The sequence below is a fragment of the Opisthorchis viverrini genome (genome assembly GCF_000715545.1).
Source record: "Opisthorchis viverrini unplaced genomic scaffold opera_v5_155, whole genome shotgun sequence".
Taxonomy (NCBI): Eukaryota; Metazoa; Platyhelminthes; class Trematoda; order Opisthorchiida; family Opisthorchiidae; genus Opisthorchis; species Opisthorchis viverrini.
Window position 1 is genome coordinate 541210 of NW_008751811.1, and position 72089 is coordinate 613298.

The 72089-nt window shown below is 44.2% G+C and overlaps 1 protein-coding gene across 1 annotated transcript; it reads left to right on the forward strand.

Annotated features, from left to right (window-relative positions):
* Window positions 1–2991: 2991 nt before the first annotated feature.
* T265_07012 (hypothetical protein) lies at window positions 2992–24410 on the forward strand (the record flags this gene model as incomplete). Its single annotated transcript, XM_009172433.1, has 11 exons — window positions 2992–3172; window positions 3534–3680; window positions 3714–3805; window positions 3840–3888; window positions 3993–4138; window positions 4173–4315; window positions 10641–10899; window positions 16547–16930; window positions 18038–18129; window positions 22519–22729; window positions 23992–24410. The coding sequence occupies 11 exons, from the start codon at window positions 2992–2994 to the stop codon at window positions 24058–24060; spliced, it is 1773 nt and encodes a 590-aa protein (XP_009170697.1).
* Window positions 24411–72089: the final 47679 nt, after the last annotated feature.

The following is a 72089-nucleotide window of genomic DNA, read 5'->3' on the forward strand; positions in this document are numbered from 1 at the left end:
ATCAGGGTAACTGCGACGCTCTCTGGCGCTCGACAACCGTTGTCTCAGAACCATAGCTCTTACTATTTGGTGAGTTTTCGGTTGTGCATCGGGGACGTCCATTGAAGAATATGTTCAGCACCAAAATTTGAGTTAGCTAATTTGTGTGTTGTATCGGCTAACGGGATATAATAAACATGCAGTCCCCAGCCAGATCATCATTATAATCAGAGAAAGTTAGAAGTTTATTCTACCTTAGCTCATCTATTCGCACATTGTACACATGATTTTTCAAGTGAAGAATAAGTTGAAATGTTTCGGCATGAACCACTAGCTGGAGGGAGTACAAACCTTTGTGACAGATAAAACAGAGCCTCAGAACTGCCTAAAATAGCGCAGGGATTCTACCGTGCTATGGGTCTCTGAGATGTGAAAGATTCCATATCTTACTTGATGCTCAAAATCAAAAACACAAGCAGGTTACCTGATCAGCTTTCCAGACGGGAGCCCCTATTTGTTGAGACTGCTGCTGTGGTTTAGTGTGGGATACTTACAAGTTATGATGAGTTGTCGATTCTATTAGGAACAGCAAGGTTTAGCAAGTACTTGGTGAGTTGGCCACTACATCTTTGTTTAATTGTGTTTTAATGACGTTGCAGATGTACGCAATTTGTCATCATTATGCTGTATGTTCCTGTGCCAAGACCATGATCTCAGGATAATTAATTGGCTGATTAGCCTAAACGCACAATCTAGGCATCCTATCCGACAGGTACCGTGTAGTTCAATCCAACAACGGACGGTCAGCAATAATTGGGGTGAAATCAGATTCTACGAATTTCAGCTGCGTTTGTTCAATTGTCGCAACTGGGCAGCAAACAATATGTTGAATTAAACATGAGCGGACATCATGGATAGGTAGACCGTGGTTCTATATGAAATTAACAGTAAATCATCAGGAGAAATAAAGGAAAGCTTATGGCTAGTTCATACCTCGAGCAGTTGACAACACAGAATGGCAAAGAATGGAAATTGTGCTATCGGACAAATAAATTTGGAAATATGTACATTTCGAGTCAGGACGAAATATTCGTCAACAAACTTAGAGATGAACGTGATTAAATTGAGTAATGAAAACAGTCACTATTAGGTCGACTGTGTATGCGACCGAATAGTTGAGTTTTGAAGCTTGGGCAGTCACCGAAATGGTAACTAACCAGTCGCAAGAATAGGAAAACAAACAACTACATCACGTAATCACCGTACAGATTTTTTCATTTCAGAGAATCTGTCGAAGGAAAGCGGCTCCCTGAAAACGAGAACTGGACTGACTACACAGTTAGTTTGTACCACTGCAACCAATAAATAGAAACATAATTCGCCAAGGGTGGTTGTGTATTTTTCATTCACGGGCTTGGCAGACAGACGATATACATGGATAGAGTGGACTGTCGCTGGATTAAACTATTATGTATAGCTAGGGCCGTATAATCGTCAGCGCGCATCTGTACCGTCCTACCACTTCCTATAAGTAGCCGGGGTGAATGAAAATTTGAAGAACATGAATATGGGGGAACGTCGCTGGTGGTTGGATTAGCCGATCATGTATAGTTTGGGCCACAAAGCCAGCTGCGTGCACAGCCGCAGGTCCGGCAGTATCTATAAGTAGCCGAAGTAGGCGACACCGAGTGCAGCTCTGAAGAAGACGGGCCGTGAACGACCTTTAGGCAATCACGCTTAGTTTAGACCTCGTGTTCATCGGCCGGTACAGATACTGGCCGGGTATTTGCTATGAGATGTAAGGATGACTGAACTTGCCTACAGTTATCAGTATGACGGGCTCTCGTTCGCCAGTAAATCATGTAACAGTGCATAACTGAGTAGCCGTGATCAGCGTCAGACATAGAAACTGGTCCAGCAATTACGATAAGTAGCCAAGTGGCACGACAGCGCATGCTGTTTGCATGCTGGACGGCATTGGTTGGCATTATTTTCTGTCAATGCAGTTTGGCATGATAGCATTCTAACCAGAAAGCACAACTGTCTCCAATGGAACAGACACTGTTTTGTAGTTAATTTGCAGTTTTTCTATGATGCCGTAGTATCTACTGACTAGTTGTGCATATCAGAGAATAAAGAGTATCCACAGAGGTGCACACCATCACTGATCTCCTGAGGACATCAACCTCTCTTTGACCATACTAAACGGGAGGTAAGCTCCAAAAAAACTGTTGTGTCGAAGTTCGCTGAACAAACTCATCTAATTCGTTGCGTTTGAATGGTTTTACGCCCGCAAACACTAATGCACTATTTTTCTGCGAGGAATTTGCAATGGGTATTATGCGGATATTAGCTCACTTGTAAAGAGCATCGCGGAATTCTATAATGAGCTAAAGTTCGATTTGGTGCTTCACCTCGTTGACCAGTTATGGAATGCAACTGGGAAGTGGCGGACGACCTTCAAAGTTTTCTCACTTAGGCAAAATGCCATTGGCAACACATCACTGAAACGTTCAGATGGATTGGACTAATTCCCCTTAAAAGTCGCAACTCCACACACCACATGATTTTCGGTTTACTTCTAGTGAGAGCCCGGGGTGCGAGGACTAGATTTTGGCTTCGAAATATTGGTGGAGCAAAGCGGAAGCGATGGTATACTTTCAAGACGAAAAACGCATGCCAAAAAGCTTCATGTATTGCACAAAACATTTCACATTCGAAATTGGAAAAAGATGGTGACCTTAAGGTTCATTGGCAAGTATAACAGCCGGTTGTGTTGATACTTCAACAGAATGCTTGGCGTATGTAGGATTTTGGTGCCCGCGAGCGGTGTAATGAGCCCTGTCCCAACTTATTCTAGACTCATAAGTAATGTAAATGGCATTTCCACATGTCGTGACTCCGTTTTACCCTACTGTTATTTCGATGTTACATTAGTCCCTGCAGTCTCCAGCAAACTCTCTACAAGACACCTTTTTCTGCTATATTTTTATCCATTTTCCCAGATGGGCGATGTTTGAGACAAGGATGGAAGAATGGAAGCCTTACATGAGTTGTTGCGTTGGAATGAACGACAAGAACAAAACCCACCCAGAAAACTTGGGCGAAAGCCTCGGCTCAGAATATCAATCCGTGAATCCGTTAATGACTGCAGAGAGCACAGTGATTAACTGTCTATGCATGCTTGAATTTGGTGACAAACCGACGATAAATTATCACACACAAAAGGCACATCTTACCCCGTATTCATACGGAGAACTCTTTTGCGGCTGGTAAAGTTCTTCGGAGCTTATCCGTCCAAGAAACTAGACAATATTCATTTTTGTCGTGAAGTACTTTGAATCTGACATGACCTGGGCCAAGTTCCAGCCAATGAACACCTTGCATTTTTTGACGGGCGCGTCTTGTGTCGTGTTGCCGAAACCGGTCTCCGCGCACAATGGTGAGGTTCCTTACTCGACTTACGAATAGCCCACGTAGACAGTACAGACTGCGAGTTCTGTTCCAGTTTCTATCCAATCTTCCAAACTTATAGGTAAGCTCGAATTACTTAGGGGTATTCGCATTATGTAAAGAATGGATGTTGAACAGACGGCTGTTACAAACCGACTATCCGAAGAGGCTTGCTTCGGTGAGAAACAAGCTTGAACAACTGATTAGCGCCGACTTGTCTGTCCTCGATTTATCAGAACATGAAGCACGTAAGTTGCTTTTTCATCGAGAAGATTTTTTAGCCTCTTACCTTCAGGCTTTGCAGGTTTCACAAATTATGGGAAAAAGTGATACCAGGCGCGATTTTTTCGGCCGTGCTAGTCAACCTGTTCGTGTAAGTAATGATTATCAATGTTTCACCCCTTTAGTCTTGGAAAGACATTGTTGAAACATATGAAAAGCACAATCTCCATATCGGTATGTGACATTTGAGTATCATCTAAAAAGCTCAGCCGAAATTAGCGAGAAGGTACAAGAAATAGCTGCAGAACAAGTACCAAGATGCAGATTCACTATTTCAGATCGTCAAAAACTTATCACAGTGAGTCGATTTGTTAATATGGGATTTGCGTCCAAGGATCTCAGACAGAAGGTCAAGGAGCAGACCCTAAATGTAATGAAGAAAGAAGAGGCACTGGAAAAGTCCTGTAAAGAATTTGGCATCAATGTATGTATGTATGTTCACCAGTTCTAACCTCTAGGCTTCGGAAGCAAACATCAAGCTTCGCCTTCTTGAAGAATCCACGGATGTACCGACATTGCTGACCAACTTTGTTGAGAGTTTGAGTGATCTTACCTGTGTCGTAGATCTGTACGCTGCGATGAAGGAGTGCACACACAGAGCGTGAGTTGGTCTCTCCAGTTTCCATATCATGGTGTAACATATCGCATGAACTTCTGTTCACCCTAGTGTTTCTTGTATTTCCATGTCCTTATTTGAAAATGTGTTTTCTCTGTTGCAGAGGGTTAACATCTCGGGTTATGATATTTTTTCGGGTGATGAGAGTTAAGGACAGAGGAACCGAAGGCTGCATATAACTTAGGTTCTCCGACTCTGCAAACTGCGTCCAATATCCCCCATGATTTCCGTTGTACGGCACGACCAACCGTCAAAAACAAACGGCCCTGTCACGCTATGGCGTTTCGTGCATCGTGAACCATTAGGGTACACTGGGAAGTGTATGCATGGCACTCACAGAGCCTCATATGCCAGATTAGTCGCCGGGCAGAAATCTAACCAACTTCCGAAACAATCAAAACCGATTGGCCACATGGCGCCATCAGCCCTCAAACCAACCTACAACACAAGTAGACCACATCCCCATCGAATATGGGTGGTGCAGGCCCATTGCTGATTATGGTTCATTCTTGAACACTGAGTTCAGATCCATCGCTTCTTCGATGTTGCTTCGGGTCGTACAAATGCATGCACCTCACCTGGTCACTGAGAAATTCTCGGATCCTGGTTTGGAGGAAATGCACCAAAACCACCTACTGAACGAAGTCTTTCGGGCAATATGTCCTCTGGTGTTGACTCACCTTACTTCCAACAACACAATTGATCGAAGCTCGGACGCATATTGCCGTGGTCGAAAGCACAATACCACTCGACGAACTGTCAGACCTCGAGTGAAAGAGTACCTGAACAGATTAATAATCTTGGTGGGCCCAGAAAGCTGAGTAGATGGAGAAGGCGAGAAACTTTGGAATTGTGCACGAATGGCTCCACTTAATACGCAGAACAGGCCCAAAGAGGCCTTGGCGAGCGAAACAATCACTGGTAAAAAGTGGCTTACTTATCCTTAAAAAGGAACATTTGAGTCGTTTAATCGGAAACTTCCAGCAACAAGTCACTTGGCCACATGCAGATGTTGAGCCAGATTCCTAACTGTCAACGCGTAACGTGAGTTTGGAATCCTCGACGGCCTAGGAAGTAAGCAAATGTCTTTCACTCCTCAAGCGCCACCGAGCTGCTGGTCACGGGGGACTTCCATCTGTTGTGTTCAAAGATAAGGACAGACTGTCAATCGGTAATTGTATGACCAATTTACCTCTGGGAGAAAGACTGTCACAGTCAACTGGAGTGAGCTGATGTTGGTGCCCATTTTCATGAAGGGTAGTCACGGTGTGTGACAATCACAAAGGAATTATCTCCACCCCCTTTTTGACCAGACTGCACCGCCTGTTTTACATCTCACGAAGGCACGTGAAGACGGGACCAGAAAACAAGCAGGTTTCTGGCCGGGAAGGAGCTGTGTGGACCACATCTTCACACTGTGGAATTTTAGAGCCTTTGTATGCATCAGGACGTCATACAATCTTGATATTCTTTGACCTCAGAGGGGACGTTCGATTCCGTAGACCGGTTGGCACTCAATACTTGCGTGACGGGATATATTCTAGATATTTATATCATGCGCTGTTTGTATTCCCTTACCTGTAGGTACGTGTTTATGGAGGGCAGTGGTTTCCAACAAGGATGTCCACTTTATCCATTTTCCTGTACTTTCGTTACTGTTGGAGTGTTGAGATGAACACTGGAAAGTCTCGAAAACTTCGGCGCTCATTTCTCTCTTGCAATATACAGATTACACTTTACTTTCAAAATGTAGCGGAAAGCGCAAACATCACTAGAAAAGCCTACTAAGGTCACCCAGTCCTTCGATATATGCTTCGCGCCGACCAGTCTATACTGTGGGACCTATAGCTTTTCAACGTTCCAGTAAGAATTCAGGAAGACTGACTCGCTACGCGTATCCCGGAAGTTGCATTATCTCGGACGGTAGTCTGACAAATCTAAGGCACAAATCTCGGAGGCCGGAATGGATTCATCCAATTTGTGCTACTGGTGGTCTCACTGAACAATGTCGTTATTTTCTATCCAGAATGTCTGACTAAATGTTAGAGGTGTAGGCTTGTCGAAAGTTTGGTGTAGGCTAGGCCTGGGTCCTTCCTGCTTCACATTTTCCTTTTCACCTTATTCAAATAAGTTGATCTGACCGCACGGCAGTGCCGTCATCTGGCGTTGCTGTCAGTGATGGTGGCCGGCAGCAGAACAATCGTGTAAAGCCATGTTAGAGAATATGTTACTAAGCTGAAAGCTGAGTCATGTGCAGGCAAGTAGCGTGCCACGAGTGGAAAGAAACCGTTCACTTTAACAGAAAATTTACGTTGATTTAACCAGCTGGTTTCGTTTCAGTTCAAGCAAGTTCATGCACTAGGAGTAATAATAATAACAATAATAATAATAATAATCGTTCAGCTGTAACACGCTTTCGATGGCTGGCTGCTATGCCACCCGAAGGAAGCACAGGGGCTGCAATATTGTCAGGTTGCCCAAGCCTAGACGGGGAAAGTCGAGATACAGAGGTCGGGTTTGAGCCACATACCTCCCGGTCAGTAAATTGGCGCTCCAACCACTGAGCCTTCTCGTTCGTCGAAGGCCTTTAACTTTCTGTACTCTACTCTGTCGACCGGTTCTCGCTTGATGGGGTGCAAACAGAAAATGGTTTCAAACTCATACCGCCCTTTCATCTGGTGTTCCTACTTGACTGACAAAAGAAGGTAACAGCCGCTTCCTTACTTCCTTCGACTTTTCGCAGATCTGTCAGCAACACTCAACCAGGGGCTTTTCGAATCCAATGACTTCTCACATAAAACCAACTCTAGACCTTAGGCGAACGGCCATTGTACTGTTTACCGGGGTGTAAGACCGAGTCTTGGAGATGTTTGAACGAGGTAGTTCAGAGTGTATTCTAGAGTTTCGTCGCATGCCTTACTCGGGCCGCATCAAGAATCCAAACCTCTACTGTTAAACATGGAAGGCTTCGTGGTAATCATTTTGAGGCTTCGTATGTACCCCGAGGAGAGCTTGGGGAGAGGTTGATGCAGTTTTTGCCGAGAACAGAGTTAATTACCCTAGGATACAGACTGAAAACACTATAACTGGAGATAACGGCTGTATTCGTTGGTTGTTCAGATGACCGTTAATGTGTTCGCCGAGCTTGGCAGTTAATGTGCAGATGTTTCGTCACCAAACGGCGAGGCATGATCGTTGTGTGGTTGGGTGGTTCAGCTCAACGTAGCCTTACATTCCTGACAAACGGAGACCTACGAGCTTAATGCGAAGTTGGCTAGAGGTTCTGGAAGCCTATTTCTGACCCGCCTGTTTGGGAACGTCAGGGATTAATCAGCATGATTGTTCTGGGTAATTCACAAATGTTTTGTGTTATTGTCTCTTAAATCAATATCGTGAACTTCAGTGGAATTTGGAGGCAAAACAATCGCAATTGCTTCTGCAAATGGCGCGTTTGAATCTTCCGGTCGGCTTTACGTAAGAGTATAGTTTGCGCGTTCCGTGTCCACAGAATCGCTGGTGTATAGTGATACGAGAAGGTCTCCGGAGCTTTCTTACAAGCAGTTTTCAACCATTTCGATTTCTAATTCATTTCCTGATGGATTGGAGGGTGGTACTACTACTGCTGACGTTAGGGTATCAAGTTCCGGTATTCGAATGGCTGCGCACGAGACTTTCGAAGGCGCAGGAATTGTGGACGGCACTTTTTACTTTCGAGAAATATTCTAGGCATGTCTATGAAAATCAGGTCCTCATTTCCGTCATGTTTCCTGCACCCACAAAGTGTCATTTCATGCTGCAGTAGACAGTCCTCAATCAGGCCAACGAATGATACCAACGAACGCGCATTGAGATGACCAGCCAAATGTTGTTTATGGGAACAACGCTTATTCCATTTTCAGGAAACACCCTTGACTACACCTTGCAGCGGCCCAACCGTCTGCTGCGCGTATTAGATCAGCGTTTGCTGTGATGAGCGTCATTCACATGTGTTAACAAAATGACTTGGAGATGATTATATTGTCTATTATCGCTGTAATTTGTCTTCAGGAGTTCCGATCTTTTTACTTGCATTGCTTTTGGCCGTTTGGCGCCATACTTTCTTACTGATGTTCGTATTGCCAGTTCCTTTCCATACTGTCCTGGTGGGTGTGTGAACCTCAAATTGTTAGATAGGCGTCGAAATCAACATAGATGCCGCTGTCTTTGATTATAATAATGATAATGGCAGGAATAATGGGAAAACAGCTTCTGCATCAACATATGTAGTAGCATTTGGGAACGCGTACACTTATGAGAGAGATAGTCGGGGACGTTTTTTGTGACACGCTTGAGTTTGCTACCAGCTAAAACTACCAAGGTAGTTACCAAGATGGTGGACGTGGATGTGGGATTTGATTATCTGGACTGGACTCAAAACATGCGGCTGTCTGATAGTATGGGTCGTTTCTTTACTGCACGTCCGGAGCAATTGGAGTTCTCTGGCTACTTGGTACCGTCGGAGATGTAGTCAGGCCGGTACAACTGGCCACGTCTCTGTCAAGCATAGTTGATTTGAAACAGCGCCTGATTACAGCCTTTAAAATGTTGAGGTAGATTAGGGTCGAGGACTTATCCATCAGTCACTTCATGTGCAAAATTTTGCCTGATGTGATCTGCACATATGACCCGTCATCTTTGATTGTGAGGGGCCAAATGACTCTTCCAAAGCAATGTGAAGTTTGAGAATATTTTGCCTATCCTTTGTGAACATGGCTGTGGTCGTGGTCATATTGGTAATGGACTTCTTAGAAGCTTTTAGGGTAGTATCAAACCATTCATGTTGGTCTAAAAGCGGCACACTACTAGATGATTACTTCACTTTTGCTGAATTACCATTGCCTTCTGTTTGAAGTGATTCGGGACCACCCCAGTCCATTGTCAGCAGTCGGAAGCCATGTCGGCACAGATGTCAATTCACTGTCCTTTCAAGTGATGCGCATAGTGTGAGTCCGTGGTGCCGGTGTCCACTTCGTTTTGCCCACCGCATCGACAAGGGGAATGCAGAAGCCACGACCGCTGCATGATGTCGTGGAAACGTGTTGGAGACGTCCTTGGTTGAAAACCTATCTCGTAAGAGTGCTCAGATTATGGCACTGATGCACCAGTGATCAAGGGATTCCAGCGTGCCTGTGTCTTTGTCTCGCAAGTGCCATGTTTCCCATGCTCAGAACGACACAGGGCAAATGTTCAATTTGTATACACGGATATTAGGTCACTGACATACATTGCAATTGCATGAGGCTTCTGTCAGATGAAGTCAAGTTATAATGCGATGGGCTTATTTGGTAGTTTCTTCAAAGTAAAGAACCTGGGTACTCGACTATGTTTACTGACCCAACTACTTAGCCATTGTCTGCGACAGGCAAATTGGCAGATATTCGGTCCAAAACTGTCTTCGCATTGGTTTTGTGCTATACACTGGCTATACATTCAACTGTGGGGCTCAGTGATCCAAGTTTTACTTCCACCACTTCCTGTGATCACTGTATCACCAACTTGTTCTGCGTCCGACAGGTGAACATTTGAGCGGGTTGGACACCGGCGCATCTATCCAGCGATTTCCATGTTGCTGAAGATGATCGTTGAAAGGAGACAACCTTATGGTGTTCAGTCACCGGTTTCGAAACTGAGTTTTGTGAGATGCGCACTGATGGTGATTTCAAACAAGGGTAGAACAGCTGTGCAGTGCTCGGCTTTTCAGCGTGGATTGGTTCCACTGACAGAATAAACTTATCAAATCCCCTTACCACTATCAGCCTTGTTTCAGGCTGTGGTTGATGGCATTCCCCTCGGCTCCTTGTCTTTCAGATGAACTCACCTTGATGCAAGAATTGTGTTGAACAGCCCTGATCCAGACTTTGGGGCAAACTCTTTATTAACTCAAATGGCGGTTATATGGGGAACTCCGCCTTTTGTTTTGAAATAGGAAACTACATTTTCATGTTGATGTGTTCAGTTCATTACAGTTTGATAGTGGATCCTTCTGGACCCTTTGCAATCATTATTTCGTAGTCCTTGTCCCTACACCATGGCTCAAATGATCTGAGAGTTTCGGGTGACTTCTGGTTGCTCAGCCCTGTGGAGTATTAGACAATGGCAGTAAGCATACCAACCACTAAAATGTGTCGACTAACTTGAAGCTAAAGTTAATAGTCATTTTGCCTATCAACTGTCATCCATTCTCCTCTCTGTCCAATAACCGAACAATGGCATTGCCTTTCACAGTAACTCCTCGTTTTTCGATCTGACTACTCGTTCACATTTACACCAGCTTTCAAGATGAGCAAGCACAGAGGGTTAACCCACTTCCGGAGTGTTGTCCCACTCTCAGACTGCTCATCAAATCTGGTCACGTACATCTGTTCACGTGGAAAATGGGCTGTGAACCCGGGAAGCTGGGGGCGGATGACGACTTCATTCCCGCTTTGTTGGCTGAAGAACGACGACGTGTGCAGCAGCCAACCGTGAACATTGTGCAACAGACGGCTGTGGACGAGACGCCGGTACTGGATCTAGATACTTCCGTTGATGTAAGTTGAAATTTCGTTATCTACTTTAACAGTGGAAGTATCATCCAAGTGTCTTGACCAGGCGTGTAGCTTAGTCTAGACAACCAGTCCTCAGTCCGTAGTAGTATGAACATGGGAAGCAGCTGACTCTATCATGACCGCTGAAGTCGCTCCAGAAGGGTCTTCATTGGTAACTTGAGAAGCTAACACCCTAACTCTGTAATACGACAGCTTCAAGCCAATCTCAAAGCTTTGAAAACCACATAGTATCTCTTCGGAAAAAGGAATTTTGAAAACCAACTTTTGTTTTATTATGTACCAACCTGAACTGTGTAAATATATGTGACGGCTCCACCAAAATATGCAAAATAATCAGATTGGATCTAACATGACCTCATGATAATTCCCCTCAATCATTTTCTTGCTCCTGAAGCTAACACCCTAACTCTGTAATACGACAGCTTCAAGCCAATCTCAAAGCTTTGAAAACCACATAGTATCTCTTCGGAAAAAGGAATTTTGAAAACCAACTTTTGTTTTATTATGTACCAACCTGAACTGTGTAAATATATGTGACGGCTCCACCAAAATATGCAAAATAATCAGATTGGATCTAACATGACCTCATGATACCCTCAATCAATCATTTTCTTGCTCCTTTCATGTAATTTTGATCTCCACTTGTTTTACTCATCTGTACTTGCCTTGCGGCAAAGGCCCCCCGGCCAACACGCGTATCATCATCATCATCATCATCAATGACAGCAACATCAGTGTTGGCACTGATGCTTCACTGCCGTACCGACAGGGGTATACTAGCATGTGTGTCAACGTGCGCAGCGGACCGACTTACCCATGCGTGTCCGTGCCTCGTTTGCTGAGCCTGCCCTGACTTGTTCTCTCATGAGTTCCATGTGATCGTTCCGCCAATCAGAATCATGAGACTGTCCCGGAAATAACGACCTCAACCCACACTGTAGAGCCAACATTCCGCTTACCGTTGTTTGGCGTGCGAACGTTGACGCTGCGTTGTACCGGTCAGTGACAGACTCGTGCAACTGTTGACCCCACGGACATGGACAATTTAGGTTTGTTTTATAAGTTCGCTTATCCTTGTATCAATACTACCGTAGACCTCCAAACCCGACTCTCCGTTTTGATTGGGTTATCAAAGCTACGTGTGACCCCATCGGGAACACCAACAACCAGCTTCTACCCATCACTACACAACAATTTCTATGTTACCTATTTTCCTAACTGTTTTTACCTATTTCTTTCATACATGGCGTTACCAAATTTACCTTTTCTGGTATCACCTTTATTAGCCGCATAGTACCCTTGTTATTTTTCCAAACTTCATCGCCTGTCTTTAAATAACAATGGAATGGAGTCTTTTCGACACTGAACTGGCTCAGTTTTTGTCGGATTAGCATTCATTATTTATGTACGTAGCAATATATGTAGTAATAGAACACAGTTTTGGGTTGATTCTTCCAAAGTGCTCAGGTGAGAGGTCCTACGGTCCGATGTTTACCACATGAAAACTCAGCATTTCACTCGGGAAACCAGTGTTTAGTACATTGATAGCGTTTAGAGAGGTGGCGAAACTGTACGCAGTAGGTTGGTAAGCGATTACTGTTTGTATCCCATAAACTGGCATCCCGTCCTTTATTGAGTACATCCCTCCACTTTTTTACACTGCATTTGGATTACGAGCGAATTTCAACAGAAAAAAGCCTAAAAGAATTAGTGAATTAGGAGTTGGTCTATATATCCTGAAATCGATTTCAGAAGGTCTTCTCAAATATGGTCGAAACAAGGGGCAAAGTTGGATAGCAGAAAAACAGAAATTACACATTCCTGACGTAAATCGATTGCCGTTATCACCATTATAATGGTCGTCGGCTGTTAGCTGTGTACAGGCTCTGTGGTTTCTACAGTTTCTTTTGTCGATGAGGGACACGCGGTAAACAGCTACCCGTTGGGGGCAATAAATTTTATTCTTCAACGGCAAATTCAAGGAAAGCGATGGCCCTTGGATATTTGTGAGGAGACTAGAAGGCAGGCCGCGCGTGTAAGAGAATAGCATGGTTGCATGCACCTTGTTTGTTGCGTGACCGGACCACACTTGCAGTCTATTCTTCGATGTATCCCGTATCCTGGTTCACGTCCAACGATGGAGTCCATGATGGAGTTATCAATGCAACTATGTTTTCTGGTTCGGACCTGCGAATGATCATGCATAAAGGGATTTTGGGGAATCAGATCTACTGACACGGAGCACGCGACCAAGCCAGCGCAGTTTGCGAAGTACAAATAGCTCGTCTGTCATGTATGAGTTACTTGCTGCGGAAGCCATTCGACATGCTTTGGCGTTACCAGTCCGATGCTACATCCACACTCGGACAATGATACGATCGCTGATCAAAAGCTGGTAGACTAACATCTGCAGCTCGCGAGAGACAGGTTTTGGAGTCAGTGCTACACACGACAGCTTTGCAAGTCCGACCCTTGATAGCTAAGTTCACATCGCGTTCACGTCACACATGCTACCAGTGTAACGGTGATACTACTGATGGGGGCACGCAAGTAGTATGTGTTGTTCGTAGCATTTCACTTTGCGTCTTTTGAAAAGGAAAGATCTGTTGCGGAATTAGTGGAGCCACTTTGTAACATTTGCTTGGATTTGACCGACGAATGAGTGGAGTCGATGAATCTCCAGGAAAGTTCAAGAAGACGCGTTCGGGAGAGGGTGGGTGTCCAGTTTTTGTAAATAAGATGCAAATTAGAGTTTTGCTTCCCTGTTCAATGGTCTGCAACCGGTCAGTTGGCATTTCCTTATAAATAACTCCTCAGCGAAGGCCTTCTTCCTTTCACCAGTTGTCAACGACCGCTCCTGTCATACTAGTTTGGTAGGGGAGCAATGTAGTTTGTATTTCGATCACCAGAACAGCCGCCTAAGTATTGGGTTTTGGTGGGACCCATCAGTGAGCAAGGTTGTTCCATAGAATCTGGCTCGATATACCGGAATGTCTCAGGACGAATATCCAGTTGACAAAGTTTCTCTCGGAAAGGAGGCCGCTTTATTGGGTCGTGCTAGGCACCCGAAGTTTATAGGGGGAGCGCTTGCTTTTGTAAGTGTCTGTAGGGGGTGGTTTCAACCAGAAACAGAACTGATTAGGCACAGTTGTACAGAGTTAACAACATCCGATTCACTGTCCGTATTCGCGGCCGTATTCAACCAATATGATATGATCATTTTTGGTGAACTTTGTAAAATTCGGAAGCTTTTTTTGAACAAACCTACTGATAGACGCGTATTGTCCTGCCTAGGATCCAGTCTTTAGCTTCGAGCGGTGTAACGGAGACATTTCCTGTAACCTTTGGGATAGATGATTTGAACCACTGGTCTTATCAGGTTCACGCAGTCCATTGTAAATTGTACTGTTTTACTGTTGGCAAGGTTGACTTCTCTACGTATACACTTAGACGAGTTAATCGTGACAGTTTTTTGGCAGTTTTTTGTCCCGTGGCCACATGGGGGTATGAGCTGATTATCCCGTGTCCCACACTTCAGCTTCTCTATATGACCGTCAATATTCCACTTCTGATCCTCGCCTGGCTTGTATTGGAACATAGGCGGTTTGAGAGACGGTACAACCACTTTAACAGATGTCGTCCAAAGTGCGCAGGTGCGTTTTAGCTGAAGTGGACATATCTGTCACCATTTTCGCACTGTCGCCCCACACCGAATTTACTCAACATGGTGAGTGAAGTCATTCTACCGATACACATAGTGGGATGTTTGCAGCTAACACCATAGTCAACCTAGATATCCTGTCCATCACGCGATTACACCACATAGTAATGGTGAAACCCGGCGAAGACTTGGGTACCAGACAGCAGTCAGTAAAATTTAACGTGGTGCCTCTAACGTGAACTGGATCTAAAGCAGTTGAAAGAGGGTTGTTCCTTCATAGTGAAAACGCTGGTGACTGCACAGTGGATGTATTCACTTAAACTGTCTGACTCTTCGACCACGGAGTGTGTTCTTATCAATGACTGACACTAAAAATTCACCAGTATGGCTAACTAAGGACTCGTCGGCTCACTCATACTGTGATATGTGTAAAAAGCATGTCATGTCGCTTATATGTGTCACACTCTGTGCACATGCTTCACACCTCGGGACTTATTTGTCATGTCACGCGTGGTCTTTGTGCTTGGATCACTTTCGTGTAATTAAGGAGGCCGAACAAAACACTATCAGACCTGTTAATGCACGGTGTCGTGTGAATGACCACTGACTCACCACAGCACCTCCCTGCATATGCATCGAGCTTTTGTTGCCCGTTATCAAAGTTGACCAGATGGTCCTCATCAATTATATGCAATGCGTACCTTAGCTTCGCCGCCCTAGATTTTGATAAGTTCCTTCGAGTTTCTTGGGGTGGCTCGAAAATGCCTTTGGTTCAAGCCTTCAAGTGTCCTTTGGTTTGCCGAATGCAGACGCAGTCAAAATCGGTACAAGCAATTTTGTAAGCACGATATGTTCATCGGGTCTTTCTTGCGAACCACTTGCCTCTGCAGTGTGTTGACCACTTGGAGAGTGATGAGGATGCTGAAGCTGGGGAGTACACTAAGGATGCTTTGAGATGCGTACTTCCGGTAAGAAATCCATATCCTGTTAGTTGATTCAAGCCTTGGTCTAAGTGATTTCTCCCGGTTGGTTGCTGAAATGTGTTCGACGGATATCCATTGTTTTTTTCATTGTTTGTTTACTTTTGGCAATCTTGCCTTCAGACAGTTGTGTTACTCCATATCTTAGTTGCTCAGTGAACTAGTGTACGATGACCGCCCTATTATCGCTTGGGTTCACTAATTCGAAGATTTCCCCTAAGTAGCAATGGATATATATATACTCAAACTTCCCAGCGTCATCCAGCTTTTGTTTGATGGTGCACAACCCAGAACAGTCTTCAAGACAGTCGAGGACAATGGTCAGCAACTTCATAGTTCAATTTTGAAGACATCTTGTCCTCCAAGTCGACTGTATCTAATTCATCTTGCTGTTTTGGGACTGAAGTGGACTGAGTTAACTCGACCCCAGGTATATCCCTGATCGCCATTGTCTATAAAGCACGATCGAGCACGGCGTTATTCGGTTTCCGTCCCACTGTTTGACCCCGTAAACCAGCCATAGACTATGACATCGACCCTAGCTGTTGAGAGCCAGATTGTCCTACATCGCCGTATTTTCATCAGCTTAAGCACTGCTTGATCACAGCAGGTAAGAGTTCAGATTGATCAACTACCTTCATCTTGGAAACCATCACGTATATTCATTGTTATCAGCTGTCAACCACATAATACTGTGAAGTTGCTCCAGCTACCCAAGTTCCGTTCATCATTGATATGGATAGACTGCTACGTATTGATATCTTCACATAGTGAAGACATCAGTGGTGTTTGTATTTTTCTTTGGGGGGGGGGAATCGGTAGTAGCAGCTATGCATTGAAGGAATGCACGCTACTGGGTGTATGACCAATCCATATCTGCAAGTGTTACGAGTATATTCACCTCCCCAACACCTCTCTCCTTAATGTAATCTCCGAATTAATTTCTTTCTAACTGTCTAGTCATCCTTTTTATTCATTCCTCGTTTAGATCGAGTGGGGCGATATTGATAGAGCGGAAATAGACTTTGATGTCATTGAGGTGGAGGAAGATGCGGTGGCACAGATCGAACTGGACGAGCCAGTACAAGCCCGCAATACCAATATTGATACTAACATCACGGAAGGAAATCTACATGAAGCTGTTGTCTCCGGTCATATGGCTCGCTTTCTTCTGGATACAATCGAGGGTCGCGCTGCCCTGTTGAATGAACTGGTCGAACTCAGTTCCTTTTTGACGCGATTCACTGACGATCTTATCGAGTCCCAAGGACTCAACAGAGATGATCTGGAGCTTGCCGACTCTCCCACTGTTTCAACTAGTTCTGTTGGGAACTTTGGTGGTTCGAATACGATTCACAATATGATTATGCAAGTAAGCTCATCGTTATCAACATGCCTTGAACAGCCCAACAGACTATGCGTTGGTTTGGTTCTGTATTGGTCTGTTTTCTTGTTTCACAACTGCTTTCCATGTTTTTTGTAGTCGTACGTTTGCTCTAGTATCGTGGCCTTAAGTTTTGTTATAAGTGCCTATATTTCCCGACCGTAGTTGGTAAACGCGGCTTCCGCCACAGCGCTGTAAACCTAGCAGGACGACTCCCTCCCTCTGGAGCGTATCGCCTGAGCTGCCCTTGATCCTTATGCGCCTTATGTCCCTCGCCTCATTATGTGCACGAACGACTCAGCATGCATGGCATCCCATCCAGCATACACACTACGCAGAAGATCATCTACCATCATATTCCTGGGACAGAATAAACTAGCAACTGAGTACTGATTACTTCAGCCCTTGGTATGGAGTAATAAGGCACGTCAAATCATAAGTTTCCAGTGCAGTTCTCATATCCCGATGAGAAGTGTAGTGAAATACGTTAGCTGCCCGTGTCGGAAACAGCCAATTAGCAAAGGTACGCGACCTCTGTAAAGAACAAGTATCAGCTTATCTTCATAACCTGTTTATCCTTCTGTTCCAGCGTAATATCTTGGGTTTGTTCAAGGGTGACACGTCGGAAGAATAAACGCTTTTCATGTGTGGATGTGAGTCACACTTCCCATTTATCTGCTAAAAAGGCAGCTCCGAGGAAACAAACAAACGAGAGCCTGTTCCCGGACGACAACGAGGACTGCCTACCATCTCACACTGCGGCCATCATACACAGTGTTATCTTTGTCATTCTCTAAAACTCTTAGTCGTAATCACCTGGACTCATAAGAGAGTTTTAGATGGTAATTGATGCGCAAGCATGTAGTATGTTTGCTCTAGGGCTGTACAGTCCACGTATTAAGTTTAATTCTCACCCACCCCTTCATGCTATAATTTCCCCAGTGTACCAACTTTGACCTGTGTGTCGTTGTTTTGAAACTATACATTTCATTAAGATTTTTAGATTGTTCTCCCCAAGCTATCCATCTCTAGGTCTTTTATCCTCGCCCTCAGTAGAGCACCCCTTGATTGATATATTCAACTTTATTCCTTCAGAATTCTCCATCCATTATTCAGTCAGTGTCCGCCAAAGAAGCGGCAAAGATGCTCACCAAAGTGGAACGTGCTCGTGCACAGTTAACAAACAGGTGAGTACAGTCAATCATATATAAAGCGTCATCCTATGAGAGTCGTTGAACCAATTGGACCTGGAAATGTAAATCTCGTCAGTTAAACTTCATATCTTCATTAGTTGCCACTCTTCCAATTGCCTCCCAGGTAATGTGAACATACATAAACGGTGGTGGACGATTAACCGCTACTAAATGGTCATGCCATCATCGTTGACAGCATAACATCAATATCAAACACTGATGCTCTGATGCCGTACAACCCTGTTTTATTTGAAAACCTTGTGAAGGAAAGAATAGAAGCGGATGGGGCAGGGACGTAGTGCTAGCCTACCACTGTCATTCCGAGGCTCCTGCACCTCCAGACACTCATTCAGGCTTGCAGCATCTCAAACTGGGCGCAGTGGGGATCACGTGGACCCCATCCTAGAATCGAGTCACAGCGACAGCACCCAGACTGGTCATATACTTTTTTCCATACCCATCTACCAGATTAATGGTTAGTTACCTTCCTACTTCCGCCACTCTGAATTGAGTATGGAAACGGAACTCTTCGGCGAACGATGGTTCGGCATACACAACGCACGGCTTAAACATCGCCAATTCTGGTGCTCATTCTTCGATTCGATGCAAGTTCACGTTGCACACTCTTCGGCGAACGATGGTTCGGCATACACAACGCACGGCTTAAACATCGCCAATTCTGGTGCTGAACTCATTCTTCGATGCAAGTTCACGTTGCACAACCGAACACCCGCTTTCTAATTACCCTATTCTGGATTCGAGACAGAAATGTGTCGAGGGCCTTAAGACGTCTTAGTTCCTCTGCTCGAAGAAGCTCACAACCACATAACAAAGCAACCTAAAACACATTCAGGAATTTACTGCTTTACCACCATAGCTGTCTCAAATTAGACAACGTGACCCGAGCCTTGCAGGTTCATGTATTGACCTCGCGTTTTACACTGAAACTGGAACTGACACAACTTGCAATGCACGTAAAATGCACCACCACTTCGAGTCTTTCCCTGGATCATAAGTGGTGTGTTCGGCAAGAGCATGTACAAGGAAATGACCTCGTACTTTGTGTGTGCAAAGCACCTGCCAATGGACGGGATGACTTTGTTCATTTCACCCCAAAACACCTGTACCTTTTTCTCATCTTCGAAGACGAGAACGGTACCGTCTAGTGGTCCAAATCGACAAGGTCTTCTCCAGCAGCTATTTGAATGCCAGGGTCTTGAAGACCTTCCTCACACCCCTGAGGCCTGGGGATACAAAAAACCCATCATGTTCACAAGCTCCCGCGGCATTGCTTGATGGGCATGCGTGTCAAGGAGAACAGACCGACCAACCTAGTAGAATTTGTGTTGAAAATCCCGGAATAGTATAACTGTGAACCATTTATACGTATGGCGTTACAGCAACTGATGGACTGTGGGTATTCAGTCAACGCAGCCCCCACCAGGCTGCTCTGGGATCAGTGTTTCACCGGTCACCATAAGGCGATGAAGAACAAGTGACACTAGGAGTCTCGTTACAACTGGGGTCAAGCTGACCCCCTATGAGAACCACACACACCACGGGCCGTCTTTTAAAACGATCACTATCACCTATTCGGGCAAGCGTGTCAAGGAGAACAGACCGACCAACCTAGTAGAATTTGTGTTGAAAATCCCGGAATAGTATAACTGTGAACCATTTATACGTATGGCGTTACAGCAACTGATGGACTGTGGGTATTCAGTCAACGCAGCCCCCACCAGGCTGCTCTGGGATCAGTGTTTCACCGGTCACCATAAGGCGATGAAGAACAAGTGACACTAGGAGTCTCGTTACAACTGGGGTCAAGCTGACCCCCTATGAGAACCACACACACCACGGGCCGTCTTTTAAAACGATCACTATCACCTATTCTTCCCAGTTGTCCGGAACAATCCCCTTTCCCCAAATATGGACAAACGCACCATACAAACACTGACTGAGGACTTCACCCTCATCTTTAAGCAATGTGGGTGGGAGTAATTTAGGACTGGGAACTTGGTGGACGTATGCAGCCATGGAATTCTGAGACCATATGGGGTTCCAGATTCACCTGCGAGGGTTCTAATTCGACTGTAGGATCTAGCTGAGTGGCAGCAGGTTGACATGAGAATCGTTGTTCAAAATACTCGGCCTGGCAGTTGAGGTGTCCTCTGTTGAAAATGTTCATGCTGATTCAACCCCTAATAGTTTCACCCACAGGCTATTTCCGGGGACAATTCGTACAGAGCAACGCAAATAATCTTTGGTTATTCCAGCTTTCCTGAACCACTTGCATTTCTTTAAACTTCCGTGGTCTTCCAGGCTTAACGTTCGCAGCGCACGCTCACTTTTGCTTGGCGTCCGGTAGTTCCTCGAGCAAAGTGATAACCGAGACCGTTGGAGGGCTTTTTCCGAGATTCAAGCGGTGTCACTCTTCCATCAGATATCGATTGCTTGAGCAGATCTGATAGTGCCATTTCACTGGCAAAACTCGGTCTCCGTAAAGTTGTGGTCATCTTGTTACAGCACGTCCGATGATAGGGCAGTTGGAAGAGTGCGGAACATGATTTTGATAAATCCGTCTAACTTCGGGATCTGACAGTGTCTCAGTGGCTTGGCGATTTGTCTGCACCCTACGTGGCTTTTGGGAACGAAAAGCGAAGCGAGTACAGACAAGTGCCTGAGATCACTATCACCTATTCTTCCCAGTTGTCCGGAACAATCCCCTTTCCCCAAATATGGACAAACGCACCATACAAACACTGACTGAGGACTTCACCCTCATCTTTAAGCAATGTGGGTGGGAGTAATTTAGGACTGGGAACTTGGTGGACGTATGCAGCCATGGAATTCTGAGACCATATGGGGTTCCAGATTCACCTGCGAGGGTTCTAATTCGACTGTAGGATCTAGCTGAGTGGCAGCAGGTTGACATGAGAATCGTTGTTCAAAATACTCGGCCTGGCAGTTGAGGTGTCCTCTGTTGAAAATGTTCATGCTGATTCAACCCCTAATAGTTTCACCCACAGGCTATTTCCGGGGACAATTCGTACAGAGCAACGCAAATAATCTTTGGTTATTCCAGCTTTCCTGAACCACTTGCATTTCTTTAAACTTCCGTGGTCTTCCAGGCTTAACGTTCGCAGCGCACGCTCACTTTTGCTTGGCGTCCGGTAGTTCCTCGAGCAAAGTGATAACCGAGACCGTTGGAGGGCTTTTTCCGAGATTCAAGCGGTGTCACTCTTCCATCAGATATCGATTGCTTGAGCAGATCTGATAGTGCCATTTCACTGGCAAAACTCGGTCTCCGTAAAGTTGTGGTCATCTTGTTACAGCACGTCCGATGATAGGGCAGTTGGAAGAGTGCGGAACATGATTTTGATAAATCCGTCTAACTTCGGGATCTGACAGTGTCTCAGTGGCTTGGCGATTTGTCTGCACCCTACGTGGCTTTTGGGAACGAAAAGCGAAGCGAGTACAGACAAGTGCCTGATTGGAATCCACAAATGTGTTCCAAATCGAGTGGCAGTTAGTTATTGATGCGCTGCATCGGTAACTCATGGCGATGTGATCAATTTGGGTTCGTGGCTGGCACGCTGTTGGAGTACACCATGTGGCCAGACGATTTTGGTTGTTTCGAAAGTTAGTAGTGCATAAAACAGTCTGTGATCAGCACATAGCTGAAACACTTGTTCACCGTTATCCGATTATCCGAACGTACCGACTCCAACCCGTGTCAGTCGCCTAGGTGAGTCTCAGATGCGCTGATCCTGCTTGTTTGTGCATTCAGATCTCCGTCAACCACAACATTGCATTCAATGCATCGTAAAACTTGCCAGAGCTATAGTCGGTTGAGGCGTGAGCAAATACAACAAACGGACAACGGCCAACTACCTACTCGTGAAACTCGTTCATGGACGTTGCTAGACGAACCGCCCATAGGCGAGTATCAGCAGGTATTCAGTCAAGGATCCTTTGTTCTAGTGACTTTAGTACGGTACCATCCCCTGCACCTTCTGTCGCAGTGGTGTATGGATCGGCAGAGTCGTGTAGCCGTAATCGAATGGAAAGTGATGGGTCATTGAGCTCAACCATTGTACTTTTATCGTTTTTTTCTGATACACGGGATACAGCCCATCTGTTTGAATTGTCATGTGTCTTCATATGTTCACCAATAAACCTTGCAGAGACTTCAGCGTATTAGGCCATCCGTACCCGTTTTTTCTGTAGCGATCGTTAGCGGGCGGTTGGAGTTTGCTCACAGTCTTAGAAGATTCATGCGATCACAACCATTGTATGGGATGATAATTCTTTCATGCATTGTTAACATTCCATCCTCTCCATTTCTCGACGGTAACCAATTTCGTCCATTTCATCATCCAGTTCCATCAGTCAGCTCTTGATGATCCGCAGTAAACCAGGATATCTTGACCGACTAGTGGGACGTTTGACGGATCTTCGTCTTCAGGTAGAACGCGCCAAAGCGCGTGTTGCGGAAGCCCAATCGCGAATTGATGAAGCCACTGCAGAGCAAGAAATTCAGGCTGGTGCTCTTGTTCGGTATCGGTCTCGCTGCAAGCAGCTGGTCCAAATCGTGAGTCAGCCTCGCGTTTGCGTCCATCCCTTTCCGTTTATCACGTGATTTTACGACGACCGTTTCCGGGCAGCCATACCCATACTTCGACATAAGAGCTGTTTTTCTTAGTTAATGTCACGTTAACCTAATCACCCTGCCAATGATTCAAAATTTTCAACTCCACCCCTTATTTTAATCGATTACGGGCGATATTTCGGGAAGCTTCAAACCGATGAAGTTTCTGATTCAGTATCGTTTAGTACATTGGGATTTGCAGCCAGTTGTCGTGTCGTTGCTTGTATGAACCAAGCTATTGTGATCTGGGCAACTGTTCATACGCCTGGTTTTTGTGTGGGAGTTTCCTCAAAAATAACCTAATAATGACTCCAGTAACCTTTCCCCTTTAATGCGATTGAGGCTGGGACCCCCTGAAGGACGACCATCCTCAGAAGAGTCAAAAAATCTTTCGGTACGCGTGTGGTTATACTGAGGTATTATCCGTCTGCCCCGGCACCTGCCAACTCTATTTTGGTTTGTGTCACGCTACTATGTGTAATCAAGTAGTGTAAAGAAATTTTTCGACCCCGTGTGACCACCGTTGTTCGTGAATGGAAGAGCGAGACTTTACAAACTCTTTCACTCAACCCGACGTTTGCGTACACTCTGGTCCAATCAGCGTGCTGTTCAACTCCCATGATTAGCTGTCTCTCATTCGCCCTTGATACATGCATGCTTAGTACCACCCCAAGTATTCAACTGAGGCCAACAACGTTGTTCGTTGTGAGCTTACCCATTGTTAAGCCAAGTGTAGATTAATGACAGTCTGTTGTACGTGCGTGGTCTTTAGGTCATCATTAAAATTATCTAACCACTAATTGCACTATAGCCACTAAATTTGTGGATTTGTACACACATCAGTGGGTTTTCTTTGTAGTTGATTGACAACCATACCTCTAGGCAACTGTATTAACTATCCACAGGGAATTTAAACAAAATAGTCTTGATCAATTAGTTATGTAGTAAACGTTGTGTCAGGAGATACGCTCGTTGTGACGCGATTTTCACAGGGTCTAAATAATCGTCTGGTGGACCAGCGCGTACGTTTATTGCACTGCCGGGTCATTCCCCAGTCTCTTCAGTGAACGGACCAGTGTAGTATCCCGAGATGGCAGTTCCCCCAAAACATCCGATTTTTGCTTCGCGATTGTGTGCGCCTACTGTAATCTCAACTTGAACACTGACTTTTGTCTTTACCTACGTCTCGCTTCTGTTCTCTACAGCTGGAAACCGAACTCACCAAAATATGCAATCGACAAATTCAAATTATCGGTCAAGTGCTCGATATGTGATGTTTGATTCCTACTTTACCTACTGCTTTGTCTTACTTTTCTTACTTTTCGGTGAATTTGGTCCTTGTCACCTTGTTTGTTTGTGTGTGAATACACCTCGTAATGCATTGTGCCATCTTGACAGTTGTCCTGTTTCCTATTCATTTCAGTGGATAACTAGGTACTGGGATCGATGACAGATCCCTCAGTGCTGTTAAACTAATAGGCTATCACCGTCGTTCTCCACAACACGTTTATTTGAACCGGTACTCACCCACCGGAACGCATATATGACTCTAAACTCGCATTTGTCATTCGTCCGCATCTCCAAGCCTCATAATCTCCATTTGTTCGCGAACCCTTAATGTCCCCGAGGTCTTGACGACCCGCTTTCCAATTTGGCACAGCAGGAAATAAAGCCACCGGGTCGCCAATATGCCTTTTGCTCTCGGTATACGTGAAATGGTTTGTTGTATACTTATGGATATCCACCCCGACATAAAGCTGTCGCCTTGTCCGGCTGGTCGGGATTCTATCCTGCACTGCTCCTGTGAGCTATACTGGCTGGAGCTCAGTTCCTAAAGATTCAGCCATGCCAGGAAGGCCAACGCGAAGCAGTCGGGCGAAGAACAGCGAGTCTACGTACTGCGAGTAATTGTAGTACGAGGTGGTCTGGAGATAAAATTAGATTCAGCCATGCCAGGAAGGCCAACGCGGAGCAGTCGGGCGAAGAACAGCGAGTCTCCGTACTGCGAGTAAATGTAGTACGAGGTGGTCTGGAGATAAAATCGTGCTATCCTCTGTGAAGATAGTAAGGCGTTTCCTCCAGGCGACCAGTATGTCCATATTTATGGAAGTAGCGATGCTGCCTTTACCCGAGGAAATTCAGGTTAGAAAAGGTCGGCCTCAAAAGCCGCACATTCCGATCGCCGGATCGTTAACCAGCTCATTATTCATTACGGTCGAAATACTGTTGAAACCTAGGAGTCTGTCAAATGGATCTGCCCGCTCAGGCCATGTTGTGCAACCATACCGTAGCCGTCATACACGCGTCACTTGAGACCCAGTGATGTCTTTTTGGCTCCACAGGTGACGCAAACTAGCAAACGTGATTCGGTCCTTTGAGATTCGTGTACTGACTTCCACCATAGCTAATACAACTGCCGAGGCATGTACAGCTCTCCACAACCTCCGGTGCTTTTTGACTTGCAACGGGCCTGTTCAGAGATTGCACCCCCTGGAGCATGGGTTTGCACTTTCTGGGTGCAAGGTGCATGCCAAAATATTATATGATGTTGGCCAGTTCACTCAAAAGCGATTGCGCTTTCTCTTCATCTTCAAAAACCAAGACATTGTCTGCGTACTCCAGGTTGACAAACATTTCACTATTCGAACACGAGAGTTTTGAGGACTCCAGACTTTGCCTAGTTATTTCATGGATGATTAAGTTGAACAAAAATGCAAACAGTGGACATCCTTGTCATACATCTTTTTTGTCGGGGAGGGGGGGCCTTTTGAGAGATCCCCATACATATAACTGCGACATCTCCTGTCGAGCAAGCGTTACTAAAATGACTGAGCGATCCACAGAATCGAATAAACCCTTGAAGTCAAGGAAGGCTAAGATTGTGGATCGTTTGTACAATGGCGTTGCTGTAACGCATGACAGAGTGTAAAGATGTGGTCGATACAGCTTCTCTACGGTCCACGATTGTCGATTATATGTTGAGGTTTCACATACCGCCTATGAAGAATCAGTGACGCCAGAAGCTTTGTTTAACGGGGATCAAGCTAACCCTGTGAGTATCCTTTTTGAACATGAGCACCATTATCGACTGATCCCGGTCGTCTGGGATGGTCTTTTTTGCCCAGATAGACAGGCACGGACTTTGAACAATGTAGTTACAAATTTGTACGGACCAGGAGTAGGGTGACCTTTGAGGCTGAAGAGGACTGTATATTCACAGCCCAGACGGGAAGTAGCGAATGGCCAACTGGATTGTTGCCCGGATTGTTCTTTCCAGCACGTTATTTGCTACATAACAGAGAGCCATTATGGTCCTTGATGGTTTCAGTGACAAGAAGACCTGTTAGACTAATCTCCATCATTTCGCGCTCCTTCCGTTTCGTCAAAATTCTGGAAACACCCAGTTTTGCCATCTGCGCTAATACTCAATTTTACACGTCGGACAATCCTTCGAATTGAGTTGCGGTTGCGGTCAAAGGGAATCTGTCGCCAAGCCTTCAGCGAAGCCGCGGTTCTATCAGAGATCCGATGTTTGGAAGAGGGCTGGGCTGTACCCCAGCCAGAAGTTTCGGCATTAAGTGCAACTTTGGATATCTCCAATGTCCGTTGACATTCGATTTCTTACCAATAGGCAGGCGCTGGAGGAGTCACTTCTGATAAGTTGGTTTGATTTCTAAATGAATGAGCTTCTCAATGGCTAAGTTAGGTGTACGTTTTGTGAGCATAGTGAAAAGTAGCAACGGACAAGCGCTTGACCGGATTCCACACAATAATAAGGAAAAAGCAGCAGGCAGCGATCGATCCACGCCACCAAGTAAGGCCTTCGGCTCAATAGCCTGACTACAAGGCCGCCAGTGAATACCGGCGTACTGCCATCGTAGAATACGTTCTCAAGGAGAAAATCGCCATGCATTTTCCAACACCCAAACTGCGGGACTAAGATACTGTTCGTGATACTTCAACCCATTAATCAATTTGTCTTGAGAACCTGGGCTCCTGGAGATCGGTCAAAAGAACTCGCTCATGACTGGTCCACTAATTGGTGTTGGTCGATCTTTATGTGCTACTGACCAAAATGAAGTGTTACAAATTGGGTAATCAGAACTAAAGTTCACCTTCAGTGAGAAGCTCAGTTGCCTGGATAGAAAATGGTTTCTTATCATTACTGGCTGATAGTGTTATTAACTTGCAAAGCGCTGGTCTTATCTAAGATTCTGACCTGGTAGCTCTACATCCATTTTCGAAAAGTTGCTCCACTTCTGTATGCCGTAGTTCAGGGTTTATAGTTTTTCCTGGGGTGTGGCCTATTTCCGCGCTCGGTGCTGCATTCTACCTCTACATCTTTTGAATGATGGCCATGCCTCTTTCTTACCTTTCCTCACCTACAGCCTGGAATTTTCAGGTGTACATTGAATCCGTAACTTATTCCCTTCCTGTCGTTCAGCTAAATAACTGCATTATCATCGTTAATAGCCTTCTCGCGTCGCCTCACTTATGCAGTGTTTGTATATGAGGTCAGGCACTAAATTATTCGCTACTGTAGGCGATATTGTACATATCCTGCAGCAGAATATTCTTTGCACGGTATCTGTATGTTACGTTGCTTTAATAGCACTTGGTAGGGTTCCTCTCCAGAATATTCCGCCACTGTCATAATGTGCTCTACTATTTTGCCGTTTGACTCGCTGTGATATGGGTTCGCAGTACGGTGCTCCAATCCCCATTTCTGGCTGACTGCTGGTAAACTGCGGTACGTTATCCGATAATAAAAGTAATTCATGTATTTCATGCCTGAAGATGCATATGATGGACTACAGGTGCTGTGCTGACGAGTGAGTTGTTCGGCCTGGAAATAATTCGTAGTAGTCAACTATCGCGAGGTATTGTTCCAAACTGGGAAAGCAAATCCGGGACAACCAATTGCCTTAGACAAGTTGGCACCTCTCGCAGAAGCATCCGTCGTACATTCCGCGCGGACTACACCTCTTCACATACTTTTCAACTTCACTTGTCATTCGTGATCAATAAAACAGCTTCCCTTCCCTTCTAATGAACTGTTGTGGATGATCTCAACACTGGCAGCAGTTCCATTAGATCAGCCAAATGGAACAGAAAGCGACTTCCACTTAGCTTTGCTATTGACCTCTCACCCGGAGGTTGCATTGATGAGACTGCCCCGACTTCCCCTAGGTCTGCTTTTAAACCGTCTTCTGTGAGTACGTTTCCATGTGATGTGACAGAGTTAACCCAATGGTAAACTTTCTCCTGTGTTAGCAGTATACCCTGTTTAATGCAATGTTTGAAAATTGCTTCAAGTTCTTCAACTGTTCAACCCTATGTAAGAACGTTATTGACTGTGAATATTGTTTCTTAAAGTCAGTCGACGGCCTGGGAAAGATGGTGTGGTTCTCAGGAAACCCTGAAGCCAAACAGTGAAGGAAATCGACCAAACGTATCCTCAACGTCGTTAGGTGGCTGGACCTAGTGTTCAACTTAAGCTGTCACATTGGCGTAGAAAGTTTACCTTGGTAAAGAACTTGTCCTTCTTGGGTTCCACCGGATAATCATCCAGCGGAGAAATGCGGTGTTTTCTTAGTAACCTAGCTTTCGAGGCATTGGGGTGCATAATCGGATTTCTCCTGATTTTTTTAAATTGTCGCAATTTGTCTGACCTAGTCTGTAGGCCAATCTACTTTCACAATAGCCTTTAATCCAACCAGGTGGTCTTATTCAAGTTCTGAGACCATCGCGACGGTATTGGAATTCCTCTTGCCGGCGACGTAACAGGAATGGCACTACCCCTCAGGGACAAATTAATTTTTTTGGGAAACATAGTGGAGCGAAAATCAAGGCATAAATTTCTAAACCAGTAGGTCAGCCAACCAAGTGAACAAAATCCCCATTACTCTTGGTAATGAGACTCAGCTTCCGGATCTCTGTGAGCCGGATGATTGGAATCGAACTCGTCTAACACCATAATTAATTCAAGATTGTGAACGTCACCATCAACCGAATTCGTTAAATCCAGCTGTACTTCGCCCTTCGGCGTGGTCCTTACTCCGATCTATATTCACAACGTGGTTGTGGAGCCTCCAACGGGTATATCATTAAAATTGTCCTATGGGATTATGCGTCCCCTTGCTCCGAAGTTCATCTGGAATTTGTGTCGCGCTCCTATATCATACCAGAAAGCTTTCCTACCGCAGTACTCTCGGACGCTATTAAGTGCTGTTCATCTTTGGTCTATGAAACACAGCGGAAAACGAACGGCTCTTCTTGACACTTTCTGCCAACCATGCCAGGCCGGCTACTTCCTTCTGTTGGGCTCATGTTTCACCTCATAGAATATACAAATGCTTGAGGTTGTTCGGATCAAAACATTTTGGTCTAATCCATGTTGTTCTGATGCTAACTCGTGCTTTCTGCAAATTCTTCACTGCGAGAGGTCCAGCTGTTGGCAGTTCCTAATGTCGTCGACAATCCGCGGTATAGTGGAATCCAAAGTGAGATTGTCCTTCATATAACCACAGAAATTGCACGATTTCGCCAGTTCTTGTGGGTAAGCAATCTATTTTTGCTGGATTAACCAACTAACCAGTTCCGCTTGAACGACTGGAACTTTGTCGAAAGTTTCGTTTGCTTGTTCCAGACGATAGCTTTCAAAGACACCAAGTACCGTCAATCGTTCTACGGAACCTTCTTAGCTGAAACGTCGGTGAACTGACAACAACACGGGCAGCTTCCTAAATTACATGCCGGATTATCGTCAGTTGTCACTTCTTCATTTCCAAGTGAAAGTTGCTGGGGTCGAAAACTCGTCAGAGCTCTGTCTCCACATCCCCCAGTTCTCAACTGGCTTCCACTGATCTGCCGTACAAAGCAGTACCGATGGCCCCACTGCGAATACGGTAGGCAGACTCGACTGAAGTGAGACTGCAGACTTCTCTTTCTACGTTTTGTTTCCGAAAGTCGATCAATAGGGACTCGCTTCACTCCAAAGGAATTTCGGCTTATTATTGCGAAACCGTAGGTTTTTATCAGACTACCGCGCATCGGGTTCTGACGGACTGTCTGACGGATGGGGTGCTATTTGGGGTCGGTGGATCTTTGTTTTCAACGTTGACTAAGACGGAGTGTTTCTTAGTGAATAACCGAAAGCAAGTTCACCCTCTATGGAAATCTCAGTTGTGTCACGATAAGTTCTTGTCCCTTCACGACGGTCACACTTTCAAAAAAAAACGGATTCATACACCAAGTTTTTCTGAAAATGAGCAAAGTTCAAAAGATGCATCCTAGTGTGAATAATTTTTATTTGTCCTTGGAGTGAATTGACTGATCAGTCACCTAAATTAAAAAAAAAACACGGGCATCATTCTTGTGCTGATGCAAATCGAACTGGTTGATTTAGACCTGTTGAAGCGATAAGGGCTTGAAAATTCCGGGGCAGTAGATGTAAGCAAAGGATACAATGGGAACAGGACGCAAGCGGCGACCTATCATCTGCCCTGGTGAGTGCTGTAGAGTTTAAGAAACTCTCCAAGGAGACAGCTTTTTCCTAGTATGGTTCCCATATCCGCCTACAAGGCGATCGACTACCTTGATTTCCAGGTACGGTTCTGTGGAACTGCTTGGTAATTTACTCAGTTACAAAGACAAAAAAATTTTCCTCATCAAATACATCCATTTGCAAATTGACCCAGCTGAATCTCTTCTATGGTATTCTTCAACTGAATTTACCGCACACAGGCCGCGTCGTGTTTCATTTGGCACGATATTCGAATTATCGCAATAAACTTTATTGAATGGACACTATCCATAAGCCTGGTGGAATCTCTTCGGCAATCTGTGAACGGTTGCATCTGTCTTTGGGGCACAGTTTCCGTCTACATTGTTCTACTTGGACCCATGTTGGACGCTATTTCTTATAGCCTAGATTCGTGCAGTTTGAGGGTTGATTGCTAGTGTGAAACCGAACCACTCCACATCTAACTTGACGGTACCAATCCAGGTTCTCAGCTTCCCTCGAAGACGCCAACGCAGCTCCGGGCAGGGCGAAAGGAAGAATTGTGCAAAGATCGATTTCAGGTGTTCCGGCAACATGATCGAAGCATTGAAATCGTTCCTATCGCAACGGTTAGACGAGACGTAGAATGTTGAAACAGCGTTCCTTAAATACTGGGCTAGGTATTTTGTCGAGTCATCATATGTTAACAACACACCTTGAGCGAAAACGGTCAGAAACCTTGATTTTGCGGATGACTTGCAGACGAATCGGCCGAGTTTAAGCATGTGAATGAGGAGTGGACGGATTGCTGCTTTGAATACAGGCATTTTTGTGCACAAGGTAGTGTGACTTCCATAAGGCTTTCACAGATTGTATAGAGGCTTATCTTGTAATATTTATAGGGAGATCAATCTCTTCTTTAGCTTGCCCGTTAGGTAGAATGACAGAACCCAAGCATCAGACGCAATGATGAGTTCAGTTTCACCACCTATGCGAAACGCTACCAATTGAGCACTTGCTTGCGTGAGGAAGAATTTTGTCTTACTGTTTTTGGTCGAGAGTCTGATACATCCTGCATGGTACCTGATGCAATCACGGTGAGCTTTTGAATCCTCCGCGCCTTTGTTGAGTATGACAATTTCACCCGCGTAGTCAAGCTATGTAATCTAAATGTGCTCCGACTTAGGCGGATGTATGCCACACTACCCATCCAGTTACTGTTGCAGCACCAAATCAGTTATGAAGTTGAATGATTCTGGTGATAAAGCGAATCCTTCTATAGCTCTGGAGGGGAGACCAAACTCAGAGTTCTCCTCACCGTAAGCTCTTTTTAAGTAATAAGCTGTGATGCTCCAAGGTTTGACGTAGAGGGAATTTTTCCTAGGGCGGAAACCACCATAATTGAGTTGTGTTCGACCACCTTGTACTTCTGTGTACGTCGGCCCGAATAGGGCCCGGGTTGCCCTCCTTAACAACGTTCACGGCCAATCCAGCGAACGATATTGCTTTGCAATTCTCCCGTTCTGCTCTGCTGAATTATTCTCATCCCTTTTGAAAAAAACAAACAGTATCTGCCGTATCTGAATTACATGAAAATCAGGGACGTTTTGGCGAAACCACTAGAGCTTTGCAGAGACTAGATGGTGACGAAAAGTTTTCGTCAGCTGATTTAACGTACCACTTAGCACTCAGCTCACGCTCCCGGCTTTTTCGCACCATGTTAGGTGAATGCCCCCGTCAAAAGTAGGTGTTACATTCAGTGGGTGAAAAACCATATTTTCCAAAGCTAACACGTGCGGCAGGTTAGTGGTCTTCGAATCAAACATGTATCCATTTGAACTTAAGCACTAGAAACACCAGGTAAGTCGTTACCTTTCGGAAAACAGAGGTGTAAGCTGCACTCAGACCATGCAAGTACAGCCAAGCAGCGCCCTTGTAGGTAATGCTGTCCAGATTTACACATTAAGGAAGCCAAACCATATATACCCATTTAATTATAACGATGTCACTCGGTGGGCCTTTTCAGCCGACCACTGAACGAGTACTTCGTTTAAATAGTCAAGCCGAGTAGTACTTTGTAATCCATGTGACACCAAACCCATAACTGGTAACAAAACAGCCGTGGTGGGTTTGTCTCGTTCTCGAAGTCAGTGTACATGGATCACTCCCTAAGTGCTCAAACGTGCAGCAAGCTCCTGTTTGACTCAATTTGTTCTTTACAGTTCTGGTAGGTCGTTGTAAATCTCAACCCACCAATGACTACAAAGTTAGAGGATTTTGTGGTAATAATAACCATTTGATATTCAGAGGTATCTCTCTTTTGTTTCCTGAGGGGTTCTGTGTACAGTTGGGAGGACCCGATAATAGAAACACCCAAGTTTGTGTGGAATCACTTCTACCAGAGGCAGTCGCCTGTCGAGGTGATTCAATTGGGGACACCTCCGTACTGTACATCAATACTGTAAGGCTATGTAGCAAGCGTCCAGTGGAAATAGATACTTTAGTTACCGATTACTGCAGGACGCAGAAAATGCTCCTCAAATCTACAAGATTTCTGACTCATTCGTGACTTTTCTTATGCATCATTCCTCGAACTTGTCATACGTATTTTTTAATCTATTCATATTTCGTTTGCCGAGTGGCACGTGCACAACACTGAATCAGTATGCATTTAAAGGAAGGAAAACGTGTGACTGCCTTTACGATCTGCTCAAGGTCTAAAGAATTCAATGTAAACCAGAAAGGAGAATAACTAGCATAGAGTCCAACACGGCAGGTAGAGTTTTGTCCACTTTCGTTTCGAAGTTTTTCGTTGGTTGGATTGGGTCCTGATGTAACCTGTTCAATCAGGTTGCTGTTGACTACTCCAACGTTTCAACCATCGAGGATTGACCTTATCCTCTACACCGGCATCCGCAATCGCTGGGTTCTTATGGAAATCGGATGCTCGTAAAAGTTAGCAAAAATGATGAATGTGCCTGTTTACCGCATGCAAGGTTTTGCAGACTGGATATATATCCTCCAGGATTTGTAAATATTTCGACATGATGCATGAACGTCATTGTTGACACAACTATTAATAACGGTGGTTATTTGTCCACTCAATCCAGAATTCGCGGTGTCTGCTTGACGGAGACTTAAGATTGTCCACACTGTTCATAGGGCGCCAACAAAAATGGCGGTTAGCCTGAAAGGTTAATTTGCATTTTGGGATGCACAGCGTGAAAACGATTTCTTATTTAAATGTGAGAAGCTTGCGGCCATTTTACCAAGCTAGTTAGGGTTATCCGACGTTTTCTTCGTATCAGGCAAAATCGTCGTGGAGGAAATTCGCTCGTTTGGTGAGATATAATGAAGAAGCCTTCGGAGATTGACATTTTTTTGCAAGCGTTCAGCGTGCGGGCTATCCCATCGATGAATATAGGGATCCGTGTCGTAGTGATGCAGGAGATCTAGTTTGGGCTCTTCACGTATTTTTCGACACTGATGCGTGGTGTATGGTGTTGAGTGCTCATCCTTGTCATTCGCTTTCACAAATGACCATGCATGATAGAAGCCTTCTGCCTGATGTGGGAGTCTTGACTGTGCTTTGAAGAGCATTTAACATTGTTAGTCCTTTGTTCAGTTGTTGGTCTTTACATGTGCGTTTCCAAACCAAACGTGCTTGCATTCGTTGCAACTCATTTCGTCTGATTGCATAGTACGGACGGCACGGTTTCAAATGGAACTTTTCCTTCGTTTTATCTATTACTCTCCTGTACAACCTTCCACATCTATCGCTCGTATTTACTTTTTATGTTTGCGATGATGTTCAGTATCAGTAATAGTACTGCAGTCCACATTATTTTCTATTGCTGACCGCATATATTAAATAATTCTATGAGAGATTCGCATCGAAATGTTACTGTACAGCCATATCATTTTTTTTCCAGTTATTACAGAACGCCGTACGGTATCCGATACAACTTTCAGTGAACTGTTCCGCACCCTTTAGAAGGCAGCAACGTAAAGTTCTATTTCCAGGTTAGATGTGAGATAAGATCCTCTAAAGTAGTAGTAGGGTATGCAATGTTAACTAAGACTAGCGGAATGCACTCATTTGCATGCCAATTTGGTTTTGACGGGAGACTCACCCGGAAACCCGCTGAATTACTCGCTTATGATTTCTTTAAGCAACTGAATGTGCTGCGCCAGGCCGCCTCGTGTTTCAGTTGGCACGATATTCGAGATATAGCGGTAAAAGCACGGTTGCTGAGAGCTCCTCGACAGCCCACGAGCAAATGAGTGTACTTATCGAAATCAGTCCAGTTTGGGTTCAAGTGTAACATAAAATTGACGGAAACTCGGGGTCGCACCTACCTGATGAGCCATAAGAAGAGTTTTCAGCAACCTCGTGAGTGGTTATTACATCTATGCATGTTCACAAAGATCTTAAATGAACAGCGTGTGTACTCTGGTGGGAACATGAGTTCACAGTGATAGGCCACGAAATCACTGCAAATGAATTTGTGTTGTTATAAATGTCACCCTTTCAGAAAATATAGTCGTCTGACTGAACAATAGAACCGTGTTGTTCATATACACCAGCCCCATTGTAACTACCGAAATATTGCTGTGCTGAAATCGTTAATGAACAGCGCAACTAAGGTCTATTTAGATTGGACCAATGAAGATGAATGAACTCAGGTAGTGCTAAGAAGTGACTAGCAACCCTAACTACCCTAATTCACTCACTAAAATCGTCAACTCCAGATCAACTGATTTCAGTTGGCACGATATTCGAGATATAGCGGTAAAAGCACGGTTGCTGAGAGCTCCTCGACAGCCCACGAGCAAATGAGTGTACTTATCGAAATCAGTCCAGTTTGGGTTCAAGTGGAACATAAAATTGACGGAAACTCGGGGTCGCACCTACCTGATGAGCCATAAGAAGAGTTTTCAGCAACCTCGTGAGTGGTTATTACATCTATGCATGTTCACAAAGATCTTAAATGAACAGCGTGTGTACTCTGGTGGGAACATGAGTTCACAGTGATAGGCCGCGAAATCACTGCAAATGAGTTTGTGTTGTTATAAATGTCACCCTTTCAGAAAATATAGTCGTCTGACTGAACAATAGAAACCAGAAAATGACTCAGCAACTGCACTTCACTTAACAGAGGAGCACTAGGTGCTGTTTGGTCAAACAAAATACCCCTTACCAATCTACCACAGCGTGCAGAACTTCGCTGTGCAGAGATATTCTAGCCATTCATTCACATCCCGAGGTAACGATCACCATCTGTCGTTTGACAGTATTGATCAAATGTATTGTTGTTCTCTCAGCCTCGACGCAACCTGCACATCTGAACCAGCCAGAGTAGCGCACAGAATGTTGATTGTTTCAATGTTGGCATCGACTGACACGTGTTCTCCTGTTCCTTGGATTTTGGGCATATCGCTCCTGATGAAAGTCGCCCGAAGTGCCTGAGACGTGAATAAATTTCTGCTGGAAAACGTTATTTCCCAAGCGCTGCACTAAACTGTAGCGCGAGTTGATCATGCTGCTGATCAGCTCCTCGTGGCCAAACTGTTAGGTCTGGAAATACTAGCCAGTAGATTTTGAGTACCAATCGTCCTGGAGATTCGTGAGACTCGCATTGCTGATAATTCCCAATAAGAATTAAACAGTTTTCCAGTAGTTCTTGACCTTTAGGCGTAGATTGGCTTTACTTGCAGGAAAAACCCTCCGTTTAAACTGGGGCTACTCTATTGCCAACGTTTTCTACCAAATCTACGAAGCTGACCTAAAGTATTAACCAAGTTGAATAGACTTCTGAGACAGACAGCTGAAATTTTTTAGCCCGCAACCGCTTCCACCCTTCTTGGGGCTCATCAAGTAAACACAGTCTTAGAGTTTCCACCAACCTTACGTTTTACTTAAACCCCAAATTGCACGAAATTACTGACACACATTTGCATACCAATTCGGTTCTCACGGGAGACCCAACTGAAGGGGAACACCATAGGAGAGCGATTTCGCCGGTCTCCAGTGCAAGGTAAATTGATGTGTCAGAACGGGCCCAGACATGGAAAAAGTACATGTGCAGACATTGACGCCTCCCCAAGGTCACCATCGGTACGACACGTCCAGAAAGCAGGTGCGTTGGCGGAGCGTACCAAACACGGCTTAGCAACATAAGACCAATGAGGGGAGGCTGAAAGTGTTCAAGACCGGAACACCGCCACTGGCTGTACAGGACGAACAAGTAAGCGACCTTATCCTCCTTATCGCGTAGTCTGGTAGGCTCAGTGTAGGCGTAACCGATAGACGGCCACCCACGATACAACTGTGTGCAAGTGAGTGTATTTCGCTAGGCAACTGAGTTGTTGAGCCTATACACATGCATCAATAAACTGGCGTACCAATCGCTTCTGAGCCAAAGACCTTGGGAAAAATATGGAAGTCGACTGAGATTGGTGAATGTCCAGAAGCCAGGAGGTTAGAGGGGGGATAATAAAAACGGCAACGCTGTGATTTAGTTCACCACCTTTCATTTATCCATCGTCAGCCTGATGGCCAACCCGGTGTAGCCATAATGGGTAAACAATATAGGTCTAAAAACCGACTTGCACAGCGCAGTGTCAACAGCCGCACACCTGATAAAGGCGAGTGTAGCGGAAAGCGGTAACGTGAGTCGGCAATCATTCTGATGGCTCCCGCCGGTACACATTAGTGTGTATGCAAGTCAGCCCGTGTCGGACGGGACGGCCACCGTCGATGTCTAGTGAGTACAACGGCTGTGAAGGAGTGTGTTCAACTCCACAAGCACGCTAACATGCAAAAACCAAGACGTCGGGGTTACCGCGCTGACGACATTCTATTTCAATGTGATGCACTCGCGAATACGTGCACGACGATGAGACCCTAGGAGTTGCACATTCACAAACTTTGGCGCGGTATCTCACTGCTTCAACGGGATTGATTCTTAGATCTATAATAGGGGTTAATAGATCATTCTAATCAGAAAGAGAAGGACTGTCATTCAAAGAACATTAATGCGTTCTTACTACCGTAACAGGGGAGACAATTTGCCCTTCTGACCCAGATAAAAGTTGCTCGGTAGATGGATAATGTGAAACGTATGCATCAGCAAGTCACAAAAGCTTAAAGAGACTCTACTACCGTGTAGCTGATTTTGGCCTAACTAAAAATGTCCAGTTTCGTTATTTGAAGTTTGTCACCAACCAGCATTCCACAACGTGATCTGTGAACACCAGAAAAGCCAATCCTTCATTTTTTAGTCAGATTCACTGTTGTCCCTTGAGATACCCTTCGACCGTGTTGTCCACCTTGCCGGCCTTGATCTCTGACTCCGAAGGGCACTGCTCAGAGCAGTTCTATCGAGGGATTGCCGGGTCATCGACATCATTTTTAAACAACAAGAACATCAGCTCTCCAAACAAATCGTCGCCGAGTAAGTGAAACAATATCTGTTACTTCACTCACGTATTTAAAATCTTCGGAATCTAATTTCTTGAAAAATTTAGGCTTTACCACTGAAGACCATGGTGAGTGCATCCACGGCTAGTCATTATGATCATTTGGTAAACATTCGAATCCTTCCCGACAGGTAATCAGGGATTAATAAATCGCACTGAATGTCTTACTCAGCTAATACTGGTTTACGGAGTACACCGCTTGGCATACTTAACTTTGGCTTATTAGATGTGCATCTACGGTGAGCAGTATATTGAGCAATGAGCAAACAAGCAAACTGTAAATTGCGGCAAGTGAGCAGTTTAAACAGAACCCGGTTAGTAAGGTGCCTCACAATTCTCCCGTACGAAGCCGTTTTTTAGTCGCCTAGTACACCAAGACAAAAAGGTCGCACTGAAAATGCTCAATTTACTTGGTTATAGCAATCGTAACGTAATCGTTTAACTGCCACGTATTCGTGAAATTTCTAACATCAAGACTTTAAAAAACCTCCAGCTTTACGAATATTGAGTGTATAGACACGAAGTCCCTCAAACTCCACGGAGTACTTTAACCAACCGAAAAGTACAAGTGAAAAGTGTGGTTAGGGCACTATACGGGATGTGAAAAACGTGTGGTGTAGTCCTTAGACGGCTTTGGACTTTGACGTGGACTATGAACGTTGTGATTCAACGTTCTTGAAGTCACACGAACGTTTTTGATATCCTTAAAAACTGGCAGCTAATCCTGTGAAAAGGAAGTGAGCATTTAAATTCGTTAGAAGTGCCTGTAGAAGAAGTAGTAATCTCCTCCGTTTTCGGATCATTTTAGACCCGAATCCATTAAAAGCCATCACGGTCATCTCGGTTGATGTCATGCCAATGTCATGTCCCAACAAACAGTGCGGTCAATTCTGCAAAATATGCTCAAGACTGAGTGCAGTTGACACCGAATGAGCATTGGTCATGGAATCCCCCTGGGCAATAAATTACAGGGTACGGAAGTTGAAAATAAAAATGGCCCGTTAAACATTGGAGCTGAAAAATTGTTTCAAAAATCTGAGAAAATGTACCCACTGAGAGGAAATTACATGGAGGATAACCAAAGTGCTTGTACTGACAAATCGCACCAAAAGCCTCCCTACTTAACTGATATTTGCACTGTACTGAATCACAACAAGAAAAACTTAAGATGTCAGTATTTGTAAATCAAGCCGCAGCAGCGTGGCCACCATAAATTCTTGAGAAACAGACAGCATGTAAATGCCCAACTGTGTTTTCCTCATCGGTCACATGTTGCATTTTGTAGAAGTGCAATTCTCTTGCCTCTTCAGCTGGATTTTTATTCTTGTGAGTGTAAAAATACCTTCGCAACAAATAACACGAAGCGAAAATTGAACATCTGGTTAATCATACCTCTCAATCAAGAAAAGCGATTTTCATATGGTTCTGGTCCAAGCATACCCGACTGTATGATCGGTTGAGAATTCAGAGATTTCTGGCAGTTTGATCATCCACAGTGTTGCGCTGCCTTGACACGCGTTGTCGTATCTCACAAATGCACAATTGTTCTACCATCTGATGATAGAATCACAGTTTGGCAAACCTGAACTAATTTTGCTTAGGCCTACCGTATGTATGACTGACTGCCAAAATGCATGCACTGTGAAGGATGACAATTTGATTAGAGGTATATGTTAATTTGTGAATGACAAAAGTGGAGATTATGATCGATGGAGAGGAGAAAATGAATAATATGGTCTCTGTAATTGGAACAACGGTGAGGGCGGATGAGATGTAGAACCTGCTGAAAGCTAACATCCAACAGTCAAAAACGGCTCGTCTCCAAATCACAGCTATAGAGCAAGTATGTGCTATTCTTGCATTTGTTAAGTTTTTCAGCTAGCAGTCCGTGCACCAAACAGCCATATTTCCAGCTGTTGCAAGTTCATTCACCGAGGATAAAATGAATAGAGGAATGTCAGACGTAAGTAAACCGTCTCACTTGAATTCCCCTTTTTCTATTTGGACTACTATCTTCATGATTCCTAAACGGCTAAAATCGAACTCATCGTTGTGAATAATGATTCCTCTGACTTATGTAGTGAGAGTCGGGTAAGTAGGCAGCCTTCACATGAAAGTAATAGAGATGGATACATGATCATTCTCCCGTATAGATCACCATGCTTTCTTGAAATTCTCGAAGATTTATGGAGGTGTTAGTCAGTAGTTAATCAGCATCGGATCTATAGTTGTTCGTCAAATTTTCCTCACCTTGAGCGTTGTACAAGTGTATGTATCCTCGGGAGAAGGAGTGGGTTCAGTGCTCACTGAAGTTTGTGAGATGCGCTTCTCAGCAAATAGGAAAGAGCTGTACGGTGCTTCTCTGCTTATCCGCATAAGCCAGCTCCACCTACAAGGCGAAATCGCCAGTAAAAAGTGTCATATTCCGAATAATATTTCCGTTGACCATTTTAGTGAGGAACGATTATGTGGTCAGTCTCCACTTAAAAGTACTGGAAACGGATAAATGTTCACTCTTCCGTTTGCACCACAAGGTTTAAGTTGACTTTCTTGGAAGCTGATGCGGTTTCTAGTGCTTTACCTTCGGGGATATGTAGTTTTATACATTTTCGAGGATACTTTAGGAGCATCCGCGGACAACTATACTCAAATCGGAACAACGGATAAAAAACTGAATTGATCACTACTGAAAATTATGGTTTTCAACATACAGTAAAAAATGGGACGGAGCCATCCTCGGTTTTCCTCTTGGAACAAAACTGATTCGGAATAGTCACTCAGCTGGCACACCGAGCCGCGATGCATCCCACAGAGGGATCATCTGGACCCCCCATGAATCGTTCGTCCTTGGGTGCCTACACTCAGTTGTAGTAAACAAATTCCCGTGAGAGTCTCACTAAGAGAAACGTCGTAGCCTCCATGTCCATGCTTCGCGATATTAGGCTAGCTTAGCGGCTTTCGGCTTGTTAAGAAATTCGGCGCACTTTAAGCAAGCCTTACACTGAAGTCATGCTTACCCGCGATTGTACAGTTTCGGATACAACCGGATGATCACTTGACGGTTTTGGGCCACCAACTCCCAACGGAGTTAGATGCGGTTGACTATGAGGCCGGTTTGCTAGGTTGCCAGTCTAACACCACCAATAGTGTGAAGGCCGATAATGACAGCATCATCGAGGATTTCTTTTGTGTCCAACATGGTAATGTTTTATTGTGAGAAGAAACATGAACGCTCCACAAAATCATCTCATTGTGCCTACCCTCTTCATTATACTCACAACGAAGTGGTGGCAGATGAGATTCCGGTAACTAATGCGTCAACCAAATCAATACGTGTTTCTTCCAACTACCTCAGGCCTTCTGCTAAAGTACTCATCATGCCCACGGCAGCGGAGGCCACGCGTCGAACTGCGATCAGATGATCTAAGTTGTCTGCGTTGGGACGTCACATTCTGCTTCGCGAGCATTCCCACATATACCCCAGAACTGTCAAGATCCAGAAACCTCAATAAGAACTTCGTGCATGCGTCAGAGCAGAATATATTCATTTTGGATTGCCACAATCCGCAGAACAGGCCTTGAGTTCATGAATCATTCCATCAGATCAGCAAATAATTTGGGTACAACTGACTTTCGGCAGCATAGCAGCATTAAAAGCGTGACTGCAAAGTTTTATTTCGTGTTCTTGTTCCTATCACAGCTGCTTTTTGTTGTGAAGCATTTCAGGCTATTCCAAACCACTGCAGATGGATGATGTTGCTGATCTTTCGAAAGTTTTTACCAATAGATGGAAACTCGCCTTGTCGAATTGGATTTACAGTGATACATTGGATACCATATTATGCATGACACTTACGCTTGCGAAGAGCGTATAAGTGCTATCAATTATTGTACAGTACAGTTGCTCTGGTCGAATGATGAGCTACACACAGCAAGAATAATTACATTTCACGAAATGAATGCTCAGGGGCGATTTCCCACTTTCAAGCACGAGTTTAAGGGGAGCATCATTTTGGAGTAGCACCGCATCGATATCGTGTATGTGGTTCCTCTGGACTATATGTACCTTGGAACTGATTAGAAGGATGCTGAATTTATGGTTCTTTTCCAAGACAGCCTCTGTAGATAGGTTAGCCAACAGCAACTCGTTAGAAGTGAACAGTGGAATGAATCAATGTCAAGGCATTGCGATGGGAAGGCGTGATTGAGAGAAAGCAATACAGTCGTCTGACGCTATTGACTACATAAGCTAAGTGATTAGATGTCTTCTTGTAAGATAGTAGGAATCGCTAAAAGCCAAAGACCTTTGCTGATTTCGTGACGGAAACCATCGCTACGATGGCTCGGTTTGAAACGGGTAGCAAATTTTGAACATGGCCTAAAAACTAAGCCGGTTTCCTACGGACACCAAATTGTGTAGTTTGGGAACAACCAGAGTGATGAAAGTCCGCCAACACATACTTAAATGTATGCGTTTATTCTAACCAATTACAATTATTGTAATGCAAACCAGGCGTACAACAAACATTTGGAGCTTTTCAACCTGGTGAAAAGCACAATAGGTACCACCGTAGCTGTTGACATTTATGCTCCATCCGTGGTAGTGAATACTAGTTGGGAGATCCACTGCACACTTTTGTACCGAGCACTGCCGGTGAGGATGGACCCACCCAATTGTTGACAGACAACGGTTAATTGGATGGCATTGTTTTTACATCAGTTAACTTTGCATAATTACTACCTATCATCGATAATTATGAGCGCAAGATTGTCCATTTCTGCTGAACTCTAACTAGGTTTGGACACAAGCCAAACTGATCGCCCGTTTTTTTAAAGAAAATATGGAGTCTTAAAACTAACCCTGTAAACTGAAACCGACTGTCTCAGTTACTAAGGCGCCCGGGTGCATAATATCGCGGACTTCTATTTTGACAACAAGAGTACAAACTACATATTTTTAGACTGGTTATTGGCCGCGGTTCCAATAATCATCATGCACTTAGTTTAAGAATTAAATATGTGAGGAGAAAAGTTTTAAGAAACTCTATATCCAAATGGTGATTTCCGTGATTTTCGGCTTTTGAAGGCTTCTTAATTTTCCTTGCCTTATAGTACGTTAGCAAAAAAACTATTGGCAGCCATATCAGCGACCTAATCCTGTCACCTGGGCAAGAGAAGGCTTTCCTTCAAAAATAATGAGGATCCATCAAAAAGCACCCGGTTCGAAGTTTGGCAACGCCACTGTGAAGAAAAGAACAAACAAAACATGCTCCGCCATTTGGATGAGCAACATTCTATTCCAATCCATCTGAGAGTTGACACAAGGAGGCCAGCAGTAATCAGTGTCACTCAGAACAGAATGGATCTATTACCCATTATCAAGCACAGCTTTTAGGACAATGGACACAACGTACTGGAAGTCGATTCTGCCGACCCCAGTTGCACCACTGGCTCTTGTTGAACGGAGAGTAACCACCCTATCAAGGATAGTGTATTTGCACTATGGATTTCAAGAGGCCACGATATGCACAGTCCATAATCTGTATACCGGCTACACTGAAGAACGGTGAAGACGCACTGAATCGTGGGAATGCAAATTCGATGCGAATTAAAGCAAAGGAGAGATAGGTAGCTGAAGAATGGTGGCTATTACCCATTTTTCTCATTTTCCGGGAATATGCCACAGCATATTTTACAGCAGGCCGTAGAAAGCATAAGAATAGCAGTCTAACTACAGTTACCCCACAATTTCTGTTATGTTCTCTAATTAAACATCTGTGTGATGTTGCCCGGTGACATGGGGTTGAACTTTTGGTGATTTTGCTTTGGTTTCGGGCCTACGTTTTCTGCATCTGTTGACCTTGATACTCATATACATAATTGGGAGTTCACACAGCCAATGGGGTTGGGATTTTTGTTTATACAAAACAACTTTTTCGATCGACAACCGTTTCATTAGAAATAGTACATCACAAAAATTCGTAATATGGCAGCCAGATGTAATTAACTGAGGTCACCGAAGCGAATATGAAAACAACCACCCGGCAAGCAAATCTACAGAACAGTCGACCAACGTTCAGTAAAAGGCGTTATACGCTTCAAAGTTTCTCGCTGATAGTTGCGAGGTGTACGTAAAACGAAGGTAGAATACGAGATCTCTGGATTGCAACCCATATAACTAGTCTTAAGATGAGCATATCTGTTCTGCAATTGCCGAAACATGTTCCTTTGTTAGTAAAACATATATACACGTCGATATGATAGTTGCGCTTAAATCTTGCGAGGAATATTGAATGGAGTCTTGGTAAATAGGAAAACGTCATATGTACTTGGAATCGATGTTCATTTTTTTCTAACCAAAGTATTAATCACCCACCGATGCAGGGAGACCGGATCTTGTCGCAGTGTGGCGCTTTGTGTAACTCTGTGATCCACTCAGCTATATTGGGATATTCCAGTTTGACATTGGTGGAGTTTCTCATACCAGGTTGGTCAGCTGACAACCAAGGTCTCTTGGTCCTCTAGATTGGCCTTGGAGCAAGCAAGACGAGTTGTCATCATTGTGAAAATAGTATACAGGCATCCATCTTCTACTGCTTTGCGTTCATACTTTTGAGCCAATGACTTTGCTTGTGTACCCTTGTCGTACTCCTGTCTAGGTGTGCGCACCAATACAGCATCCCAGCCCGCGTGCAGTCATTAGTCACTGCCACATCGTGTGGTACCTTCTTTCAGGTAGCCTTGCTGGCTACGTACAGCACGGAGGGTGGATGAAAACACGTTACTGCTGACACCACCATTGTTGCACTTTCAATTAGTCCCTATTCCAAAATACTTCACCCCGATTTCAAGAATCTCCTCGAAGATCTCAGCACTAGGAGTGACCGCTTTGTTTGCCAGGCGTCATGCTCAGCTGTGGCTTCTGTGTCCGAATTCATTAACAGCCCTAAAGACCTCGAAGTCTGTTTCGAACCCCAAAAACCTGTCGAACTAACTGTTTTCAGTGTTCATAAACTAAATCAAACGTACCAGTAGGCAACTCTTGCTCTATAATGATGTGCGCTGCATATCGGAAACAGAGATCCAGGACTCGAATACTGTAGCTGAACTGACTGTCCTCTAGTTTTCTTCCTGCTTCCAGCTGCGCATCTCTGATGATGTGGAGTTGCTGCAGCTGGATATGCCAGGTGGGTATAGGGTTAAGAAAGCAGCGCCTCTAACTGACTGGATAACCACTGATAGTCACCCCTGGGCGGTTGGTCTGTCAACCTCTGTGAAGAATCTCACAAAAATGTGGCCTATCGCTCCTGTGTACTGTATCTGTTCACGCTATGAAGGGCTGTAGCTATGAATATGCTAAGAACAGTTTCTGTAGTAGTCTTTGGTGTTCATTTACAATGGGCCAAGAGCTGAGACATCGCTGTGGATGCTCCTGCAATCAACGCTCAAGTAGGCAGAACAAGCGCTACTAAGGACTAATTGAGTGGCCGTCCTGGGTCGGATACCAGACACACTGATAACAGAGAGCACCCGCTTCATGTGTATGCCAAACACAGATCATTCCTTTGCTGTACCAATTTCCGGTACAACGGAAATCTCTTGACAAAGTGGTGCCCACCAACAAACCAGTCCCAAATCCAAACAGACCACGATATCAACAGTTACCGGTGGTGAGGGCCATTCACTGTCTGGCAATCTTTATAGAACACCTGTCTGGACTCCGACCATGCACTCGTCTGCTGCAGTTTTCGTTGCGCTTTTCAAATCTACCCAAAACCTGCATTCCCCCCTTAGCCAGTGGAAAGCTCGTAGACCCAGGAATAAAACGAAATTATAATAACCAGCCCCTCCAACGCTGTTCCGACGTCGAATGGTAGTGGACACTGGATGCAGGCATCCAAAGTGCTAATCAGTGCCCGAACTTATGCACGTGGTCCAACCTAACCGATTTCATCTAAGCACTGGATCTGTAACTGAACCATGGCTTTAGTGAAAATCTGGCGACAGATTCCTCCTGGTCTCAACCACAACTCAACTTAAAGCATTACGGACGCCAGATGAAACCTGGAACCTGGTCCATTGCGTCATTGATGAAAACGCTGGACAGTACACAATCTCTACCTGGAGTACGCAGCCGACACCGTCCTCATTTTTGAAGACGAAGGCCAAGTAAAAATTCTGTCAAATTAACTGCCACTCACCATACAATTCCCCGGCATGTGTTTTACACTCAAAAAGCTCAAAGTATTGCTTCCGAACGCGCGTCTCTGAACATGTAGAAGTAGAATCACTGGAGTTTGTGGAGAATCGGACATACCTCGGTAGCTGTATTAGCTCTGACGAGATTGCGTGTGATGAAGTCAGTGCAGAATCATGGTTGCTATTTTTTATCACTTGTGGCGTGAAAATGTATATGGCTGAGTCTCAAGGGGCGTGTTTACCGGGCCGCAGTAACGCAGTATTTTTGTACGATTGTGAGACGGCCCCTGAAGCAGATGATATGGGGCGTATGCAGGCTTTTGACCACCGATGTCTTGAAAGCGTTGCCTGTATTGGATGAGAATTCGTAACGAGGCAATCATAAAACGGATATTTAATTGTGCAGCAATTACTTTAACAGCAGAAAACACCCAGCACATCAAGTGCAGTGTCTCGCCTATGTACAACGCATGCCAAACCATCGTCCACTGAGACTAGTGTTGTTCTTCGTGCCTTCAGTGTGGCGCAAACCGCCAGTTGGATAACGTTTGACTTGGAAGAAGGGTGTAAATGAGATTTTTAAGAGTTTAGACGTTGTTAATGTGGTCCGCTTTCCAGAATGGGTTCCACAAGAGTCCTCAGCGCTTGGGTAGGAGTATTGCTGGAAATAACGGCCAATCAATATCACTGGCTTTCGTGCTGTCATTTTTTCCCCAGGTTGTTTGCTTGGGCGTTTGAAGGTGCAAGTATCTCAGAACGCTTATGATAGGTGAGAACCAGATCCCTCCGTCACTCACTCATTTCTATTCTTTTACCTCCAAGGCTCTAAGTACGGTAGTAAGGCATCAGCGTCAATGTTGACGGTACTTCCTCCAATGATGCTAGTGATGACTAATCACTCACAACATAAGCCACGGCATGACAGCCGAAAGCTGTCGGTCTTTGGAGGATGGAGCTCATAGACTGCAGAAGGGGCTAGTTAGCTCTTCTTACTTGAAAGGTTTTCAAAATGCCCACGTTCAGATAGTTGAACAGTGGACAAACTCATAATTGTACCATACTATGCCATCAGTTTCCAAGCAAACGGGGTACGTCTTATGCGCTGATATTCTCCAAGTGACCAGTAAACCGGAGAACTAAAAAGTAGTTGAAAATACCATCTTGCTTGATAATGGAGTTGATTAAACGACCCTAGCAACTGCAATGTCCTTAGCATGGGTTAACAAGGTTCCCGAATTGCAGGAAGCAATTTGGTGGCATCTGAACCGGTCTAGCAGTGCCTAACCACGAAGTACCTTGTCACGACCTGCCATGTGTAGAGTGAGTTGTTTGATGAATAACTCATCAGGAAACGTGCAGAAACACTGTTAACTTGCTTATACCAATTGAACCGAAAACGGTGATAAGTACTTCCGTTGGGTAATGTGGTCAGAAATAGAATTTCAGATATGGGTCTTGGTTTTACATCACAGGTAACCTCAGATAGTGAACTTGACCCAGCAGAAGGTAAAACCTAGGGAGCATCAACTGCCGATAGTTGTATTGTGCTTTAGATTCAAGGAGGTTCAAAGTATCCTAGTTATCCAGCTGGTTTTTGAAATACAACGTCCTTATGCCTTATAGTGAATTAGAACATAAGTCCGACGAAAACTCAGTTACTCTACTATTGTAGTTCGCAGTAAGTCAGAAGAACACGTAAGTACGGACACGGGTGTACCGGGCACACGCGGTCAAACTGGTCCGCTTTCGCGGCAGGTAAACAAAACAATTGAGTCACATATCCAGTCAACCCACAGCGCTCACGCGAGCCAACCAATCGGACACGCATCCAATCAGCCACTCAAGTCACACGTCAGATCGATGGTGGGACGACGAACGGACACGCACACGCGCTGAATCTCGGACACACCGAAGCAGCTACCACATCTACCTACCTGAGGATCCCCAAGAAGGACGAAACCGGTCATGGGTTGACGAAGAGCTTTTAGAAATCTTATGGGTAGTATGCTTCCTCAGAGGTGCTAAGATTGCTTTGGGGTATGCTGACATAGCTTCCTTTATGCAGGCACATTCAGTATTCGCAGTACTGAATGGATAACAAATTTCAGACGTTACAATATATCATAGCTCCTTTTATGAATAGCAGAAGAGTAATACTGTCTCATGTGCTAAGTCGCCTGCTCATTTAGTCGTGAACCCTAAATTAGTCTTCGAAATCTAGCAGAAGAGTAATACTGTCTCATGTGCTAAGTCGCCTGCTCATTTAGTCGTGAACCCTAAATTAGTACTTCGAAATCACATCTCCGCAACCATTATGACATAACTGAGGGTAAATCAGCCTCCCCTCAAGTATATTTTCTGACTTTGATTTGTCGCATGTTTCGAAAACCGTGCGCATTCACCTTAAGCCACTCTCGACCTCAAATACCGGACACTTTGACAAAATGTCTCGATGACTCTATTTCTACGCACGGCCGCCCCGACGGGCAGTACGGAATAGTTTTTTGTTCAGAGGTCCTAATAACTTCTACGTTTGAAACTTTGATATGCTAAACCCCCGGACGAACGAAAATGCAAATTTAGAGTGCCCTGGAATATGATGTCTCTGTCGCTGGTTGATAAATTGGTCAAATCAGACTATTTCCCTTATTGTAAGATGTCACAACGAAGCCACGACAACTTTTTGTTTAGTTAACTGCAAAGTTGGTCCTGCACCGTACCCCCTGCTCCTTATCATTCATCACCGTCACTCTCATCGTTATCATCATCAACAACAACGATGTCAATCGTAGCATTGAGCCGTGCCGTAAGCAAGTATTCCGTGTGCATGGATGAGAACGGAGCAAAAATGCCTAAAAGTAACACTGGCGAATCATCTGATGAATTTCGAAATGTGGCTATAGGACTGTAGCTGAAAAATCAAAGTAAGCTTACCAGTTTATGAACAGGCTTTTCAATGAATGCGGGAAGTTACGGTTTCTGGAAAGTGTATTCACATTCCCGTAAAATGAATATACCGTGCAAGTCAAATGTTACAATCAGCCGTCTCAAATCTAGAAGTAAGCATTCATTTAACATCTGGTTGCTGCTTAACAAAGAATATCTACTTCGCTATGCGAACATTCAGAGGTCAACAAAGATTATATTTACGATAAGTAAAATGTTAAGCGTGTGTTGTTTTTTGCACAGGTCTAGGCATAGCACCGTATCCGTCATTCCCCTTCAGAAGGTTTGTCGTGGTCAGTGCCGTCTTTAAAATAGCCAGGACTGTTCGCATTTTGGAAGAATGAAGAACTGTAGCAACACCATCTGGGTTCATGATATGTAGAACCAAGTTATACTTTCTAACTCGGAGTACATAGCTCATAAATTGCTGCCTTCCTTGTTTAGCACCACGGCTGATGTGCAAAGCACTTCCAAAGAGCGCCCCAAGCATCTGAGTACCCTACGTAATTCAGGCCAAACCTTTGAAAACCATGGACAAGGCGGGGAACCGACCGACTCTATCAGCAAGGCAGTGGATAACCACGTTATCCTGTGCTTTTACCCCTGCTATGCAAAATTCATGATAAGAACCTTAACAAGGAGCTTTTCACATGCGCTAAAACACTACGCCAGTGAATTTTCACCCTCATAAGGTGGACATTCAAACAGCTTTCATATGTTTTCCTGCTTATCATTTGACGTTGTCTGAACACCGAATAGAGCACTACCATGACTGTATAAGACTAAGTGTATATCTGCTTCATTGATTCCCTTCGGGCTCTCGTGTGACATTTCGTGACCTTACGCGTCATGATTAAACGCCTAAATACAGGTGACTAGCAGGTTGAACAGTTCTGGAAAGCGTCTGCGTTGTTTTTAGGCATACTACTGGGAGTTCCACCAAAGATCCAGATTTCTGTATGCCTCTGCGCGTATGGTGTGCTGTATTCGGATCACACACCCTTTACCACATTCATCCGTCCGATGACTGGAAACTTTCTACGTCTATCATCACGTGCTTTGCTTTCCTTGTATTTCCATGTTAGGCCTTCCACTGTCTCTGTACCCCAAGGCACGCAAGGCTTCCAAGCTTAGAAAACAGGCCTGCTCAATGACTAATCGGTTTTCCGCTATCTACTGAGTATGCATCCAAGCCGTTTCCGGAGCTCTAACTGGGAAACAACCGTGACCTGAGATGTGTCATTCTCGGGAATTTTGTCGGGCGAAGTTTTCAAAGGGCTTGCACCTACACATAGTTGTCGCATGTGTGTGAACGCATCGTTTGACCATGAGTTTTCGCTCAGGTAACAGCTATTGTTTCGTCGACAGCTACTAGATGCGCGAAAACAATAACTTGTAATGTAGGGTCAGTTGCCAGGTGGACCATAGAAACCTTGGTGGATTGAAGTTTATAGGAACTGGTTTACGTTCATGCATTTCAAATTCACATTCGAAACATGAGAAAAGGAGGACGCAACGTTTTCCAAGCAGACAAAGGTGTCCAAATTCTTGGGCAAATCGTCTGATTTTAGCGAAGTGAGATATTCCCAACCCATTATCCTAAAAATCTTGCTTCTTGGGGTGAACCCAGAACACCACAATCTTATTTTTCTAAATATTCGTTGCTGACTTGTATCTGAAATGGTAAAGAATGGGTCTGTTAGCAGAGCATCTATAATGAGCCTTACTCGGAGCACCTGCGTGCGACTTTATATTACATCGTCAGTCGCAAAGTGCAGAAAGAAGTGAGGACCGGACACCGTGGACCTCACATTATATGGAGAAAAATGGCGGTAGTCCACCTACAACAACTCTACTCCTGAGTAAGTGAACCAAGAATTTAAAATGTGTAAGATCAACAATGTGACCACAAATACTCAGAGAATAACCATACTTTGTTTTTTTTATCTGAAATTTGTTCTTAAAATGTGACTGTACGAAATTCGCATGGCAAACTAACAGTGTTTAGCGCACAGCGAGTGTTGCGTCCGCAGAACAACGTCTATGGGTGACCGACTGCACGAATTCCAGCACAACAAGCCCTTCTGTCCTTGATGAGGCTGTAGATTAATCCCAGACGATATCACCCATAGCTGTTCTCCTCTACCCTGGCCTGTTAGCAGCCTAGGGGCAGTCAGGGTTCGTGTAAAAGTGATGCGCACTGCTGCATATTCATTACTAAACAAGCTCTCCATTATTCAATTAATCGACTCCGTGAAGACAGTCCAGAATTGGAAACGCGGTTCCATAGTTGTCAGGCTTTTTCACAATGAATATACGCGGTCAGTCGCGTGCTGCGTCAAAATGCTAATCAGCTATATTTTGATGCTGCACCCATCCAGGAAGGGGTTAAACCACGGAATGTTTACGTAGGGTAGGGCTTGTGATTTTTTGTCGATCAGTTGCCTTGTCACCGAAAGTTTAGATGTCTTTCAAAAAAAAACGACAAAATCGGCCTCTTATCATCTGGCGTCCGAATCGGTTCATCACTGGTGCGCCTACCCACAGAAGGTTCGAAGTGCTGTTTGTCGTAAGACACCTCATCACAGTGCAAACTGATGATTGATGTAAACCGAAATCCAGGACACACGGAATGGCTTTTGATGGACAATAGGATTGCAATTACGCATCCAATGCAAAACTTAATCCTCTTTTCCATCAACTTCCAGCGCGTTACACGCTGGTACTCTGCCGGAGACTGTCAGTCGCTCTAGAAACTAGTCAATGTCAAACAACCCTGAAGAAGTGAACACAAAAATTGTAACCTGCTGTCACCACATACTGTTTTTGTACACAATTCATCGGGCCCTCTGTAGTCGTAAATGTTCGTGGTTAACAAAATGGACAACCCACATCATTTTAAATTTACTAGGTCGGTATCGATCCACAGGGACTTGCATCAAGCAAGAATAAGTGCAGATATTGCGCGCTAAGGTTGGTATTTGTAGTCGCGCTACAAGGTGACTAAGTTGCAAGTCAGACCGAAATCTGCGTCACTCACATAGTGGTTTGTACACAAAATGTAATCCAAATCACCCACTAAAAGTATAATCCCAAATCATTTTCAGGACAATTAAATGAAAGGCTTCATGTGAGAACGTGCGTAAAAAACCCGACCAATTCAAAATGCATGTGATTTGTACTTGGGATACTGTGGAAAGATAGATGAATAACACAATAAGTTATTGATATCAGTCAGTCTATTTTCTCAATAGGGTGGATTAGGGCGTGGACAAAGAAAGATGTCAAATGTAAACCAACCAGAACATGTCTGCATATCGGTGTGATAAGGTAGTGAACTGCAGTAAGAACAAACTGACTGGATACGGACTGCTAGTGGAAACATGTGTATCTGAAACACGTCAGTTTTCGTCAGTATGCTCACCGCAGCCACTAGCGTAGGCGTGTAAATCATCAATAAAAGCAAATGGCGGCACAGGTCAACAGTCTTGTTATCTGCTTCATGGTGAAGAACGCACTGGCGTGAGAAGTTTACCTACTGTGGAGTTGTTTGGACAAAGTACCGAGCGTTTCGTTTCATCAGTTAGCACTTCTGTTTATCAAAAGTTTTGTGCTGTCTACTTGGTAAAACTGTTGAAAACAATCGCATCAAAACGTATGCACCTACTGTGTGCTGTGATTCAAACAGGAACCAGTTTACCAAACTAGAATACAGGAATGTGTCATAACAACAACTTTTTTCGGTGCTCCTCAGCATAGGGTGCGCTTCACGGCGAGTGTAATAGCAGCTATATTCTCACCGATTTTTCGAAGTTGAGTCGCATCAAGAAAAACAAAAGCATGTTTCCCTTTTTGCATACTTATTATCTAGTTACTTGTGTAACCAACCCTAAAGTCCTTTGGAAATTCACTTTCCACTGAAACTATGATTCTGGATAGAAGCATATCAACCATTTCATGAGTGCATCTCCTGAAAGCCAAATTTATTGTGAACTCATGTGAATTACGGGAAAACTGATGAATAACAATTTGGCTCAACCTCAGTCACCTAAACAGAAAATGAAATTTTTTAAGCGTACCATCTGAAGAGGAAAACATTCACTTGGTAGCGCTACTATTCGTCTATGTATGTTATAGAAACCAGTCTTGTTACTGCTAATGATAAAACGTTTTTGGAATGAAAACACCCCTAACTCGGCTAACTTCTAATTGAAAATCTCAACTTGCCCGAGCTTACAGCAACCAAACGGTGGACAAATTAGAGATGAGTCGACCAACTTCAAAATCCTTTGCTTCCGCAGAGTTAAAAATTTTTGCAGCACTGGATGCACACCAAATTATGCTTGCAAAGGTGAGGCATTAACCTATACGAGAGTCACAGCAGACAATCCAGTTGATCGCTTTAAAAAAATTCACTCCTTGGGAATGCGAGCAGTTGTTGACTCAGCAAATATTATTAATTTACCGTGAAATTCCAGTGCAATATGTACACAGGCCTATCTGAATTTTAGAGCCACACTTCAAGCAGCATGTTGAAGTTTTGTGGGAATGACAAATCGTATTGTGAGCAGGGTTCTCAGCCCAGGTCTGTGACCAGGGCAACCAAGATTTTGTTGTTTGCATCAACTCAGACGCCACAATCCCCACTTCTAGTCTGTCTACGGCATCCGGATGTTGGAAACAAGAGGAATTCGCCATCTGTGTAGAGCTTTCCGCAGATAGTTGAGTATAAGCGCCAGCAGTACGTGACACGGGGCTAACATGTTCTCCAGTTGTAGTCAGGCGCAACAAAGTAAGTAGATGGGTACGTTGACACACAACTATCTGGATCGAGAAAATATGAATTGCCGGTATAACAAGAAACCACGCTAATTTCGTTTGCAGCACAGGATATTGGTAGCTCAGGTTGGAAAGCTGATGGTTGATTTTCTGCCACCAAGCAACAGTGCCTTCATAGGCTTCGAGGCTTGTAATTTAAATATGTATCCCGTTTTGCTTGGCATGATCTTAAGAGGCTTCCAAGGAAATTCCCAGTTAATCAAGAATACGCATGATCTTCACATTGAAACCCGTTGCATGTTCGAATGAAATTAAAGCCGAGTTCTGACAGTTTATCCCGCTTTTCATCTTTTCTGAAGGACTGCTATGACCTATTGATATCATCTGAGCTCTACTATGTAACTACCATTCTAGAGACATAACAGAGTCATTTTATTGTGTACATCAGTCATCCGCAGCATCTCAGCTTCCTGGGCGCTGATGTCGTTCACTAACAAACCCGCTCATAACTCATTGTCCTCCTACTTTCAGCAGCATGTGCAGGAAGTTAACGGCGACTGGCTCGTCCACATCGCTCATCGGGCCAAGTTCGATCGTCTCACTAGAACGTACCGCGTAGACATCTCTACCTACACTAATCAGATTGTAGCTACTTGATGCCGTGAAAAAGACAACAGTAAAGGGAATTGGGATGCGTTGTTGAAGCCATACTCTGGTATGTTCGATAGACAATACTTTGAATGTATGAGTTTTCTGGCCGGCTAGGATGGAAGCATCTGCTTTTTAAAGAGGTTTAGTAAGGCAAATCATCAGATGACATTTCAAAGTCCCATTGAGACCATTACTATCAAACAAAAAATGTACGTAGGCTGTTCAATTTAGTCCCCACACATATGTGAAGCGCCCTTTCCCACAAGGATTTGAACATACATCTATCTGATTTAACCGTTTGACTTCATCTAGAACCTCCTTTGACTGTCACACGCCAGATATCCTGTAATTCCAAACTATGTCCGCTTCAACCGACCGCATCAGCCAAGGCTAATGACAGGTTTCTCTTCGTGTCCAAAAATGCCCAGCCGACAAGAATTTCGCGGCACGGAATTCTACGATGATGTATCTCAACCCCCCAAGGAAAAAGTCTACCAGATTCTGGAGAGAGCCACTTTCTTATTCCTGAAGTGCCTGTTAACTCCACCAGGTTAACTACGTATCAACACAGCAACTGATTTTCTATTGGTTGAAATGGATGGGCTGACTAAACTACTGATGTCATCGCTGCATCACGACTTTACCTTCACCTAGATAGGTAAGACAACCTTTTTGCGACACAAGCGTGCCTGTTTTCCATGTTCAGTGCTTAATAGAATCGATGGGTTAATTTGTGGTTACCCCTGTTGGGACATTTAACCTGCCCCTGTCCATTTGTGCGCACTGATGACTTAGACAAGGTAGCTGATATTTCGACTTGGTCACTTGACCGTGTCGGATACAAATAAGTAAGCCACGGTCGATTATTCAGAATGGTTGTGTGACATCAACATCATCACTGATAACAACACCAGAGGAGAACACTGGTGCATCACCGCTATACAGTTATTAGTGTTTTCGTAGCTCATTGGGCTCAAAATAGAACGTGAATCACTGCACCTCTGACCCTCATCTTTGCTGCTATAACACAGTAACGTCGACAGCTCGATTTCGGCTATCTGCACAACCGACGTTGGACACAGCATCGATGAGATTTGGTTGTGCACTGATGGCAGTTTTGCTCGTTTGTGGAACCCGATTTACTGTTGTATCGTTGGTTGTTGTGATCCTAAAGGCATACTGATGGTGCTGAATACTCATCTTTGCTGCTATAACACAGTAACGTCGACAGCTCGATTTCGGCTATCTGCACAACCGACGTTGGACACAGCATCGATGAGATTTGGTTGTGCACTGATGGCAGTTTTGCTCGTTTGTGGAACCCGATTTACTGTTGTATCGTTGGTTGTTGTGATCCTAAAGGCATACTGATGTGTGCTGAATAAGAGATATGTTTACATCGAATGGGAACACAAAGTACTCAGCACGATACTGCAGAACAGGGCACTGAAGAAGCTATATCTGTCGCTGAAAATGGATGCAGAGGATGCTAGCCCGCGAAATTCCACATTGTGACAAATTCAAATGGACTTAAGCGCAAAGCAGATGAGTTTCGGTTTGCTATTGATGTTTTTTACAGGCGCGGTCTAAACGTTCGTCCTAAACTCTCTAATGTTTGCTGGTAAGATAAACTGTGGAAAGCCACCAAACTCCTGAAAAACAGCCACGCTCCTCGGACACATATCCATCGTTTGAATGTCTGCTCAATGAAGGATGACCTAATATTCGATATGCCCGTATCACGCCACAAAAACCTTCCAAGGAATGTAGATTTTGTTCAGTATTTCTGGCCGCCTCCATGTTCTACACCATTGACGACTGATTGCGCAGTGTATTGTATGAAGCAGATGGGATCAGCGGTACTTTATTTCGGCGAAAATTCGAAAGATTTGGGTCAGCGAATTTCTCCAATACACCGAACAATGAAACTCCTTTACATAGAATATGCATCCGTATGCGGTTATTCCTGCGTCGAAACTAGGCAACCACGCTGACGGTTGAATTACTGTTAATCAAATAATAAATTGACGTGGCCATACAGGCCTTCGCATTAATACACCCCAAAATAACATCCTAACTGCAGCAGATTGGATCTTCAAACAACTTCTCACTCGGCTTATGTCGATTGCAGAATAACTGTATCCTGATTGGTTTTAGTTTCCTTAGGTGCCGCTTTCAAGAAGCGGACGCTATAAATGCTTACGTGATCACAAAGTTAATGGGCTTTTTCCCTAGGACAACTTTTCCGCTCATCTTAACGCTGCTATGGCAATCGCGAGATAACATTTGGGTGAGAACGTAAGTGCGTGCTTTTAGTGATAAAACACTAGATTTTCAGAAACACTTCACGGCAGGAAAGTCAGTCTACAAAGAAGAATATCGATTGATTAAGAAATATTCCATGGTGGTAACACAAAGCCGACGGAAAATTTGCGTTGTTTGTCGGTCGTGCAAGTTTACAACAATGATCACATGCACATACCCAATTTAGAACTGCTGGTTTCCATATCATTGATCAGAAATTAGATTCGACAATCTTATCCACCAGTGTCAAGCGTACAGAGGTGATGAAGGAATAGTCTCCAGTTAAACAATGATTTATTTTCATTTTAGAACAGTAGAGTTCTGAGGGGGAACTGATGTATCCTTACAATTATGGGTCTGATCGGGTTTGATGGGTTACATCCATTTCTACTTTCCCTTCTGTTACTGTGGGTTGCTTTTAACCATTATTTTACATACAGATTATATCCATATCTTTCATTTCATTTTTTCGTCCATAATCACACCACTCTCGTTTGAACGGTCGTGTTCCTGTTTTAGCGTAATATTCCGGTGTTCTGTTACTGTGGGTTGCTTTTAACCATTATTTTACATACAGATTATATCCATATCTTTCATTTCATTTTTTCGTCCATAATCACACCACTCTCGTTTGAACGGTCGTGTTCCTGTTTTAGCGTAATTATTCCGGTGAGTCCACACAAAAGAGAAGCACTGGCCTCGAGTTTCGCTCTTATTAGAGCTCATCAGCAGTGTAAATCCAGTGGCCGTGCAGGGATTTGAACCCCGGATATCTGACATGCGAGAGTGGTGTGACTATGAACAAAATACCTATCCCGCAAAACCCCAAAATTGTATTTCATTTTTGTCAGCTGTTAGGTTGCCCTTGACTAGATTGAATACAGAATAGCAGTACCTACTGTCCAGTTGATGTACTTCGGTTCTCTCCTTATTTTTACTAAAAACATCCTTCACAAATTACGCACTGTTTCTCTTATGTCCCTGAACATAATCTAGAAAAAAGACCTGAGAATTCCAATAGATTCAGCTGTGGTGCTCGTTGAAGTTATAGTATTTTATCACCTTCCTTACAGCCATCACCCTCACATCACTTGCCTAGTTCATCAGTGAGGGCCTACTGGCTAGTTTTTCTGATTAGTTATTTCTACAGTGCTACATCTGAACCGAATGCGCTATTGGGGGCATTCCTAGTGCCATATTGGCTGTCCGAATCTGGTCCTCTCCATACCTTCATTTCCTTGGTCAGTCGTAAGAAATTTCTTGTTAGTCGATTCGGAATTCACTTATCTATTTGAAATCTTTTCGTGTAGAGTACAACGTACCGTAATTTTGCTCTACACAAACCCTTAAATCAGTCTGCACTAAAGACCAGTGCAATAGCTTCTGCGATGAATGTGTCTTAGAACACCGATGACTTATTCAGAATACACTATGACTGACTGATGATGGCGCAGTAATAAATATAGGAACTTCCTCAGTACTTATGAGGCCGGGCCGAAGCAGCTGTTGATGCGACGATTTGGAAACTTATATTTCTGGAGCCCAGCCATCGTATACTTCTTCCTGAAGACACTCTAAAGAACTTACCTGTGGTTTACTGTCGACCACAAGTTTGTTTTCAGTTTTATCACACCTGATTTCAAGGTAAGAAAAGGCGTAAAACAGATATCAGAATGAACTTGTGTGTACAGATTATTTTGTTGAGTTCCTGAGGTCGGAAGTGATGCCACAATTCGCGGGAAAAAATGAATCCTCTTCGGTGTGTTTAGGATAAAATTTGACGAAAATTGAATTGTACAGCATGAACGAAGATGCACGTTTAGGGGTGTCGATTGTTTGAGTTTTCCGTCTGGAGGCAGGATCCCATACTTTTAAGTTGACTGTGTCGAGCAGCTTTTGGTACATGTTGAGACAACGTAAGATCGCGATATACGATTGGTATTGATACTACAACCGACTGTGTATCAACCAATCAACCGGCTGGAAACAAGGTCACCAACGTCAACAGAAACCACTTTATACGGAAAATCTTTTATGAACAAAATTCCGGTCTGGCCAGTTTCTCCATCATCTGGGAGATCTTATGCTATAGTAAGTACGCTAAGTTCACCATATCCACGCACAATGTGGATGGTACAAAACAGCTATTTGGCTTCGAATTCCAAATGAAACATATAACATCTCACCGCTAAATCTCAGTTTGGCACTCAACTGGTGATGTCTAGACCGTTAGGGGTCGCAATCCTGTTCACTACCATCATGAAGACTCCTACTCGAAGAAGTTTGTTATGAGATGAGATAAAACGCGTTCATCTCGAACGGTAGAAGGAAGTTAAAGAATGAAGTACACTAAATACTTCGATCAAAATGTTCACAAGCATTTTGCTTTTCAAAGAGTATTCGTTTGATGCTGTCAGACAAAACTTACAGTAAAGTGCCTTTCGCAACATCACGACACCCAACCAGCTTGTTACTCAGCTGGTCGAACGGTGGTAGGCTTACCATCGTGGATTTTACGTTCCAGGTACTTCCACAGAGAAAAGTTCCATGGAGAAGCTAATTCGACTGGCCACGTAAGCAACCCACTTGGACTAATTCACCGGCTTCCAAAGTGTTCACGCAAATACTCGAAAACTCGAGTATCACTAGCTTGCGATCCAGCTTGTCCCTACTCCTTTAAACTGATTGCACCACCTGCCGCCAACTGTAGAATTACATTGAATTCACTTGGGAGTTCATCTGACGAAGCTGAACAAAATGGGAACGAGTACGAAAGCATCATGTCAGTCACGTTACTTAAGAACAAAAAAGGTTCAACGAGTCCTTCCCACAACATGAACTTCGTATTGCGCTGAGAGCGGAGATCCTGTACCAGAGTGGATTCGTCCACATTTAGGATGAACTATCACAATCTAAATCCACGGTCAATATAAAAAGTGAAGGACACATTTCTACATTCTAACATTCTCCTCCGTATGCTGGCACCCAGTATCATCCATCGCGAAAAGAACTGGGCTTACTGTAGTGTGGCATATTGTGTACCTCCGTGATCAATTCAGATACACTGGGAGGTATCTGTGCAGCACACAGTCTCCCACACCGCGTTGTCAATTGGTTAGAGGTCTGACCTAAATAGTATCCTGATCCAACAGGTTCGAAAGTGGAACATACGTGAAGACTTGTCTCTAAAATTATGAATGCACTTTCATTTCTCGCCGAACACCGCTGCGTTGCGTCAGGCTTTCCAGTTAAAGACCTTGGTCAAGGATCTCAATCGTCCTCCTGTATAGATCTGAAAGCCACGGCACTACCCAAGCCCAGGTACAACCAAGATACCCACAACTAACAACACTCTCATGTTATATCACTCGTCATCTGGGCTACCTTACTTACTGAATGCGTCAGGGCGGGTAAGCGAAAACAGGCTACTGCTGACGCCTCCCTTCACTCTCTTCCACACACTTCTCCTTCCCCATCTCAACATCCCATTATTAACTTTCCCCCTGTAACCCATCAGTTGGGACTGACGACATCGTTCGTCTTGCATCGAATTTAGGCGCAATACCTGCTCACCAGTCGGAGCTGATGGCCTCAAGCATCTCGAAATCCACCTTCAAGCCTCGACGTCGTCTATCTGGCTGTTTTTATTGTGGGCACTCTGAAGCGAGCAGGACAACAATCAGCCCTTTTTCCCACACTGGACTCGCTCGACATTGATGTGTCTTGTGTATCAGAAAAAGAAACGATAAAAGTACAATGGTTGGGCTAAATGATCCATCACTGTCCATTCGATTACGGCTACACAACTCTGCCGATCCATACACCACTGCGACAGAAGATGCGGGGACTGGTACCGTACTAAAGTCACTAGGCCGGAGGATTCTTGACTGCATACCTGATGATTGTCGCTTCTGTGCGTTTCGTCTAGCAACGTGCATGAACGAGTTTCACGAGTAGGTAGTTGGCCGTTGTCCGTTTGTTGTATTTGCTTACGCCTCAACCGACTGTAGCTCTGTCACCATTAAAGACAAGTTTTACAGCGCCTTGAATGCACTTTTGTAGTGAAGTAGAACCTCAGATATCCTGGTGATTGCCGGAAATTTGAATGCACAAACGAGCAGGATCAGCGTATCTGAGTCTCACTTAGGTGACTGATACGGGTTGGAGTAGGTACGTTCGGATAATCGGATAACGGTGAACAAGTGCTTCAGCTATGTGCTGATCACAGACTGTTTTATGCACTAGTAACTTTTGAAACAACCAAAATCATCTGGCCACATGGTGTACTTCAACAGCGTGCCAGCCACGAACCCAAATTGATCACATCGCCGTGAATTACTGATGCAGTGCATAACTAACTGCCGCTCGATTTGGAACACATTTGTGGATTCCAACCAGGCGCTTGTCCGGAGTCGCTTCGCTTTTCGTTTTCCAGAGCCACATAAGGTGCAGACAAATCGCCAAGTTACTGAGAGGCTGTCAGATCCTGATTTTAGACGGATTAATCAAAATCATGTTCCGCACTCTTCCAACTGCCCTATCGTCCGACGTGCTGTAACAAGATGACCACAACTTTGCAGACTCTGGAGTTTTGCCTGTGACATGGCACTAGGTCTGCTCAAGCAATGGATATCCGATGGAAGAGTGACACCGCTTAAATCTCAGAGAAAGCCCTCCAACGGTCCCGGTTATAGTTTTACTCGAGAAACTACCGGAGGTCAAGTAAATGTGAGAGTGCGCTGCGAACGTTAACCCTGGAAGACCCGGAAGTCTAAAGAATGCAAGGGGGTTCAGGAAAGCTGGAATAACCAAAGATTATTTGCGTTGATCCGTACGAATTGTCCCCGGAAATAGCCTGTGGGTGAAACTATTAGGGGTTGAATCAGCATGAACATTTTCAACAGAGAAGGACACCTCAACTGCCAGGCCGAGTATTTTGAACAACGATTCTCATGTCAACCTGCTGCCACTCAGTTAGATCCTACAGTCGAATTAAAACCCTCGCAGGTGAATCTGGAACCCCATATGGTCTCAGAATTTCATGGTTGCATATGTCCACCAAGTTCCCAGTCCTAAATTACTCCCACCCACATTGCTTAAAGATGGGGGTGAAGTCCTCAGTCAGTGCTTACAAGCACTGGTGCGTTTGCCCATATTTGGGAAAAGCAGACTGTTCCGGACAACTGGAAAGAATCGGTGATAGTGATCGTTTTAAAAGACGGCTCGTGGTGTGGGTGGTTCTCATAGGGGGTCAGCTGACCTCAGTTGGTTCTCATAGGGGGTCAGCTTGACCTCAGTTGTAACGAGACTCCTAGTGTCACTTGTTCTTCATCGCCTTATGGTGGCTCGTGAAACACTGATTCCGGAGCAGTCTGCCTATAGTCCATCAGTTGCGGGAACGCCATACGTGTAAATGGTCCATAGTTTTATTATTCCGGGATTTCCAAGACAAATTCTACTAGGTTGGTCGATCTATTCTCCATGGAACGCATGCCCATCAAGGAATGCCACAAGAGCTTGTGAACATGATGGTTTTTTTTTGTATCCCCAGGCCTTAGAGGTGTGAGTAGGGTCTTCCAAATCCTGGCATTCAAATAGCTACTGGAGAGGACCTTGTCGATTTGGACCACTAGACGGTACCGTTCTCGTCTTCGAAGAGGAGAAAAAGGTACAAGTGTTTTGGGGTGAAATGAACAAAGTCATCCCATTCTTTGGCGGGCGCTTTGCACCCACAATGTGCGAGGTCATTTCCTTGGATATGCTCTTGCCGAACACGCCACTTACTATCCGAAGAGAGACTCGAAGTGGTGGTGCATCTTACGTATATTGGAAGCTGTGTCAATTCCAGTTGCGGTGTAACACACGAGGTCAATACATGAATCTGCAGGGCTCGAGTCACGTTCGTTAATTTGAGACAGCTATGGTGGCAAAACAGTACATTCCTGAATCGCAAGGAACATGTGTTTCAGGCTGCTTTGTTGTGTGGTTGTGAGTTTCTTCGAGCAGCGGAACTAGGACCTCTGCAGGTCTTCAACAACTTTTGTCTCTGAACCATGGCTGATGTACGCGAATCCGTAACACGGTAATTAGAATGCAAGTGTTCGGCTGTGCAACGTGAACTTGCATCGAAGAATGAGTTCAGCACCAGAATTGGCCTTGCGTTGTGTATGCCGAACCATCGTTTGCAGAAAAGTGCTGTTTTCCTACTCAATTCAGAGTGGCGGAAGCAGAAAGGCAGTTAGCCTTTAACTTGATAAAGGGGTATAGAAAAAAGTATAAGAACAGTCTGGGTGCTGTCGGTTCGACTCGATTCTAGAGTTGGGTCGGCGTGATATCCACTGCGCCCGGTTTGAGATGCTGCAATACATGGCTGCTAATTTATGTCAGTGGTGTTCTTGTTGTTGATTTTTACCGAGACTGCCTGAATGAGTGTCTGGAGGTGCAGGAGCCTCGAAATGACTGTGGCAGGCTAGCACTACCTCCCTGCTCAATCCACTTTTATTCTTTCTTCACAATAAAGCTTTCACATAAATCATGGTTGTACTTCAGCGGAGCATCAGTGTTGGAGATTGGTTTTATGATGTTGATGATGTTGTTGATGACTGGACACCTCTGGCTGAAGCAAGTCAACCAGCACGCCACCGATGTAATATACCAAGTTTCTCTGAAATGATCATGGCTGATACAATCCACACTACTGTCCATGGCACAGGTGATTGGAGTCCGATTGTGTCCGAAATAATTGTGTATGACCTCTGAAAATCTTCTGGCCTGAAAAAATTCCGGCCGGACAAGCTCGTCTGACATTCATCTCACTCACTTGACCCAACTTGGAGACGACTTCCTTGTTATCCCCAGAGAGTGAGCCACATCCATTCACGTGATTACGTAACCACACACGAGGACGAGGTGAACTATTTGCATGGGTTGTGTTGTACCGAACCTGCGTGCGTACGTACTTTAGTCGACGGAACGCACCGATTGGGTGTCCCGACATCCGAGTAAAATGTTCAGGTTTAGTAGATGAATGATGTCCAGTAATCGAGGAGGTCTATTTTCAATCATTCTATAGACTGATACTTTGGGGATTTGTGTTCTTGTTCATGCGACATGACGAACTGTCAAATCCAACCATGTTATGTATCATTGATCCATTCTGTGTTTTGTTTGGGTAAGGTGTCCATCGGACACAACTGCGTACATCTGTTTTCCTTTCCAAACCAATCAGATGGTTCAGTAACCCAGTAGCAGTTACGGCTGGGCTGCTTCACGGCAAAAAGAATACAATCGGCTAGGAAACTGGTGTACGCAGAATCCCTAGAGATCAACAATCATGACCCGAACGCGTCATTCAAAAGTACATACATGGTAGTGTCAAGCAAGTATGGGTATGACAGGTAAACGCAAGAAAACAGATGTCAGTTCGAGTGGACAAACTACGAAACAAGTCGTCCAAAATGGACGTGTGTGAGATCACCAATTTTGCATATCCCTCCGTAAAAAGATGCTCGCTGATGATACGATATTTGGTGCGGCCCGCAGAAAACCAGTGGAACGGTAGGAAAACCAGTGTTGAAATTCCAGTCTCAGTTCACAGTCCTCTTTTCTATTTTAGGTGCATGCACACATCAGGATATGACGAAAATGATGTGGTCGACGTGAAGTATACCACGTCATTCAGCTCGTTTGGTATTCGGTTGTTCTCGGTAGATGGTAACTAAGAGTGTATCAGCTGTCTCAGATATTTGTTTTGAGGTCGTTTGCTTTATGGGCCCTATTGGTCCGGGCCATCGCCAAGCTATTTCATTCTGTGTGCAAAAATTTGGAATCAGTTTTCTAACAGGCACTGTCTCTACTCAACGCAGGGCTAGGGTAAAGTCAAAAATTTTGTGTATGTGGACAAACCAAATCAGAACAAACCGTTTTGCAATGCAGCCATTCAATTAAAAAAAACTTGGAGGAAGAAGCTACCCTCTTTACACTGCTTACAACTCAGAACGTGTTTTTATAAGCACATACCCTCACAAACAGTGTTAGGTAGTGAGTCAAGGCAGAATCCTCAACAGGAATTAGCGACCACCGTGTTGCTTTTGACAGGCTAGCCACGAACAGTCTGCTTTGTGCTGTGTCCCTTAGATGGCGTTTCTTCAATTTCACCACACACTCACTCTGAAATGTAATCGGCATTGAAGTTAAATGCTATTCTGAAGGAACTACTGTGAGGCACTACTCTGTGTAGGTTTCCGGATACCATACTCCGTTATAGCACTGGTGAATTCAGCCTCAGATATCAATAAGCTGTCAGTACAAACTTGGCAGGCAAGTGAAGCTGGTCCTTGTGCAGATATCCACTCTGTTATGCAAAATCGGACTCGTAAAGTAATTTAACCATGATTGTGGTGACCCATCTGCCAGGTACCTGGCGAATGGATGTATCATTAAAGGAAGTAGCTCGTAGGTGGAATTGCACACTCGTTAGCGAACGAAACTGGTGTCAACAGTATATAAGTTGAACCTCTGATTCATAGGTATCTTCGACTGAGTCTGCTGCGTAAAGGTTTTCTCATGTTTCATTTTGAACGATATTCCAGATATCGAAGTTTTTTCCTGACAAGACACTTATGAAGTTGAACAGAACTGTCCTGACATTCGGTTGAGTATCCCGTTACAATCCAGTTAAGCTGCTAGTGGGCGTATAGATTCACTTACGAACAAACTAGCATTTAGGCACAAAAAAATGTCGGAGAATACGCCTACCCGGCCAGTCGCAATAAGGTCGAAACTGCTGGTGGTCTGTTCAATAATTGTCACCAGCTTTATAAATGGTATTGTGTCAGGAATTTTACCATAATCTTCATCTTCCTTTGGAAATGTGTTGTTAGAATATCATCTATCCACACACTCAGCATTCCTGCATGCAACGTAAGAGTTGCTTACTTCCTTTCAGAGAAGCGCTGATGTCAGCGAACCCTTTATTTCATAACTCCACGTGAAAAAACCACAAATAGGGATTAATTTTTCGCTTATTCACAGCGATTTACCCCCCACTTTACCCTTCGACTAAAAACTGGACGAAATTAGCGCATACCTTCTAGAACTTGTGTTTCCGTTGACTAGGAGTGAGTGCGTACCAAGACAAAGGATTTTTGCGCGAGAAAGATCTAGTCATCATCATTACCATCATCTTATCATCATCATCGGCAGCAGTGCAGGAATAGCAGAAATCAATGCTTAATAGCGATAGATCCATGGAGGAAAAAGGCCCTAGCAAAATGTGGAAGCAAATGGAACTTTTGGGAACTCGTAGCAAGATAGCCCTAGATCAAAGGACCAAGAGCGATGAATCTACGTCTTCCGAAACCACTGAGATAAATCGGTCTGACTATCTTGTCAGACCAAAACACCATCACCGGATCGGTCCATTGCGAACTACATCCAGAACAAAAACCTCAGCACATGACGATGGACGAGCGTCAGCTCGTTAGTCCGGCTTAGACGCGACAGTAAGTTCACCAGTTGAATCGGTGGTGTGCGATTTCCTATAGGGTTTCGAATTAGGCTCAAACGGGGTTGTGTGGGCCCACGCTGGAATGTGCATAGATCTCGTAACTCCCAAATCGTCATCAGACGTCTTCATTTTGCTTTGCCACGTCATGATTTATCCTTCGCATACTTTCCGTTCAAAATAGTTTGGAGTGGGAAATAGTCTTATTGGGTAGACGTGGTTCGTATCTAAACCATATTGTCCTCATAAGCTTTATCTGCTACGCACGCGAGTGCGCTTCATTACCTAGTACTCACTTACGGGATGTTACGTGCATGTCGCGGCTAGTTAATACCTGCCATTCTAAAGAGACAGCGGGATTTGAGTTCTTCAGATCGCAGGGGCCATGTTTCGCAATCAGAGGACAGGATGTTATCCTCGTCACATTGTAGACAAGACACTTCAAACTGAGTAGCATTGCTTTCTTGCGTCAACAATGAAGCAAGTTGGCAAATATCGCTCGTGTCTTGTTGGTGAGTGATACGTGAATATATCACCAAGCTCAAGGTCGTTATATGAGGCTTCAGATCTTCATTTTGAGTTGGAAGTGAGACATTTTACTTGGAAGATACAAAATTCATGCCGAAAAAGGAAACCACACCCAAAATTCTATTTGAGATAGTTCGTGATGACTCATGATCACCAAATAACAGAACGATGTTATCTGCAAAATTTAAGCCTACCAATCGTTCTCCGGATGCGATTTTAACTTCCAGATTCTGTACCTCCTCCTCAGTTTATTATACTACATGATGATGTTGGTGACAAGACTGAAAAATAGAAAGAGGGACACTCACGGTGGGCCTCACTAGTGATGAGCAAACTTTGGATCATTCACGATTAACCCTAATGCGACCAGAAATATGAGAAATTGCAGGAGGATGACTCACAGTTCGAGGGTATTTCCGGTTGCAATTTTTGTTTTTTTTTTGCGGGATAGGTATTTTGTTGTTGTGGTTGTCTGAATTTACGTGGAACAGTCATCCCATCCAAGGATTCGACGGCTTTTATGAAAGCAGTAAAATTCTGCTCCGTTGGTCGGCGGTATGTGCGAAACTGCGCAAGCACCTGAAGCAATGTGACGATATGGACAATGCACTGCCTATGTGGTTTAAATTCTGTTTGGTGCTCTCGAAATGATTCTCGTGTGATGAAGTCAGATGCTGCAATATTACTGAAGCTATAATCCGTGTTACAAGTGGAGTAGGGCCCATAACCCTGTGGTTTCAGCGGTCGCTTTAGATACTTTTTTGAATTAGAGTACAATGGTTGATTGGTCCAAGACTGTACTGTCCCCAGTTTAGTTTAGGCAACCTGGTACAAAGTACAATGTACAAAGACTCACGAGTGTCTCTAAACAATGCCAGAGAGGGCTCATCTGGTCCAGCGGCCCGATTATGATTTACGGCACTTCGGACACTGAGGAGAGGTCTAAACTTACAAACCACGGCTCAAGTTGAGCGTGCCGAATAAATGACACAAGTATAAAGGCAGGCAGCCAAGTCAACTATTGTCGAGTGACAAGTATGCTGATTCTTGTATGTAATAAATTCCCCCTATGATCCTCGATGACAAAACTAACAGCCGGTTTCCTTGGTCCCCTTTTATATATCAAATGAAAAAATTTCCAGGCATACCCAGCTGCACCAGCCCTCTGATTGTCTTTCCACACAGAGACTAACAGTCCTTCAGTGCCCAGTGCTCAAGGGGATATGACGTCCCGCATCGAAGGGTGACAGTGACTTTTCCGTGCGCGAATGGGGATGGTTACCTCATCCGGGTTACTAAATACTCCTTATAATTCGATTTTTAAATTTTACGGTAGACTGGTTTGATAAGGTCTTCTAACTAGTGGGTCCGAAATTTCTTCGATTGCTAAAAGAGGATTTTGTTCTTTAGGTATCTCAGGCGATCTCATCGTATGTATTTACCGGAAGAGTACATGATTTAATTGACGTGTGTGGTCAAGAGAGAGAAAAAATCAAGGAGGAGGCCTCACCACCTAGAGCTAGTGTCTATTATGTCGATCTGATGGCACAGCTGTTGATCACTAGGGGGTGCCAGGTAGCATTTTTACTGTCTGAACCCAGTACTACTGAAGAAAATCGGGGCAAAGCTAAAAAAGACAACCACCACTGTCGTTATGCATTGAGTTGAAGTTGAGGAGGCTTCCAAAACATGTCTCTGATGTATGCAGACATCTTACTTGTGCAGTGAGATCTCCGATGAGGTGAACAATATTTGAGCTCCTCGTATGGAGCAGTAAAGTAGCTTATCTATAGAAAGCATCTACCACCGAATCACACCTACATTTGTTTGAATGGATATTTTTTGGCCACCGCGAGTTTCTGTGGAAGCGAGTACAACAGAGACGTTTACTAAGTGTGATCCAGTAGTGAAATGGAGACTCGGTGCGAAAACTGAGGGCTATACCGACACGGGCGTGAATTCCTGCAGCAAAATTGGCGTGTGAGCTCCAGCGTTGGTTGAAAGACACTAGTCTATATTCGTGGGGACGTCACTTCTTTCAAATCATGTGAAAAATCGCTGAAACCAAATTAGATACACTAAGTTCTCAGATTGGTACTCTCTGGCTGGTTAAAAAAAAGTGGGGATTCAACTCAAGCTAATTGAAGAGCAGGAGGAAGAGAGCTTCACCGCTTCCAAAGGTGAATTTCTGGCATTCATAACTACGGCGATGTCAGAGAACCCCAAACCCTCAAGCAGACGGGGCGAGACGGCTCAAGCGGTTAGAGTACGGGTTTACTGACCAGAAGGTCCGTGGTTCGAACCCGACCTCTGTATCTCGACTACCCCTGTCTAGGCTTGGGAAACCTGGCAGTATCCCAGCCCTCGTGCAACCTTCGGGTGGCATGGCAGTTAGGCACCGAAAGAATGCTACAGCTGAACGATTTTTTTAAGCAGACAGACAAATACATTATGGCCGATGGCATTATGCAGCAGAAAGCCTTGGTCACGGGCGAGTCATCATGAAGATGTTGCCTGCCAGATATCACATCTTACAAGAAAGAATAGAAGCATGATACGACATCTTGAGTCTGGATTATACTATGGAATCGAAAATGTCATTAGGCGAGGTTTGGTTATCCGACAGAAATATGAACGAAGGGATTGGGTAAGCATCTGTCAGGAAGGTCACATTCCTGAACCCAGAACCCCAGAGCCACCAATTACACCTTAATCACCTAATAAAGGCCGTCCAACCGTCGGACCAGAAAAACCAACTATCGTTTGGACGTTCAAGTGAGCAGACAGTCTTAATGCTAGGTCAAAAGTGTACATCAAATACCGTGACGCTCCTGTAATTTTGCGGTCGCCTCTTCGCTGTCTCGCTGGGTAAGTGCTTTCCGTCACTACTGTTCGTGAGGTTTGCAGTCAGTTACAGCAGTGTCATTATATTTGCTAGCCAGAAACTCTAAAAAGATATCCTTAAAAATTCCCCTGCATCTCGAAATGGGCTTTAATGACGTTGCAACAAAGGAAGGGGCCTTCCAAATGGGTCCGTTAAATATAACGACCACTGTGAGAGGGTTGCGAACCTCATTAGAATGCTTCGTGGCACAGATAACATCCTAAGTCTTAAAGAGAAAAAGGCCAGTCATCAGGCTCCCGTGAATAATCTCCCAATACGAAGGGATCGGGTGAAATGTGATTAATGCAAATTGAATCACGAATCTGGATTCTGGAATTAGAATTTTGTTGGCAGTGAGAGGTTCGGGGCTATAGAGTTGACCTTAAAAAATCTTCTCAGTCATCAAGAAAATAATGCCGTTCAACTTGAAGAACAAACACAGCTCCAGAAGATTGTCCTGTCCTGTTTGTACTTTTTGATATACTCAATCTTCTGATAGCAGCTGCAATAACGAGTCTCACTCGATGCTGCCGAACACAGCCGTGCTGGTATTGTGAAGAGATTTGGAAATTTTCAGTGGAGATTCTGCCCTGTATTTGAAGCCAATCGATGCTGAAAAGCCGAGAAGCAAGTGCTTCTTGCACGAAAATCAGGCCATATGTTACACTAGTGAATTAAACAGTAAGAAATCATCACCTGTTACGCGAAAAAGACTTCTCTTTTTAACAAAGTTTCCCAAAATAGTTCTGTTACATATTTTCCTGTTGTCTTTTGACAAACTGGAGGCAAAATCGGGACCAAATATGAACATAAAGTACCACTTTGCTATTTGTGCCTGAGCTCGGATCTCACTCTTAAGGTAGTAAGTAACCTTTAAACTAATGTAATATGTACTTCTTCCAATTCTAAAATTTCTAACATCCACAGCAACAGAGCCTTCCTGGTGTTAATATACTGGATTTTCTGCTGAGTAGTGTGATCAACCCTCAGAGTATTTAGTATAACTTGAAACTGTTAACTTTACTCGAGAAGTTCGTCCTTGTGAAACTATTGTACGATGTAAAAAGCACAAATTCCAATGTTGGCTTCATTGAATCATAGATTTTAATCACAATTGAACTTCGGTAAAGGTGTTTTTGGGACCACCATAACAAAAAACTCATGACCTAGAAAGTCGTTTGCTTGTGTGAATGTCTGTTCCCTCAGAAATCGATGTTCGTTTCGCACAAGAGTAACAAAGCATTGGTCAGTATTGGGTTCATGTGACAAGAAAAATGAGGATATCCCCTACTGTCATTTTAAATAGGCATTTTTCGTAACTGGATGTGGTCTCGTAAGTCAAACCTGTGTTCATTTACTCAAGATACGGAACTTAGATGGAATCCAATAGTAGACTATTGTAAAAGTCTAAAGTCGGTGGAAAATTTGTATTTTACATCTACATCGAGATACACTGATGTGTATCTGCCAATCATGGGCGGTTCCCTACCGGGTGACCAACGCAGGTCCAATCCACTGCTAGCGAATTCGGTTTCCGTGACTGAGAAAAATGAACAATCGTTGAAAAGACTTTTAAAAATTATTCGCGACAGACCAAACAACCACAAGTTTACTGGCCGAGGTAACAGTGATAATGGATGAACTGACGGGGAAGACAATATATCATTTTAAGCAGCTTGTCAGTTGTGAAACGTAGATTAATCTGTCGCCTTGAGAGGTGTGTATTTGTGTGCCGTCTTTCCGGAATATAAAAATTGGCTTGCAACCGAAGTCATACAGTGAAACTAAGGTTGTTTCAGTATTCAGAGAGTCTTATACACCTCCTCTGGCTGGCCAGTTTGCGCAAACCACGAACATAGAAGATAGTCCTCAAAACGCATGAGCACTTCTGTCGATTCATACAGAAATGGTGAAAATTGCTTCACCGTGTCTATGATCATCTGACTCATCCCAGTTAATCTTCGTTACATACGTAAGCAGAGAATGACGCGTAAACAAAAGCAAGACAAAATTGCGTCTGGATACTCGTGAGAACGAAGTATTAGTGTGTTTTGTTTTTAAGCTCCTGTGTTCTTAATGTGTTTCAGTGGAGCTTTAATACAAGGTATTGATTTTGATTAATATGCCGTGTTATTTATTCTGGAAACACCCTAACCTCAAGAGACTGAGCTATTTGGGTGAAACTTTCATCCCTAAACTTTTTTACTTCAAAAGTTTCAACACTTAGTTGCAGTTTCTTGTTGGCTGAGGAAGTTTCTGAAAGTAAACTCACGCAGTTATTTTCAGCAGATCGCCTAAGAGAGACTTGCAATTACTGCTGTGATACTTAACTGCCTGAGTGGCTAGTGTGTTACTGGGTGCACAAGCTGCCAACTACCGGAGAGAGAATCAAGGACAGACGGGAAAGTAGCAACATGTGTAAATAAGTGGCAAAGGTTGACAACGCGTACATCATCTGAGCACTGCAGCACAACTATTAGCGCGTACGAGACAAGGTTGTCTGCTGGCGTCTGGTGTGAGA